Source organism: Petromyzon marinus, unplaced genomic scaffold (genome assembly GCF_048934315.1).
Source record: "Petromyzon marinus isolate PM22_M1 ecotype Great Lakes invasive population unplaced genomic scaffold, UKy_Petmar_22M1.pri1.0 PM_G_Scaffold_1, whole genome shotgun sequence".
Lineage (NCBI taxonomy): Eukaryota > Metazoa > Chordata > Hyperoartia > Petromyzontiformes > Petromyzontidae > Petromyzon > Petromyzon marinus.
In genome coordinates, this window is record NW_027422650.1 from 4,257,622 (window position 1) to 4,329,710 (window position 72,089).

Consider the following 72,089-nt stretch of genomic DNA (forward strand, 5'->3'; position numbering starts at 1 on the left):
GATATAAGCCTATTTAATCAGCGTAAGTTGCTGAAATAAGCCTATATAATAAACCCAAGTTGCTGAAATAAGCCTACTTAATTAGGCGATTTAATAAGCCTAAGTTGCTGAAATAAGCCTATTTAATAAGCGTAAGTTGCTGAAATAAGCCTATTTAATAAGCCTAAGTTGCTGAAATAAGCCCATTTAATAAGCCTATTTAATAAGCCTAAGTTGCTGAAATAAGCCTATTTAATAAGCCTATTTAATAAGCCTATTTAAAAGGCCTATTTAATAAGTCTAAGTTACTGAAATAAGCCTATTTAATAAGCCTATTTAATAGGCCTATTTAATAAGTCTAAGTTGCTGAAATAAGCCTATTTAATAAGCCTAAGTTGCTGAATGAGCCTATTTAATAAGCCTAAGTTGCTGAAATAAGCCTATTTAATAAGCCTAAGTTGCTGAATATGCCTATTTAATAAGCCTAAGTTGCTGAATAAACCTATTTAATAAGTCTAAGTTGCTGAAATAAGCCTATTTAATAAGGCTATTTAATAAGCCTAAGTTGCTGAATAAGCCTATTTAATAAGTCTAAGTTGCTGAAATAAGGCTATTTAATAAGCCTAAGTTGCTGAAATAAGGCTATTTAATAAGGCTATTTAATGAGCCTAAGTTGCTGAAATAAGCCTATTTAATAAGCCTAAGTTTCTGAACTAAGCCTATTTAAAAAGGTATATTTAATAAGTCTAAGTTGCTGAAATAAACCTATTTAAAAATGCTATTTAATAAGCCTAAGTTGCTGAAATAAACCTGTTTAATAAGCCTAAGTTGCTGAAATAAGCCTATTTAATAAGGCTATTTAATAAGTCTAAGTTGCTGAAATAAACCTATTTAATAAGCCTAAGTTGATAATATAAGCCTATTTAATGAGGCTATTTAATAAGTCTACTTAATAAGCCTATTTAATAAGCCTATTTGATAAGCCTATTTAATAAGCCTATTTAATACGCCTATTTAATAAACATATTTAATAAGTATTTAATGAGCCTATTTAATAAGTCTATTTAATAAGCCTTTTTAATAAGCCTATTTAATAAGTATTTAATGAGCCTATTTAATAAGCCTATTTATTGAGCCTATTTAATAAGCCTATTTATTGAGCCTATTTTATAAGCCTATTTATTGAGCCTATTTAATAAGCCTATTTATTGAGCCTATTTAATAAGCCTATTTATTGAGCCTATTTAATAAGCCTATTTAATAAGCCTATTTATTGAGCCTATTTAATAAGCCTATTTAATACGCCTATTTATTGAGCCTATTTAATAAGTCTATTTATTAAGCCTATTTAATAGGCCTAATTAATAAGTATTTAATGAGCCTATTTAATAAGTCTATTTAATAAGCCTATTTAATAGGCCTATTTAATAAGTCTAAGTTGCTGAAATAAGCCTATTTAATAAGCCTATTTAATAGGCCTATTAAATAAGTCTAAGTTGCTGAAATAAGCCTATTTAATAAGCCTAAGTTTCTAAATGAGCCTATTTGATAAGCCTAAGTTGCTGAAATAAGCCTATTTAATACGCCTAAGTTGCTGAATAAGCCTATTTAATAAGCCTAAGTTGCTGAAATAAGCCTGTTTAATAAGTTTAAGTTGCTGAAATAAGGCTATTTAATAAGCCTACGTTGCTGAAATAAGCCTATTTAATAAGCATAAGTTGCTGAAATAAGCCCATTTAATGAGTCGAAGTTGCTGAAATAAGGCTATTTAATAAGTCTAAGTTGCTGATATAAGCCTATTTAATCAGCGTAAGTTGCTGAAATAAGCCTATATAATAACCCCAAGTTGCTGAAATAAGACTACTTAATTAGGCGATTTAATAAGCCTAAGTTGCTGAAATAAGCCCATTTAATGAGTCGAAGTTGCTGAAATAAGGCTATTTAATAAGTCTAAGTTGCTGATATAAGCCTATTTAATCAGCCTAAGTTGCTGAAATAAGCCTATTTAATAAGCGTAAGTTGCTGAAATAAGCCTATTTAATAAGCCTAAGTTGCTGAAATAAGCCCATTTAATAAGCCTATTTAATAAGCCTAAGTTGCTGAAATAAGCCTATTTAATAAGCCTATTTAATAGGCCTATTTAATAAGTCTAAGTTGCTGAAATAAGCCTATTTAATAAGCCTAAGTTGCTGAATGAGCCTATTTAATAAGCCTAAGTTGCTGAAATAAGCCTATTTAATAAGCCTAAGTTGCTGAATAAGCCTATTTAATAAGCCTAAGTTGCTGAATAAACCTATTTAATAAGTCTAAGTTGCTGAAATAAGCCTATTTAATAAGGCTATTTAATAAGCCTAAGTTGCTGAATAAGCCTATTTAATAAGTCTAAGTTGCTGAAATAAGGCTATTTAATAAGCCTAAGTTGCTGAAATAAGGCGATTTAATAAGTTTAAGTTGCTGAAATAAGCATATTTAATAACCTAAGTTGCTGAAATAAGCCTATTTAATAAGGCTATTTAATGAGCCTAAGTTGCTGAAATAAGCCTATTTAATAAGCCTAAGTTTCTGAACTAAGCCTATTTAAAAAGGTGTATTTAATAAGTCTAAGTTGCTGAAATAAACCTATTTAAAATGCTATTTAATAAGCCTAAGTTGCTGAAATAAACCTGTTTAATAAGCCTAAGTTGCTGAAATAAGCCTATTTAATAAGGCTTTTTAATAAGTCTAAGTTGCTGAAATAAACCTATTTAATAAGCCTAAGTTGATAAAATAAGCCTATTTAATGAGGCTATTTAATAAGTCTACTTAATAAGCCTATTTAATAAGCCTATTTGATAAGCCTATTTAATAAGCCTATTTAATATGCCTATTTAATAAACATATTTAATAAGTATTTAATGTGCCTATTTAATAAGCCTATTTATTGAGCCTATTTAATAAGCCTATTTATTGAGCCTATTTAATAAGCCTATTTATTGAGCCTATTTAATAAGCCTATTTATTGAGCCTATTTAATAAGCCTATTTAATAAGTCTATTTAATAAGCCTATTTAATAAGCCTATTTAATAAGCCAATTTATTGAGCCTATTTAATAAGCCTATTTAATAAGCCTATTTATTGAGCCTATTTAATAAGTCTATTTAATAAGCCTATTTAATAAGCCTATTTAATAAGTATTTAATGAGCCTATTTAATACGTCTATTTAATAAGCCTATTTAATAAGGCTATTTAATGAGCCTAAGTTGCTGAAATAAGCCTATTTAATAAGCCTATTTATTAGGCCTATTTAATATGTCTAAGTTGCTGAAATAAGCCTATTTAATAAGCCTAAGTTTCTGAATGAGCCTATTTAATAAACCTAAGTTACTGAATAAACCTATTTAATAAGTCTAAGTTGCTGAAATAAGCCTATTCAATAAGGCTATTTAATAAGCCTAAGTTGCTGAAATAAGCCTATTTAATAAGCCTATTTAATAAGCCTATTTAATAAGTCTATTTAATAAGTCTATTTAATAAGTATTTAATGAGCCTATTTAATATGCCTATTTATTGAGCCTATTTAAAAAGCCTATTTATTGAGCCTATTTAATAAGCCTATTTATTGAGCCTATTTAATAAGCCTATTTAATAAGTCTATTTAATAAGCCTATTTAGTAAGCCTATTTAATAAGCCTATTTATTGAGCCTATTTAATAAGTCTATTTAATAAGCCTATTTAATAAGCTTATTTAATAAGCCTATTTAATAAGTATTTAATGTGCCTATTTAATAAGTCTATTTAATAAGCCTATTTAATAGGCCTATTTAATAAGTCTAAGTTGCTGAAATAAACCTATTTAATAAGCCTATTTAACAGGCCTATTTAATAAGTCTAAGTTGCTGAAATAAGCCTATGTAATAAGCCTAAGTTGCTGAATAAGCCTATTTAATAAGCCTAAGTTGCTGAAATAAGCCTATTTAATAAGTCTAAGTTGCTGAAATAAGGCTATTTAATAAGCCTAAGTTGCTGAAATAAGCCTATTTAATAAGCCTAAGTTGCTGAAATAAGGCTATTTAATAAGTCTAAGTTGCTGAAATAAGCCTATTTAATAAGTCTAAGTTGCTGAAATAAGCCTATTTAATAAGTCTAAGTTGCTGAAATAAGGCTATTTAATAAGTCTAAGTTGCTGAAATAAGCCTTTTTAATCAGCATAAGTTGCTGAAATAAGCCTATTTAATAAGCTCAAGTTGCTGAAATAAGCCTACTTAATTAGGCTATTTAATAAGCCTAAGTTGCTGAAATAAGCCTATTTAATAAGCGTAAGTTGCTGAAATAAGGCTATTTAATAAGTCTAAGTTGCTGAAATAAGCCTATTTAATAAGCCTAAGTTGCTGAAATAAGCCCATTTAATAAGCCTATTTAATAAGCCTAAGTTGCTGAAATAAGCCTATTTAATAAGCCTATTTATTAAGCCTATTTAATAAGTATTTAATGTGCCTATTTAATAAGTCTATTTAATAAGCCTATTTAATAGGCCTATTTAATAAGTCTAAGTTGCTGAAATAAACCTATTTAATAAGCCTATTTAACAGGCCTATTTAATAAGTCTAAGTTGCTGAAATAAGCCTATTTAATAAGCCTAAGTTTCTGAATGAGCCTATTTAATAATCCTAAGTTGCTGAAATAAGCCTATTTAATAAGCCTAAGTTGCTGAATAAGCCTATTTAATAAGCCTAAGTTGCTGAAATAAGCATATTTAATAAGTCTAAGTTGCTGAAATAAGGCTATTTAATAAGCCTAAGTTGCTGAAATAAGCCTATTTAATAAGCCTAAGTTGTTGAAATAAGCCTATTTAATAAGCCTATTTAATAGGCCTATTTAATAAGTCTAAGTTGCTGAAATAAGCCTATTTAATAAGCCTAAGTTGCTGAATGAGCCTATTTAATATGCCTAAGTTGCTGAAATAAGCCTATTTAATAAGCCTAAGTTGCTGAATAAGCCTATTTAATAAGCCTAAGTTGCTGAATAAACCTATTTAATAAGTCTAAGTTGCTGAAATAAGCCTATTTAATAAGGCTATTTAATAAGCCTAAGTTGCTGAAATAAGGCTATTTAATAAGCGTAAGTTGCTGAAATAAGGCTATTTAATAAGTCTAAGTTGCTGAAATAAGCCTATTTAATAAGCCTAAGTTGCTGAAATAAGCCCATTTAATAAGCCTATTTAATAAGCCTAAGTTGCTGAAATAAGCCTATTTAATAAGCCTATTTAATAAGCCTATTTAATAGGCCTATTTAATAAGTCTAAGTTGCTGAAATAAGCCTATTTAATAAGCCTATTTAATAGGCCTATTTAATAAGTCTAAGTTGCTGAAATAAGCCTATTTATAAGCCTAAGTTGCTGAATGAGCCTATTTAATAAGCCTAAGTTGCTGATATAAGCCTATTTAATAAGCCTAAGTTGCTGAATAAGCCTATTTAATAAGCCTAAGTTGCTGAATAAAACTATTTAATAAGTCTAAGTTGCTGAAATAAGCCTATTTAATAAAGCTATTTAATAAGCCTAAGTTGCTGAATAAGCCTATTTAATAAGTCTAAATTGCTGAAATAAGGCTATTTAATACGCCTAAGTTGCTGAAATAAGGCTATTTAATAAGTTTAAGTTGCTGAAATAAGCCTATTTAATAAGCCTAAGTTGCTGAAATAAGCATATTTAATAAGGCTATTTAATGAGCCTAAGTTGCTGAAATAAGCCTATTTAATAAGCCTAAGTTTCTGAACTAAGCCTATTTAAAAAGGTATATTTAATAAGTCTAAGTTGCTGAAATAAACCTATTTAAAAATGCTATTTAATAAGCCTAAGTTGCTGAAATAAGGCTATTTAATAAGTTTAAGTTGCTGAAATAAGCCTATTTAATAAGGCTATTTAATGAGCCTAAGTTGCTGAAATAAGCCTATTTAATAAGCCTAAGTTTCTGAACTAAGCCTATTTAAAAAGGTATATTTAATAAGTCTAAGTTGCTGAAATAAACCTATTTAAAAATGCTATTTAATAAGCCTAAGTTGCTGAAATAAACCTGTTTAATAAGGCTATTTAATAAGCATAAGTTGCTGAAATAAGCCTATTTAATAAGCCTAAGTTGCTGAAATAAGCATATTTAATAAGGCTATTTAATGAGCCTAAGTTGCTGAAATAAGCCTATTTAATAAGCCTAAGTTTCTGAACTAAGCCTATTTAAAAAGGTATATTTAATAAGTCTAAGTTGCTGAAATAAGGCTATTTAATAAGTCTAAGTTGCTGAAATAAGCCTTTTTAATCAGCATAAGTTGCTGAAATAAGCCTATTTAATAAGCTCAAGTTGCTGAAATAAGCCTACTTAATTAGGCTATTTAATAAGCCTAAGTTGCTGAAATAAGCCTATTTAATAAGCGTAAGTTGCTGAAATAAGGCTATTTAATAAGTCTAAGTTGCTGAAATAAGCCTATTTAATAAGCCTAAGTTGCTGAAATAAGCCCATTTAATAAGCCTATTTAATAAGCCTAAGTTGCTGAAATAAGCCTATTTAATAAGCCTATTTATTAAGCCTATTTAATAAGTATTTAATGTGCCTATTTAATAAGTCTATTTAATAAGCCTATTTAATAGGCCTATTTAATAAGTCTAAGTTGCTGAAATAAACCTATTTAATAAGCCTATTTAACAGGCCTATTTAATAAGTCTAAGTTGCTGAAATAAGCCTATTTAATAAGCCTAAGTTGCTGAATAAGCCTATTTAATAAGCCTAAGTTGCTGAAATAAGCATATTTAATAAGTCTAAGTTGCTGAAATAAGGCTATTTAATAAGCCTAAGTTGCTGAAATAAGCCTATTTAATAAGCCTAAGTTGTTGAAATAAGCCTATTTAATAAGCCTATTTAATAGGCCTATTTAATAAGTCTAAGTTGCTGAAATAAGCCTATTTAATAAGCCTAAGTTGCTGAATGAGCCTATTTAATAAGCCTAAGTTGCTGAAATAAGCCTATTTAATAAGCCTAAGTTGCTGAATAAGCCTATTTAATAAGCCTAAGTTGCTGAATAAACCTATTTAATAAGTCTAAGTTGCTGAAATAAGCCTATTTAATAAGGCTATTTAATAAGCCTAAGTTGCTGAAATAAGGCTATTTAATAAGCGTAAGTTGCTGAAATAAGGCTATTTAATAAGTCTAAGTTGCTGAAATAAGCCTATTTAATAAGCCTAAGTTGCTGAAATAAGCCCATTTAATAAGCCTATTTAATAAGCCTAAGTTGATGAAATAAGCCTATTTAATAAGCCTATTTAATAAGCCTATTTAATAGGCCTATTTAATAAGTCTAAGTTGCTGAAATAAGCCTATTTAATAAGCCTATTTAATAGGCCTATTTAATAAGTCTAAGTTGCTGAAATAAGCCTATTTATAAGCCTAAGTTGCTGAATGAGCCTATTTAATAAGCCTAAGTTGCTGAAATAAGCCTATTTAATAAGCCTAAGTTGCTGAATAAGCCTATTTAATAAGCCTAAGTTGCTGAATAAACCTATTTAATAAGTCTAAGTTGCTGAAATAAGCCTATTTAATAAAGCTATTTAATAAGCCTAAGTTGCTGAATAAGCCTATTTAATAAGTCTAAATTGCTGAAATAAGGCTATTTAATACGCCTAAGTTGCTGAAATAAGGCTATTTAATAAGTTTAAGTTGCTGAAATAAGCCTATTTAATAAGCCTAAGTTGCTGAAATAAGCATATTTAATAAGGCTATTTAATGAGCCTAAGTTGCTGAAATAAGCCTATTTAATAAGCCTAAGTTTCTGAACTAAGCCTATTTAAAAAGGTATATTTAATAAGTCTAAGTTGCTGAAATAAACCTATTTAAAAATGCTATTTAATAAGCCTAAGTTGCTGAAATAAGGCTATTTAATAAGTTTAAGTTGCTGAAATAAGCCTATTTAATAAGGCTATTTAATGAGCCTAAGTTGCTGAAATAAGCCTATTTAATAAGCCTAAGTTTCTGAACTAAGCCTATTTAAAAAGGTATATTTAATAAGTCTAAGTTGCTGAAATAAACCTATTTAAAAATGCTATTTAATAAGCCTAAGTTGCTAAAATAAACCTGTTTAATAAGGCTATTTAATAAGCATAAGTTGCTGAAATAAGCCTATTTAATAAGCCTAAGTTGCTGAAATAAGCATATTTAATAAGGCTATTTAATGAGCCTAAGTTGCTGAAATAAGCCTATTTAATAAGCCTAAGTTTCTGAACTAAGCCTATTTAAAAAGGTATATTTAATAAGTCTAAGTTGCTGAAATAAACCTATTTAAAAATGCTATTTAATAAGCCTAAGTTGCTGAAATAAGGCTATTTAATAAGTTTAAGTTGCTGAAATAAGCCTATTTAATAAGGCTATTTAATGAGCCTAAGTTGCCGAAATAAGCCTATTTAATAAGCCTAAGTTTCTGAACTAAGCCTATTTAAAAAGGTATATTTAATAAGTCTAAGTTGCTGAAATAAACCTATTTAAAAATGCTATTTAATAAGCCTAAGTTGCTGAAATAAACCTGTTTAATAAGGCTATTTAATAAGCATAAGTTGCTGAAATAAGCCTATTTAATAAGCCTAAGTTGCTGAATAAACCTATTTAATAAGTCTAAGTTGCTGAAATAAGCCTATTTAATAAAGCTATTTAATAAGCCTAAGTTGCTGAAATAAACCTGTTTAATAAGGCTATTTAAAAGCATAAGTTGCTGAAATAAGCCTATTAAATAAGCCTAAGTTGCTGAAATAAGCCTATTAAATAAGCCTAAGTTGCTGAATAAGCCTATTTAATAAGCCTAAGTTGCTGAATAAACCTATTTAATAAGTCTAAGTTGCTGAAATAAACCTATTTAAAAATGCTACTTAATAAGCTTAAGTTGCTGAAATAAACCTGTTTAATAAGGCTATTTAATAAGAATAAGTTGCTGAAATAAGCTTATTTAATAAGCCTAAGTTGCTGAAATAAGCCTATTTAATAAGGCTTTTAATAAGTCTAAGTTGCTGAAATAAACTTATTTAATAAGCCTAAGTTGTAAAAATAAGCCTATTTAATGAGGCTATTTAATAAGTATATTTAATAAGCCTATTTAATAAGCCTATTTAATAAGCCTATTTAATAAGCCTATTTCGTAAGTCTATTTAATAAGTCTATTTAATAAGTATTTAATGAGCCTATTTAATATGCCTATTTATTGAGCCTATTTAAAAAGCCTATTTATTGAGCCTATTTAATAAGCCTATTTATTGAGCCTATTTAATAAGCCTATTTAATAAGTCTATTTAATAAGCCTATTTAGTAAGCCTAATTAATAAGCCTATTTATTGAGCCTATTTAATAAGTCTATTTAATAAGCCTATTTAATAAGTATTTAATGTGCCTATTTAATAAGTCTATTTAATAAGCCTATTTAATAGGCCTATTTAATAAGTCTAAGTTGCTGAAATAAACCTATTTATTAAGCCTATTTAACAGGCCTATTTAATAAGTCAAAGTTGCTGAAATAAGCCTATGTAATAAGCCTAAGTTGCTGAATAAGCCTATTTAATAAGCCTAAGTTGCTGAAATAAGCCTATTTAATAAGTCTAAGTTGCTGAAATAAGGCTATTTAATAAGCCTAAGTTGCTAAAATAAGCCTATTTAATGAGGCTATTTAATAAGTCTATTTAATAAGCCTATTTAATAAGCCTATTTAATAAGCCTATTTAATAAGCCTATTTAATAAGCCTATTTAATAAGTCTATTTAATAAGTCTATTTAATAAGTATTTAATGAGCCTATTTAATATGCCTATTTATTGAGCCTATTTAAAAAGCCTATTTATTGAGCCTATTTAATAAGCCTATTTATTGAGCCTATTTAATAAGCCTATTTAATAAGTCTATTTAATAAGCCTATTTAGTAAGCCTATTTAATAAGCCTATTTATTGAGCCTATTTAATAAGTCTATTTAATAAGCCTATTTAATAAGCTTATTTAATAAGCCTATTTAATAAGTATTTAATGTGCCTATTTAATAAGTCTATTTAATAAGCCTATTTAATAGGCCTATTTAATAAGTCTAAGTTGCTGAAATAAACCTATTTAATAAGCCTATTTAACAGGCCTATTTAATAAGTCTAAGTTGCTGAAATAAGCCTATGTAATAAGCCTAAGTTGCTGAATAAGCCTATTTAATAAGCCTAAGTTGCTGAAATAAGCCTATTTAATAAGTCTAAGTTGCTGAAATAAACCTATTTAAAAATGCTACTTAATAAGCCTAAGTTGCTGAAATAAACCTGTTTAATAAGGCTATTTAATAAGAATAAGTTGCTGAAATAAGCTTATTTAATAAGCCTAAGTTGCTGAAATAAGCCTATTTAATAAGGCTTTTAATAAGTCTAAGTTGCTGAAATAAACTTATTTAATAAGCCTAAGTTGCTAAAATAAGCCTATTTAATGAGGCTATTTAATAAGTCTATTTAATAAGCCTATTTAATAAGCCTATTTAATAAGCCTATTTAATAAGCCTATTTCATAAGTCTATTTAATACGTCTATTTAATAAGTATTTAATGAGCCTATTTAATATGCCTATTTATTGAGCCTATTTAAAAAGCCTATTTATTGAGCCTATTTAATAAGCCTATTTATTGAGCCTATTTAATAAGCCTATTTAATAAGTCTATTTAATAAGCCTATTTAGTAAGCCTAATTAATAAGCCTATTTATTGAGCCTATTTAATAAGTCTATTTAATAAGCCTATTTAATAAGTATTTAATGTGCCTATTTAATAAGTCTATTTAATAAGCCTATTTAATAGGCCTATTTAATAAGTCTAAGTTGCTGAAATAAACCTATTTATTAAGCCTATTTAACAGGCCTATTTAATAAGTCTAAGTTGCTGAAATAAGCCTATGTAATAAGCCTAAGTTGCTGAATAAGCCTATTTAATAAGCCTAAGTTGCTGAAATAAGCCTATTTAATAAGTCTAAGTTGCTGAAATAAGGCTATTTAATAAGCCTAAGTTGCTAAAATAAGCCTATTTAATGAGGCTATTTAATAAGTCTATTTAATAAGCCTATTTAATAAGCCTATTTAATAAGCCTATTTAATAAGCCTATTTAATAAGCCTATTTAATAAGTCTATTTAATAAGTCTATTTAATAAGTATTTAATGAGCCTATTTAATATGCCTATTTATTGAGCCTATTTAAAAAGCCTATTTATTGAGCCTATTTAATAAGCCTATTTATTGAGCCTATTTAATAAGCCTATTTAATAAGTCTATTTAATAAGCCTATTTAGTAAGCCTATTTAATAAGCCTATTTATTGAGCCTATTTAATAAGTCTATTTAATAAGCCTATTTAATAAGCTTATTTAATAAGCCTATTTAATAAGTATTTAATGTGCCTATTTAATAAGTCTATTTAATAAGCCTATTTAATAGGCCTATTTAATAAGTCTAAGTTGCTGAAATAAACCTATTTAATAAGCCTATTTAACAGGCCTATTTAATAAGTCTAAGTTGCTGAAATAAGCCTATGTAATAAGCCTAAGTTGCTGAATAAGCCTATTTAATAAGCCTAAGTTGCTGAAATAAGCCTATTTAATAAGTCTAAGTTGCTGAAATAAGGCTATTTAATAAGCCTAAGTTGCTGAAATAAGCCTATTTAATAAGCCTAAGTTGCTGAAATAAGGCTATTTAATAAGTCTAAGTTGCTGAAATAAGCCTATTTAATAAGCCTAAGTTGCTGAAATAAGTATTTTTAATAAGCATAAGTTGCTGAAATAAGCCTATTTAATGAGTCTAAGTTGCTGAAATAAGGCTATTTAATAAGTCTAAGTTGCTGAAATAAGCCTTTTTAATCAGCATAAGTTGCTGAAATAAGCCTATTTAATAAGCTCAAGTTGCTGAAATAAGCCTACTTAATTAGGCTATTTAATAAGCCTAAGTTGCTGAAATAAGCCTATTTAATAAGCGTAAGTTGCTGAAATAAGGCTATTTAATAAGTCTAAGTTGCTGAAATAAGCCTATTTAATAAGCCTAAGTTGCTGAAATAAGCCCATTTAATAAGCCTATTTAATAAGCCTAAGTTGCTGAAATAAGCCTATTTAATAAGCCTATTTATTAAGCCTATTTAATAAGTATTTAATGTGCCTATTTAATAAGTCTATTTAATAAGCCTATTTAATAGGCCTATTTAATAAGTCTAAGTTGCTGAAATAAACCTATTTAATAAGCCTATTTAACAGGCCTATTTAATAAGTCTAAGTTGCTGAAATAAGCCTATTTAATAAGCCTAAGTTTCTGAATGAGCCTATTTAATAATCCTAAGTTGCTGAAATAAGCCTATTTAATAAGCCTAAGTTGCTGAATAAGCCTATTTAATAAGCCTAAGTTGCTGAAATAAGCATATTTAATAAGTCTAAGTTGCTGAAATAAGGCTATTTAATAAGCCTAAGTTGCTGAAATAAGACTATTTAATAAGCCTAAGTTGTTGAAATAAGCCTATTTAATAAGCCTATTTAATAGGCCTATTTAATAAGTCTAAGTTGCTGAAATAAGCCTATTTAATAAGCCTAAGTTGCTGAATGAGCCTATTTAATAAGCCTAAGTTGCTGAAATAAGCCTATTTAATAAGCCTAAGTTGCTGAATAAGCCTATTTAATAAGCCTAAGTTGCTGAATAAACCTATTTAATAAGTCTAAGTTGCTGAAATAAGCCTATTTAATAAGGCTATTTAATAAGCCTAAGTTGCTGAAATAAGGCTATTTAATAAGCGTAAGTTGCTGAAATAAGGCTATTTAATAAGTCTAAGTTGCTGAAATAAGCCTATTTAATAAGCCTAAGTTGCTGAAATAAGCCCATTTAATAAGCCTATTTAATAAGCCTAAGTTGCTGAAATAAGCCTATTTAATAAGCATATTTAATAAGCCTATTTAATAGGCCTATTTAATAAGTCTAAGTTGCTGAAATAAGCCTATTTAATAAGCCTATTTAATAGGCCTATTTAATAAGTCTAAGTTGCTGAAATAAGCCTATTTATAAGCCTAAGTTGCTGAATGAGCCTATTTAATAAGCCTAAGTTGCTGAAATAAGCCTATTTAATGAGGCTATTTAATAAGTCTATTTAATAAGCCTATTTAATAAGCCTATTTAATAAGCCTATTTAATAAGCCTATTTAATAAGCCTATTTAATAAGTATTTAATGAGCCTATTTAATATGCCTATTTATTGAGCCTATTTAAAAAGCCTATTTATTGAGCCTATTTAATAAGCCTATTTATTGAGCCTATTTAATAAGCCTATTTAATAAGTCTATTTAATAAGCCTATTTAGTAAGCCTATTTAATAAGCCTATTTATTGAGCCTATTTAATAAGTCTATTTAATAAGCCTATTTAATAAGCTTATTTAATAAGCCTATTTAATAAGTATTTAATGTGCCTATTTAATAAGTCTATTTAATAAGCCTATTTAATAGGCCTATTTAATAAGTCTAAGTTGCTGAAATAAACCTATTTAATAAGCCTATTTAACAGGCCTATTTAATAAGTCTAAGTTGCTGAAATAAGCCTATGTAATAAGCCTAAGTTGCTGAATAAGCCTATTTAATAAGCCTAAGTTGCTGAAATAAGCCTATTTAATAAGTCTAAGTTGCTGAAATAAGGCTATTTAATAAGCCTAAGTTGCTGAAATAAGCCTATTTAATAAGCCTAAGTTGCTGAAATAAGGCTATTTAATAAGTCTAAGTTGCTGAAATAAGCCTATTTAATAAGCCTAAGTTGCTGAAATAAGTATTTTTAATAAGCATAAGTTGCTGAAATAAGCCTATTTAATGAGTCTAAGTTGCTGAAATAAGGCTATTTAATAAGTCTAAGTTGCTGAAATAAGCCTTTTTAATCAGCATAAGTTGCTGAAATAAGCCTATTTAATAAGCTCAAGTTGCTGAAATAAGCCTACTTAATTAGGCTATTTAATAAGCCTAAGTTGCTGAAATAAGCCTATTTAATAAGCGTAAGTTGCTGAAATAAGGCTATTTAATAAGTCTAAGTTGCTGAAATAAGCCTATTTAATAAGCCTAAGTTGCTGAAATAAGCCCATTTAATAAGCCTATTTAATAAGCCTAAGTTGCTGAAATAAGCCTATTTAATAAGCCTATTTATTAAGCCTATTTAATAAGTATTTAATGTGCCTATTTAATAAGTCTATTTAATAAGCCTATTTAATAGGCCTATTTAATAAGTCTAAGTTGCTGAAATAAACCTATTTAATAAGCCTATTTAACAGGCCTATTTAATAAGTCTAAGTTGCTGAAATAAGCCTATTTAATAAGCCTAAGTTTCTGAATGAGCCTATTTAATAATCCTAAGTTGCTGAAATAAGCCTATTTAATAAGCCTAAGTTGCTGAATAAGCCTATTTAATAAGCCTAAGTTGCTGAAATAAGCATATTTAATAAGTCTAAGTTGCTGAAATAAGGCTATTTAATAAGCCTAAGTTGCTGAAATAAGACTATTTAATAAGCCTAAGTTGTTGAAATAAGCCTATTTAATAAGCCTATTTAATAGGCCTATTTAATAAGTCTAAGTTGCTGAAATAAGCCTATTTAATAAGCCTAAGTTGCTGAATGAGCCTATTTAATAAGCCTAAGTTGCTGAAATAAGCCTATTTAATAAGCCTAAGTTGCTGAATAAGCCTATTTAATAAGCCTAAGTTGCTGAATAAACCTATTTAATAAGTCTAAGTTGCTGAAATAAGCCTATTTAATAAGGCTATTTAATAAGCCTAAGTTGCTGAAATAAGGCTATTTAATAAGCGTAAGTTGCTGAAATAAGGCTATTTAATAAGTCTAAGTTGCTGAAATAAGCCTATTTAATAAGCCTAAGTTGCTGAAATAAGCCCATTTAATAAGCCTATTTAATAAGCCTAAGTTGCTGAAATAAGCCTATTTAATAAGCATATTTAATAAGCCTATTTAATAGGCCTATTTAATAAGTCTAAGTTGCTGAAATAAGCCTATTTAATAAGCCTATTTAATAGGCCTATTTAATAAGTCTAAGTTGCTGAAATAAGCCTATTTATAAGCCTAAGTTGCTGAATGAGCCTATTTAATAAGCCTAAGTTGCTGAAATAAGCCTATTTAATAAGCCTAAGTTGCTGAATAAGCCTATTTAATAAGCCTAAGTTGCTGAATAAACCTATTTAATAAGTCTAAGTTGCTGAAATAAGCCTATTTAATAAAGCTATTTAATAAGCCTAAGTTGCTGAATAAGCCTATTTAATAAGTCTAAATTGCTGAAATAAGGCTATTTAATACGCCTAAGTTGCTGAAATAAGGCTATTTAATAAGTTTAAGTTGCTGAAATAAGCCTATTTAATAAGCCTAAGTTGCTGAAATAAGCATATTTAATAAGGCTATTTAATGAGCCTAAGTTGCTGAAATAAGCCTATTTAAAAAGCCTAAGTTTCTGAACTAAGCCTATTTAAAAAGGTATATTTAATAAGTCTAAGTTGCTGAAATAAACCTATTTAAAAATGCTATTTAATAAGCCTAAGTTGCTGAAATAAGGCTATTTAATAAGTTTAAGTTGCTGAAATAAGCCTATTTAATAAGGCTATTTAATGAGCCTAAGTTGCTGAAATAAGCCTATTTAATAAGCCTAAGTTTCTGAACTAAGCCTATTTAAAAAGGTATATTTAATAAGTCTAAGTTGCTGAAATAAACCTATTTAAAAATGCTATTTAATAAGCCTAAGTTGCTGAAATAAACCTGTTTAATAAGGCTATTTAATAAGCATAAGTTGCTGAAATAAGCCTATTTAATAAGCCTAAGTTGCTGAAATAAGCATATTTAATAAGGCTATTTAATGAGCCTAAGTTGCTGAAATAAGCCTATTTAATAAGCCTAAGTTTCTGAACTAAGCCTATTTAAAAAGGTATATTTAATAAGTCTAAGTTGCTGAAATAAGGCTATTTAATAAGTCTAAGTTGCTGAAATAAGCCTTTTTAATCAGCATAAGTTGCTGAAATAAGCCTATTTAATAAGCTCAAGTTGCTGAAATAAGCCTACTTAATTAGGCTATTTAATAAGCCTAAGTTGCTGAAATAAGCCTATTTAATAAGCGTAAGTTGCTGAAATAAGGCTATTTAATAAGTCTAAGTTGCTGAAATAAGCCTATTTAATAAGCCTAAGTTGCTGAAATAAGCCCATTTAATAAGCCTATTTAATAAGCCTAAGTTGCTGAAATAAGCCTATTTAATAAGCCTATTTATTAAGCCTATTTAATAAGTATTTAATGTGCCTATTTAATAAGTCTATTTAATAAGCCTATTTAATAGGCCTATTTAATAAGTCTAAGTTGCTGAAATAAACCTATTTAATAAGCCTATTTAACAGGCCTATTTAATAAGTCTAAGTTGCTGAAATAAGCCTATTTAATAAGCCTAAGTTTCTGAATGAGCCTATTTAATAATCCTAAGTTGCTGAAATAAGCCTATTTAATAAGCCTAAGTTGCTGAATAAGCCTATTTAATAAGCCTAAGTTGCTGAAATAAGCATATTTAATAAGTCTAAGTTGCTGAAATAAGGCTATTTAATAAGCCTAAGTTGCTGAAATAAGACTATTTAATAAGCCTAAGTTGTTGAAATAAGCCTATTTAATAAGCCTATTTAATAGGCCTATTTAATAAGTCTAAGTTGCTGAAATAAGCCTATTTAATAAGCCTAAGTTGCTGAATGAGCCTATTTAATAAGCCTAAGTTGCTGAAATAAGCCTATTTAATAAGCCTAAGTTGCTGAATAAGCCTATTTAATAAGCCTAAGTTGCTGAATAAACCTATTTAATAAGTCTAAGTTGCTGAAATAAGCCTATTTAATAAGGCTATTTAATAAGCCTAAGTTGCTGAAATAAGGCTATTTAATAAGCGTAAGTTGCTGAAATAAGGCTATTTAATAAGTCTAAGTTGCTGAAATAAGCCTATTTAATAAGCCTAAGTTGCTGAAATAAGCCCATTTAATAAGCCTATTTAATAAGCCTAAGTTGCTGAAATAAGCCTATTTAATAAGCATATTTAATAAGCCTATTTAATAGGCCTATTTAATAAGTCTAAGTTGCTGAAATAAGCCTATTTAATAAGCCTATTTAATAGGCCTATTTAATAAGTCTAAGTTGCTGAAATAAGCCTATTTATAAGCCTAAGTTGCTGAATGAGCCTATTTAATAAGCCTAAGTTGCTGAAATAAGCCTATTTAATAAGCCTAAGTTGCTGAATAAGCCTATTTAATAAGCCTAAGTTGCTGAATAAACCTATTTAATAAGTCTAAGTTGCTGAAATAAGCCTATTTAATAAAGCTATTTAATAAGCCTAAGTTGCTGAATAAGCCTATTTAATAAGTCTAAATTGCTGAAATAAGGCTATTTAATACGCCTAAGTTGCTGAAATAAGGCTATTTAATAAGTTTAAGTTGCTGAAATAAGCCTATTTAATAAGCCTAAGTTGCTGAAATAAGCATATTTAATAAGGCTATTTAATGAGCCTAAGTTGCTGAAATAAGCCTATTTAAAAAGCCTAAGTTTCTGAACTAAGCCTATTTAAAAAGGTATATTTAATAAGTCTAAGTTGCTGAAATAAACCTATTTAAAAATGCTATTTAATAAGCCTAAGTTGCTGAAATAAGGCTATTTAATAAGTTTAAGTTGCTGAAATAAGCCTATTTAATAAGGCTATTTAATGAGCCTAAGTTGCTGAAATAAGCCTATTTAATAAGCCTAAGTTTCTGAACTAAGCCTATTTAAAAAGGTATATTTAATAAGTCTAAGTTGCTGAAATAAACCTATTTAAAAATGCTATTTAATAAGCCTAAGTTGCTGAAATAAACCTGTTTAATAAGGCTATTTAATAAGCATAAGTTGCTGAAATAAGCCTATTTAATAAGCCTAAGTTGCTGAAATAAGCATATTTAATAAGGCTATTTAATGAGCCTAAGTTGCTGAAATAAGCCTATTTAATAAGCCTAAGTTTCTGAACTAAGCCTATTTAAAAAGGTATATTTAATAAGTCTAAGTTGCTGAAATAAGGCTATTTAATAAGTCTAAGTTGCTGAAATAAGCCTTTTTAATCAGCATAAGTTGCTGAAATAAGCCTATTTAATAAGCTCAAGTTGCTGAAATAAGCCTACTTAATTAGGCTATTTAATAAGCCTAAGTTGCTGAAATAAGCCTATTTAATAAGCGTAAGTTGCTGAAATAAGGCTATTTAATAAGTCTAAGTTGCTGAAATAAGCCTATTTAATAAGCCTAAGTTGCTGAAATAAGCCCATTTAATAAGCCTATTTAATAAGCCTAAGTTGCTGAAATAAGCCTATTTAATAAGCCTATTTATTAAGCCTATTTAATAAGTATTTAATGTGCCTATTTAATAAGTCTATTTAATAAGCCTATTTAATAGGCCTATTTAATAAGTCTAAGTTGCTGAAATAAACCTATTTAATAAGCCTATTTAACAGGCCTATTTAATAAGTCTAAGTTGCTGAAATAAGCCTATTTAATAAGCCTAAGTTTCTGAATGAGCCTATTTAATAATCCTAAGTTGCTGAAATAAGCCTATTTAATAAGCCTAAGTTGCTGAATAAGCCTATTTAATAAGCCTAAGTTGCTGAAATAAGCATATTTAATAAGTCTAAGTTGCTGAAATAAGGCTATTTAATAAGCCTAAGTTGCTGAAATAAGCCTATTTAATAAGCCTAAGTTGTTGAAATAAGCCTATTTAATAAGCCTATTTAATAGGCCTATTTAATAAGTCTAAGTTGCTGAAATAAGCCTATTTAATAAGCCTAAGTTGCTGAATTGAGCCTATTTAATAAGCCTAAGTTGCTGAAATAAGCCTATTTAATAAGCCTAAGTTGCTGAATAAGCCTATTTAATAAGCCTAAGTTGCTGAATAAACCTATTTAATAAGTCTAAGTTGCTGAAATAAGCCTATTTAATAAGGCTATTTAATAAGCCTAAGTTGCTGAAATAAGGCTATTTAATAAGCGTAAGTTGCTGAAATAAGGCTATTTAATAAGTCTAAGTTGCTGAAATAAGCCTATTTAATAAGCCTAAGTTGCTGAAATAAGCCCATTTAATAAGCCTATTTAATAAGCCTAAGTTGCTGAAATAAGCCTATTTAATAAGCCTATTTAATAAGCCTATTTAATAGGCCTATTTAATAAGTCTAAGTTGCTGAAATAAGCCTATTTAATAAGCCTATTTAATAGGCCTATTTAATAAGTCTAAGTTGCTGAAATAAGCCTATTTATAAGCCTAAGTTGCTGAATGAGCCTATTTAATAAGCCTAAGTTGCTGAAATAAGCCTATTTAATAAGCCTAAGTTGCTGAATAAGCCTATTTAATAAGCCTAAGTTGCTGAATAAACCTATTTAATAAGTCTAAGTTGCTGAAATAAGCCTATTTAATAAAGCTATTTAATAAGCCTAAGTTGCTGAATAAGCCTATTTAATAAGTCTAAATTGCTGAAATAAGGCTATTTAATACGCCTAAGTTGCTGAAATAAGGCTATTTAATAAGTTTAAGTTGCTGAAATAAGCCTATTTAATAAGCCTAAGTTGCTGAAATAAGCATATTTAATAAGGCTATTTAATGAGCCTAAGTTGCTGAAATAAGCCTATTTAATAAGCCTAAGTTTCTGAACTAAGCCTATTTAAAAAGGTATATTTAATAAGTCTAAGTTGCTGAAATAAACCTATTTAAAAATGCTATTTAATAAGCCTAAGTTGCTGAAATAAGGCTATTTAATAAGTTTAAGTTGCTGAAATAAGCCTATTTAATAAGGCTATTTAATGAGCCTAAGTTGCTGAAATAAGCCTATTTAATAAGCCTAAGTTTCTGAACTAAGCCTATTTAAAAAGGTATATTTAATAAGTCTAAGTTGCTGAAATAAACCTATTTAAAAATGCTATTTAATAAGCCTAAGTTGCTAAAATAAACCTGTTTAATAAGGCTATTTAATAAGCATAAGTTGCTGAAATAAGCCTATTTAATAAGCCTAAGTTGCTGAAATAAGCATATTTAATAAGGCTATTTAATGAGCCTAAGTTGCTGAAATAAGCCTATTTAATAAGCCTAAGTTTCTGAACTAAGCCTATTTAAAAAGGTATATTTAATAAGTCTAAGTTGCTGAAATAAACCTATTTAAAAATGCTATTTAATAAGCCTAAGTTGCTGAAATAAGGCTATTTAATAAGTTTAAGTTGCTGAAATAAGCCTATTTAATAAGGCTATTTAATGAGCCTAAGTTGCTGAAATAAGCCTATTTAATAAGCCTAAGTTTCTGAACTAAGCCTATTTAAAAAGGTATATTTAATAAGTCTAAGTTGCTGAAATAAACCTATTTAAAAATGCTATTTAATAAGCCTAAGTTGCTGAAATAAACCTGTTTAATAAGGCTATTTAATAAGCATAAGTTGCTGAAATAAGCCTATTTAATAAGCCTAAGTTGCTGAATAAACCTATTTAATAAGTCTAAGTTGCTGAAATAAGCCTATTTAATAAAGCTATTTAATAAGCCTAAGTTGCTGAAATAAACCTGTTTAATAAGGCTATTTAAAAGCATAAGTTGCTGAAATAAGCCTATTAAATAAGCCTAAGTTGCTGAAATAAGCCTATTAAATAAGCCTAAGTTGCTGAATAAGCCTATTTAATAAGCCTAAGTTGCTGAATAAACCTATTTAATAAGTCTAAGTTGCTGAAATAAACCTATTTAAAAATGCTACTTAATAAGCTTAAGTTGCTGAAATAAACCTGTTTAATAAGGCTATTTAATAAGAATAAGTTGCTGAAATAAGCTTATTTAATAAGCCTAAGTTGCTGAAATAAGCCTATTTAATAAGGCTTTTAATAAGTCTAAGTTGCTGAAATAAACTTATTTAATAAGCCTAAGTTGTAAAAATAAGCCTATTTAATGAGGCTATTTAATAAGTCTATTTAATAAGCCTATTTAATAAGCCTATTTAATAAGCCTATTTAATAAGCCTATTTCATAAGTCTATTTAATAAGTCTATTTAATAAGTATTTAATGAGCCTATTTAATATGCCTATTTATTGAGCCTATTTAAAAAGCCTATTTATTGAGCCTATTTAATAAGCCTATTTATTGAGCCTATTTAATAAGCCTATTTAATAAGTCTATTTAATAAGCCTATTTAGTAAGCCTAATTAATAAGCCTATTTATTGAGCCTATTTAATAAGTCTATTTAATAAGCCTATTTAATAAGTATTTAATGTGCCTATTTAATAAGTCTATTTAATAAGCCTATTTAATAGGCCTATTTAATAAGTCTAAGTTGCTGAAATAAACCTATTTATTAAGCCTATTTAACAGGCCTATTTAATAAGTCTAAGTTGCTGAAATAAGCCTATGTAATAAGCCTAAGTTGCTGAATAAGCCTATTTAATAAGCCTAAGTTGCTGAAATAAGCCTATTTAATAAGTCTAAGTTGCTGAAATAAGGCTATTTAATAAGCCTAAGTTGCTAAAATAAGCCTATTTAATGAGGCTATTTAATAAGTCTATTTAATAAGCCTATTTAATAAGCCTATTTAATAAGCCTATTTAATAAGCCTATTTAATAAGCCTATTTAATAAGTCTATTTAATAAGTCTATTTAATAAGTATTTAATGAGCCTATTTAATATGCCTATTTATTGAGCCTATTTAAAAAGCCTATTTATTGAGCCTATTTAATAAGCCTATTTATTGAGCCTATTTAATAAGCCTATTTAATAAGTCTATTTAATAAGCCTATTTAGTAAGCCTATTTAATAAGCCTATTTATTGAGCCTATTTAATAAGTCTATTTAATAAGCCTATTTAATAAGCTTATTTAATAAGCCTATTTAATAAGTATTTAATGTGCCTATTTAATAAGCCTATTTAATAGGCCTATTTAATAAGTCTAAGTTGCTGAAATAAGCCTATTTAATAAGCCTATTTAATAGGCCTATTTAATAAGTCTAAGTTGCTGAAATAAGCCTATTTATAAGCCTAAGTTGCTGAATGAGCCTATTTAATAAGCCTAAGTTGCTGAAATAAGCCTATTTAATAAGCCTAAGTTGCTGAATAAGCCTATTTAATAAGCCTAAGTTGCTGAATAAACCTATTTAATAAGTCTAAGTTGCTGAAATAAGCCTATTTAATAAAGCTATTTAATAAGCCTAAGTTGCTGAATAAGCCTATTTAATAAGTCTAAATTGCTGAAATAAGCCTATTTAATAAGCCTAAGTTGCTGAAATAAGCATATTTAATAAGGCTATTTAATGAGCCTAAGTTGCTGAAATAAGCCTATTTAAAAAGCCTAAGTTTCTGAACTAAGCCTATTTAAAAAAGTATATTTAATAAGTCTAAGTTGCTGAAATAAACCTATTTAAAAATGCTATTTAATAAGCCTAAGTTGCTGAAATAAGGCTATTTAATAAGTTTAAGTTGCTGAAATAAGCCTATTTAATAAGGCTATTTAATGAGCCTAAGTTGCTGAAATAAGCCTATTTAATAAGCCTAAGTTTCTGAACTAAGCCTATTTAAAAAGGTATATTTAATAAGTCTAAGTTGCTGAAATAAACCTATTTAAAAATGCTATTTAATAAGCCTAAGTTGCTGAAATAAACCTGTTTAATAAGGCTATTTAATAAGCATAAGTTGCTGAAATAAGCCTATTTAATAAGCCTAAGTTGCTGAAATAAGCATATTTAATAAGGCTATTTAATGAGCCTAAGTTGCTGAAATAAGCCTATTTAATAAGCCTAAGTTTCTGAACTAAGCCTATTTAAAAAGGTATATTTAATAAGTCTAAGTTGCTGAAATAAGGCTATTTAATAAGTCTAAGTTGCTGAAATAAGCCTTTTTAATCAGCATAAGTTGCTGAAATAAGCCTATTTAATAAGCTCAAGTTGCTGAAATAAGCCTACTTAATTAGGCTATTTAATAAGCCTAAGTTGCTGAAATAAGCCTATTTAATAAGCGTAAGTTGCTGAAATAAGGCTATTTAATAAGTCTAAGTTGCTGAAATAAGCCTATTTAATAAGCCTAAGTTGCTGAAATAAGCCCATTTAATAAGCCTATTTAATAAGCCTAAGTTGCTGAAATAAGCCTATTTAATAAGCCTATTTATTAAGCCTATTTAATAAGTATTTAATGTGCCTATTTAATAAGTCTATTTAATAAGCCTATTTAATAGGCCTATTTAATAAGTCTAAGTTGCTGAAATAAACCTATTTAATAAGCCTATTTAACAGGCCTATTTAATAAGTCTAAGTTGCTGAAATAAGCCTATTTAATAAGCCTAAGTTTCTGAATGAGCCTATTTAATAATCCTAAGTTGCTGAAATAAGCCTATTTAATAAGCCTAAGTTGCTGAATAAGCCTATTTAATAAGCCTAAGTTGCTGAAATAAGCATATTTAATAAGTCTAAGTTGCTGAAATAAGGCTATTTAATAAGCCTAAGTTGCTGAAATAAGCCTATTTAATAAGCCTAAGTTGTTGAAATAAGCCTATTTAATAAGCCTATTTAATAGGCCTATTTAATAAGTCTAAGTTGCTGAAATAAGCCTATTTAATAAGCCTAAGTTGCTGAATGAGCCTATTTAATAAGCCTAAGTTGCTGAAATAAGCCTATTTAATAAGCCTAAGTTGCTGAATAAGCCTATTTAATAAGCCTAAGTTGCTGAATAAACCTATTTAATAAGTCTAAGTTGCTGAAATAAGCCTATTTAATAAGGCTATTTAATAAGCCTAAGTTGCTGAAATAAGGCTATTTAATAAGCGTAAGTTGCTGAAATAAGGCTATTTAATAAGTCTAAGTTGCTGAAATAAGCCTATTTAATAAGCCTAAGTTGCTGAAATAAGCCCATTTAATAAGCCTATTTAATAAGCCTAAGTTGCTGAAATAAGCCTATTTAATAAGCCTATTTAATAAGCCTATTTAATAGGCCTATTTAATAAGTCTAAGTTGCTGAAATAAGCCTATTTAATAAGCCTATTTAATAGGCCTATTTAATAAGTCTAAGTTGCTGAAATAAGCCTATTTATAAGCCTAAGTTGCTGAATGAGCATATTTAATAAGCCTAAGTTGCTGAAATAAGCCTATTTAATAAGCCTAAGTTGCTGAATAAGCCTATTTAATAAGCCTAAGTTGCTGAATAAACCTATTTAATAAGTCTAAGTTGCCGAAATAAGCCTATTTAATAAAGCTATTTAATAAGCCTAAGTTGCTGAATAAGCCTATTTAATAAGTCTAAATTGCTGAAATAAGGCTATTTAATACGCCTAAGTTGCTGAAATAAGGCTATTTAATAAGTTTAAGTTGCTGAAATAAGCCTATTTAATAAGCCTAAGTTGCTGAAATAAGCATATTTAATAAGGCTATTTAATGAGCCTAAGTTGCTGAAATAAGCCTATTTAATAAGCCTAAGTTTCTGAACTAAGCCTATTTAAAAAGGTATATTTAATAAGTCTAAGTTGCTGAAATAAACCTATTTAAAAATGCTATTTAATAAGCCTAAGTTGCTGAAATAAGGCTATTTAATAAGTTTAAGTTGCTGAAATAAGCCTATTTAATAAGGCTATTTAATGAGCCTAAGTTGCTGAAATAAGCCTATTTAATAAGCCTAAGTTTCTGAACTAAGCCTATTTAAAAAGGTATATTTAATAAGTCTAAGTTGCTGAAATAAACCTATTTAAAAATGCTATTTAATAAGCCTAAGTTGCTAAAATAAACCTGTTTAATAAGGCTATTTAATAAGCATAAGTTGCTGAAATAAGCCTATTTAATAAGCCTAAGTTGCTGAAATAAGCATATTTAATAAGGCTATTTAATGAGCCTAAGTTGCTGAAATAAGCCTATTTAATAAGCCTAAGTTTCTGAACTAAGCCTATTTAAAAAGGTATATTTAATAAGTCTAAGTTGCTGAAATAAACCTATTTAAAAATGCTATTTAATAAGCCTAAGTTGCTGAAATAAGGCTATTTAATAAGTTTAAGTTGCTGAAATAAGCCTATTTAATAAGGCTATTTAATGAGCCTAAGTTGCTGAAATAAGCCTATTTAATAAGCCTAAGTTTCTGAACTAAGCCTATTTAAAAAGGTATATTTAATAAGTCTAAGTTGCTGAAATAAACCTATTTAAAAATGCTATTTAATAAGCCTAAGTTGCTGAAATAAACCTGTTTAATAAGGCTATTTAATAAGCATAAGTTGCTGAAATAAGCCTATTTAATAAGCCTAAGTTGCTGAATAAACCTATTTAATAAGTCTAAGTTGCTGAAATAAGCCTATTTAATAAAGCTATTTAATAAGCCTAAGTTGCTGAAATAAACCTGTTTAATAAGGCTATTTAAAAGCATAAGTTGCTGAAATAAGCCTATTAAATAAGCCTAAGTTGCTGAAATAAGCCTATTAAATAAGCCTAAGTTGCTGAATAAGCCTATTTAATAAGCCTAAGTTGCTGAATAAACCTATTTAATAAGTCTAAGTTGCTGAAATAAACCTATTTAAAAATGCTACTTAATAAGCTTAAGTTGCTGAAATAAACCTGTTTAATAAGGCTATTTAATAAGAATAAGTTGCTGAAATAAGCTTATTTAATAAGCCTAAGTTGCTGAAATAAGCCTATTTAATAAGGCTTTTAATAAGTCTAAGTTGCTGAAATAAACTTATTTAATAAGCCTAAGTTGTAAAAATAAGCCTATTTAATGAGGCTATTTAATAAGTCTATTTAATAAGCCTATTTAATAAGCCTATTTAATAAGCCTATTTAATAAGCCTATTTCATAAGTCTATTTAATAAGTCTATTTAATAAGTATTTAATGAGCCTATTTAATATGCCTATTTATTGAGCCTATTTAAAAAGCCTATTTATTGAGCCTATTTAATAAGCCTATTTATTGAGCCTATTTAATAAGCCTATTTAATAAGTCTATTTAATAAGCCTATTTAGTAAGCCTAATTAATAAGCCTATTTATTGAGCCTATTTAATAAGTCTATTTAATAAGCCTATTTAATAAGTATTTAATGTGCCTATTTAATAAGTCTATTTAATAAGCCTATTTAATAGGCCTATTTAATAAGTCTAAGTTGCTGAAATAAACCTATTTATTAAGCCTATTTAACAAGTCTAAGTTGCTGAAATAAGCCTATGTAATAAGCCTAAGTTGCTGAATAAGCCTATTTAATAAGCCTAAGTTGCTGAAATAAGCCTATTTAATAAGTCTAAGTTGCTGAAATAAGGCTATTTAATAAGCCTAAGTTGCTAAAATAAGCCTATTTAATGAGGCTATTTAATAAGTCTATTTAATAAGCTTATTTAATAAGCCTATTTAATAAGCCTATTTAATAAGCCTATTTAATAAGCCTATTTAATAAGTCTATTTAATAAGTCTATTTAATAAGTATTTAATGAGCCTATTTAATATGCCTATTTATTGAGCCTATTTAAAAAGCCTATTTATTGAGCCTATTTAATAAGCCTATTTATTGAGCCTATTTAATAAGCCTATTTAATAAGTCTATTTAATAAGCCTATTTAGTAAGCCTATTTAATAAGCCTATTTATTGAGCCTATTTAATAAGTCTATTTAATAAGCCTATTTAATAAGCTTATTTAATAAGCCTATTTAATAAGTATTTAATGTGCCTATTTAATAAGTCTATTTAATAAGCCTATTTAATAGGCCTATTTAATAAGTCTAAGTTGCTGAAATAAACCTATTTAATAAGCCTATTTAACAGGCCTATTTAATAAGTCTAAGTTGCTGAAATAAGCCTATGTAATAAGCCTAAGTTGCTGAATAAGCCTATTTAATAAGCCTAAGTTGCTGAAATAAGCCTATTTAATAAGTCTAAGTTGCTGAAATAAACCTATTTAAAAATGCTACTTAATAAGCCTAAGTTGCTGAAATAAACCTGTTTAATAAGGCTATTTAATAAGAATAAGTTGCTGAAATAAGCTTATTTAATAAGCCTAAGTTGCTGAAATAAGCCTATTTAATAAGGCTTTTAATAAGTCTAAGTTGCTGAAATAAACTTATTTAATAAGCCTAAGTTGCTAAAATAAGCCTATTTAATGAGGCTATTTAATAAGTCTATTTAATAAGCCTATTTAATAAGCCTATTTAATAAGCCTATTTAATAAGCCTATTTCATAAGTCTATTTAATACGTCTATTTAATAAGTATTTAATGAGCCTATTTAATATGCCTATTTATTGAGCCTATTTAAAAAGCCTATTTATTGAGCCTATTTAATAAGCCTATTTATTGAGCCTATTTAATAAGCCTATTTAATAAGTCTATTTAATAAGCCTATTTAGTAAGCCTAATTAATAAGCCTATTTATTGAGCCTATTTAATAAGTCTATTTAATAAGCCTATTTAATAAGTATTTAATGTGCCTATTTAATAAGTCTATTTAATAAGCCTATTTAATAGGCCTATTTAATAAGTCTAAGTTGCTGAAATAAACCTATTTATTAAGCCTATTTAACAGGCCTATTTAATAAGTCTAAGTTGCTGAAATAAGCCTATGTAATAAGCCTAAGTTGCTGAATAAGCCTATTTAATAAGCCTAAGTTGCTGAAATAAGCCTATTTAATAAGTCTAAGTTGCTGAAATAAGGCTATTTAATAAGCCTAAGTTGCTAAAATAAGCCTATTTAATGAGGCTATTTAATAAGTCTATTTAATAAGCCTATTTAATAAGCCTATTTAATAAGCCTATTTAATAAGCCTATTTAATAAGCCTATTTAATAAGTCTATTTAATAAGTCTATTTAATAAGTATTTAATGAGCCTATTTAATATGCCTATTTATTGAGCCTATTTAAAAAGCCTATTTATTGAGCCTATTTAATAAGCCTATTTATTGAGCCTATTTAATAAGCCTATTTAATAAGTCTATTTAATAAGCCTATTTAGTAAGCCTATTTAATAAGCCTATTTATTGAGCCTATTTAATAAGTCTATTTAATAAGCCTATTTAATGAGCTTATTTAATAAGCCTATTTAATAAGTATTTAATGTGCCTATTTAATAAGTCTATTTAATAAGCCTATTTAATAGGCCTATTTAATAAGTCTAAGTTGCTGAAATAAACCTATTTAATAAGCCTATTTAATAGGCCTATTTAATAAGTCTAAGTTGCTGAAATAAGCCTATGTAATAAGCCTAAGTTGCTGAATAAGCCTATTTAATAAGCCTAAGTTGCTGAAATAAGCCTATTTAATAAGTCTAAGTTGCTGAAATAAGGCTATTTAATAAGCCTAAGTTGCTGAAATAAGCCTATTTAATAAGCCTAAGTTGCTGAAATAAGGCTATTTAATAAGTCTAAGTTGCTGAAATAAGCCTATTTAATAAGCCTAAGTTGCTGAAATAAGCCTATTTAATAAGTCTAAGTTGCTGAAATAAACCTATTTAAAAATGCTACTTAATAAGCCTAAGTTGCTGAAATAAACCTGTTTAATAAGGCTATTTAATAAGAATAAGTTGCTGAAATAAGCTTATTTAATAAGCCTAAGTTGCTGAAATAAGCCTATTTAATAAGGCTTTTAATAAGTCTAAGTTGCTGAAATAAACTTATTTAATAAGCCTAAGTTGCTAAAATAAGCCTATTTAATGAGGCTATTTAATAAGTCTATTTAATAAGCCTATTTAATAAGCCTATTTAATAAGCCTATTTAATAAGCCTATTTCATAAGTCTATTTAATACGTCTATTTAATAAGTATTTAATGAGCCTATTTAATATGCCTATTTATTGAGCCTATTTAAAAAGCCTATTTATTGAGCCTATTTAATAAGCCTATTTATTGAGCCTATTTAATAAGCCTATTTAATAAGTCTATTTAATAAGCCTATTTAGTAAGCCTAATTAATAAGCCTATTTATTGAGCCTATTTAATAAGTCTATTTAATAAGCCTATTTAATAAGTATTTAATGTGCCTATTTAATAAGTCTATTTAATAAGCCTATTTAATAGGCCTATTTAATAAGTCTAAGTTGCTGAAATAAACCTATTTATTAAGCCTATTTAACAGGCCTATTTAATAAGTCTAAGTTGCTGAAATAAGCCTATGTAATAAGCCTAAGTTGCTGAATAAGCCTATTTAATAAGCCTAAGTTGCTGAAATAAGCCTATTTAATAAGTCTAAGTTGCTGAAATAAGGCTATTTAATAAGCCTAAGTTGCTAAAATAGGCCTATTTAATGAGGCTATTTAATAAGTCTATTTAATAAGCCTATTTAATAAGCCTATTTAATAAGCCTATTTAATAAGCCTATTTAATAAGCCTATTTAATAAGTCTATTTAATAAGTCTATTTAATAAGTATTTAATGAGCCTATTTAATATGCCTATTTATTGAGCCTATTTAAAAAGCCTATTTATTGAGCCTATTTAATAAGCCTATTTATTGAGCCTATTTAATAAGCCTATTTAATAAGTCTATTTAATAAGCCTATTTAGTAAGCCTATTTAATAAGCCTATTTATTGAGCCTATTTAATAAGTCTATTTAATAAGCCTATTTAATAAGCTTATTTAATAAGCCTATTTAATAAGTATTTAATGTGCCTATTTAATAAGTCTATTTAATAAGCCTATTTAATAGGCCTATTTAATAAGTCTAAGTTGCTGAAATAAACCTATTTAATAAGCCTATTTAATAGGCCTATTTAATAAGTCTAAGTTGCTGAAATAAGCCTATGTAATAAGCCTAAGTTGCTGAATAAGCCTATTTAATAAGCCTAAGTTGCTGAAATAAGCCTATTTAATAAGTCTAAGTTGCTGAAATAAGGCTATTTAATAAGCCTAAGTTGCTGAAATAAGCCTATTTAATAAGCCTAAGTTGCTGAAATAAGGCTATTTAATAAGTCTAAGTTGCTGAAATAAGCCTATTTAATAAGCCTAAGTTGCTGAAATAAGTATTTTTAATAAGCATAAGTTGCTGAAATAAGCCTATTTAATGTGTCTAAGTTGCTGAAATAAGGCTATTTAATAAGTCTAAGTTGCTGAAATAAGCCTTTTTAATCAGCATAAGTTGCTGAAATAAGCCTATTTAATAAGCTCAAGTTGCTGAAATAAGCCTACTTAATTAGGCTATTTAATAAGCCTAAGTTGCTGAAATAAGCCTATTTAATAAGCGTAAGTTGCTGAAATAAGGCTATTTAATAAGTCTAAGTTGCTGAAATAAGCCTATTTAATAAGCCTAAGTTGCTGAAATAAGCCCATTTAATAAGCCTATTTAATAAGCCTAAGTTGCTGAAATAAGCCTATTTAATAAGCCTAAGTTGCTGAAATAAGCCCATTTAATAAGCCTATTTAATAAGCCTAAGTTGCTGAAATAAGCCTATTTAATAAGCCTATTTATTAAGCCTATTTAATAAGTATTTAATGTGCCTATTTAATAAGTCTATTTAATAAGCCTATTTAATAGGCCTATTTAATAAGCCTAAGTTGCTGAAATAAGCCTATTTAATAAGGCTTTTAATAAGTCTAAGTTGCTGAAATAAACTTATTTAATAAGCCTAAGTTGTAAAAATAAGCCTATTTAATGAGGCTATTTAATAAGTCTATTTAATAAGCCTATTTAATAAGCCTATTTAATAAGCCTATTTAATATGCCTATTTCATAAGTCTATTTAATAAGTCTATTTAATAAGTATTTAATGAGCCTATTTAATATGCCTATTTATTGAGCCTATTTAAAAAGCCTATTTATTGAGCCTATTTAATAAGCCTATTTATTGAGCCTATTTAATAAGCCTATTTAATAAGTCTATTTAATAAGCCTATTTAGTAAGCCTAATTAATAAGCCTATTTATTGAGCCTATTTAATAAGTCTATTTAATAAGCCTATTTAATAAGTATTTAATGTGCCTATTTAATAAGTCTATTTAATAAGCCTATTTAATAGGCCTATTTAATAAGTCTAAGTTGCTGAAATAAACCTATTTATTAAGCCTATTTAACAGGCCTATTTAATAAGTCTAAGTTGCTGAAATAAGCCTATGTAATAAGCCTAAGTTGCTGAATAAGCCTATTTAATAAGCCTAAGTTGCTGAAATAAGCCTATTTAATAAGTCTAAGTTGCTGAAATAAGGCTATTTAATAAGCCTAAGTTGCTAAAATAAGCCTATTTAATGAGGCTATTTAATAAGTCTATTTAATAAGCCTATTTAATAAGCCTATTTAATAAGCCTATTTAATAAGCCTATTTAATAAGCCTATTTAATAAGTCTATTTAATAAGTCTATTTAATAAGTCTATTTAATAAATATTTAATGAGCCTATTTAATATGCCTATTTATTGAGCCTATTTAAAAAGCCTATTTATTGAGCCTATTTAATAAGCCTATTTATTGAGCCTATTTAATAAGCCTATTTAATAAGTCTATTTAATAAGCCTATTTAGTAAGCCTATTTAATAAGCCTATTTATTGAGCCTATTTAATAAGTCTATTTAATAAGCCTATTTAATAAGCTTATTTAATAAGCCTATTTAATAAGTATTTAATGTGCCTATTTAATAAGTCTATTTAATAAGCCTATTTAATAGGCCTATTTAATAAGTCTAAGTTGCTGAAATAAACCTATTTAATAAGCCTATTTAACAGGCCTATTTAATAAGTCTAAGTTGCTGAAATAAGCCTATGTAATAAGCCTAAGTTGCTGAAATAAGCCTATTTAATAAGTCTAAGTTGCTGAAATAAACCTATTTAAAAATGCTACTTAATAAGCCTAAGTTGCTGAAATAAACCTGTTTAATAAGGCTATTTAATAAGAATAAGTTGCTGAAATAAGCTTATTTAATAAGCCTAAGTTGCTGAAATAAGCCTATTTAATAAGGCTTTTAATAAGTCTAAGTTGCTGAAATAAACTTATTTAATAAGCCTAAGTTGCTAAAATAAGCCTATTTAATGAGGCTATTTAATAAGTCTATTTAATAAGCCTATTTAATAAGCCTATTTAATAAGCCTATTTAATAAGCCTATTTCATAAGTCTATTTAATACGTCTATTTAATAAGTATTTAATGAGCCTATTTAATATGCCTATTTATTGAGCCTATTTAAAAAGCCTATTTATTGAGCCTATTTAATAAGCCTATTTATTGAGCCTATTTAATAAGCCTATTTAATAAGTCTATTTAATAAGCCTATTTAGTAAGCCTAATTAATAAGCCTATTTATTGAGCCTATTTAATAAGTCTATTTAATAAGCCTATTTAATAAGTATTTAATGTGCCTATTTAATAAGTCTATTTAATAAGCCTATTTAATAGGCCTATTTAATAAGTCTAAGTTGCTGAAATAAACCTATTTATTAAGCCTATTTAACAGGCCTATTTAATAAGTCTAAGTTGCTGAAATAAGCCTATGTAATAAGCCTAAGTTGCTGAATAAGCCTATTTAATAAGCCTAAGTTGCTGAAATAAGCCTATTTAATAAGTCTAAGTTGCTGAAATAAGGCTATTTAATAAGCCTAAGTTGCTAAAATAAGCCTATTTAATGAGGCTATTTAATAAGTCTATTTAATAAGCCTATTTAATAAGCCTATTTAATAAGCCTATTTAATAAGCCTATTTAATAAGCCTATTTAATAAGTCTATTTAATAAGTCTATTTAATAAGTATTTAATGAGCCTATTTAATATGCCTATTTATTGAGCCTATTTAAAAAGCCTATTTATTGAGCCTATTTAATAAGCCTATTTATTGAGCCTATTTAATAAGCCTATTTAATAAGTCTATTTAATAAGCCTATTTAGTAAGCCTATTTAATAAGCCTATTTATTGAGCCTATTTAATAAGTCTATTTAATAAGCCTATTTAATAAGCTTATTTAATAAGCCTATTTAATAAGTATTTAATGTGCCTATTTAATAAGTCTATTTAATAAGCCTATTTAATAGGCCTATTTAATAAGTCTAAGTTGCTGAAATAAACCTATTTAATAAGCCTATTTAATAGGACTATTTAATAAGTCTAAGTTGCTGAAATAAGCCTATGTAATAAGCCTAAGTTGCTGAATAAGCCTATTTAATAAGCCTAAGTTGCTGAAATAAGCCTATTTAATAAGTCTAAGTTGCTGAAATAAGGCTATTTAATAAGCCTAAGTTGCTGAAATAAGCCTATTTAATAAGCCTAAGTTGCTGAAATAAGGCTATTTAATAAGTCTAAGTTGCTGAAATAAGCCTATTTAATAAGCCTAAGTTGCTGAAATAAGTATTTTTAATAAGCATAAGTTGCTGAAATAAGCCTATTTAATGAGTCTAAGTTGCTGAAATAAGGCTATTTAATAAGTCTAAGTTGCTGAAATAAGCCTTTTTAATCAGCATAAGTTGCTGAAATAAGCCTATTTAATAAGCTCAAGTTGCTGAAATAAGCCTACTTAATTAGGCTATTTAATAAGCCTAAGTTGCTGAAATAAGCCTATTTAATAAGCGTAAGTTGCTGAAATAAGGCTATTTAATAAGTCTAAGTTGCTGAAATAAGCCTATTTAATAAGCCTAAGTTGCTGAAATAAGCCCATTTAATAAGCCTATTTAATAAGCCTAAGTTGCTGAAATAAGCCTATTTAATAAGCCTATTTATTAAGCCTATTTAATAAGTATTTAATGTGCCTATTTAATAAGTCTATTTAATAAGCCTATTTAATAGGCCTATTTAATAAGTCTAAGTTGCTGAAATAAACCTATTTAATAAGCCTATTTAACAGGCCTATTTAATAAGTCTAAGTTGCTGAAATAAGCCTATTTAATAAGCCTAAGTTTCTGAATGAGCCTATTTAATAATCCTAAGTTGCTGAAATAAGCCTATTTAATAAGCCTAAGTTGCTGAATAAGCCTATTTAATAAGCCTAAGTTGCTGAAATAAGCATATTTAATAAGTCTAAGTTGCTGAAATAAGGCTATTTAATAAGCCTAAGTTGCTGAAATAAGCCTATTTAATACGCCTAAGTTGTTGAAATAAGCCTATTTAATAAGCCTATTTAATAGGCCTATTTAATAAGTCTAAGTTGCTGAAATAAGCCTATTTAATAAGCCTAAGTTGCTGAATGAGCCTATTTAATAAGCCTAAGTTGCTGAAATAAGCCTATTTAATAAGCCTAAGTTGCTGAATAAGCCTATTTAATAAGCCTAAGTTGCTGAATAAACCTATTTAATAAGTCTAAGTTGCTGAAATAAGCCTATTTAATAAGGCTATTTAATAAGCCTAAGTTGCTGAAATAAGGCTATTTAATAAGCGTAAGTTGCTGAAATAAGGCTATTTAATAAGTCTAAGTTGCTGAAATAAGCCTATTTAATAAGCCTAAGTTGCTGAAATAAGCCCATTTAATAAGCCTATTTAATAAGCCTAAGTTGCTGAAATAAGCCTATTTAATAAGCCTATTTAATAAGCCTATTTAATAGGCCTATTTAATAAGTCTAAGTTGCTGAAATAAGCCTATTTAATAAGCCTATTTAATAGGCCTATTTAATAAGTCTAAGTTGCTGAAATAAGCCTATTTATAAGCCTAAGTTGCTGAATGAGCCTATTTAATAAGCCTAAGTTGCTGAAATAAGCCTATTTAATAAGCCTAAGTTGCTGAATAAGCCTATTTAATAAGCCTAAGTTGCTGAATAAACCTATTTAATAAGTCTAAGTTGCTGAAATAAGCCTATTTAATAAAGCTATTTAATAAGCCTAAGTTGCTGAATAAGCCTATTTAATAAGTCTAAATTGCTGAAATAAGGCTATTTAATACGCCTAAGTTGCTGAAATAAGGCTATTTAATAAGTTTAAGTTGCTGAAATACGCCTATTTAATAAGCCTAAGTTGCTGAAATAAGCATATTTAATAAGGCTATTTAATGAGCCTAAGTTGCTGAAATAAGCCTATTTAATAAGCCTAAGTTTCTGAACTAAGCCTATTTAAAAAGGTATATTTAATAAGTCTAAGTTGCTGAAATAAACCTATTTAAAAATGCTATTTAATAAGCCTAAGTTGCTGAAATAAGGCTATTTAATAAGTTTAAGTTGCTGAAATAAGCCTATTTAATAAGGCTATTTAATGAGCCTAAGTTGCTGAAATAAGCCTATTTAATAAGCCTAAGTTTCTGAACTAAGCCTATTTAAAAAGGTATATTTAATAAGTCTAAGTTGCTGAAATAAACCTATTTAAAAATGCTATTTAATAAGCCTAAGTTGCTGAAATAAGCCTATTTAATAAGCCTAAGTTTCTGAACTAAGCCTATTTAAAAAGGTATATTTAATAAGTCTAAGTTGCTGAAATAAACCTATTTAAAAATGCTATTTAATAAGCCTAAGTTGCTGAAATAAGGCTATTTAATAAGTTTAAGTTGCTGAAATAAGCCTATTTAATAAGGCTATTTAATGAGCCTAAGTTGCTGAAATAAGCCTATTTAATAAGCCTAAGTTTCTGAACTAAGCCTATTTAAAAAGGTATATTTAATAAGTCTAAGTTGCTGAAATAAACCTATTTAAAAATGCTATTTAATAAGCCTAAGTTGCTGAAATAAACCTGTTTAATAAGGCTATTTAATAAGCATAAGTTGCTGAAATAAGCCTATTTAATAAGCCTAAGTTGCTGAATAAACCTATTTAATAAGTCTAAGTTGCTGAAATAAGCCTATTTAATAAAGCTATTTAATAAGCCTAAGTTGCTGAAATAAACCTGTTTAATAAGGCTATTTAAAAGCATAAGTTGCTGAAATAAGCCTATTAAATAAGCCTAAGTTGCTGAAATAAGCCTATTAAATAAGCCTAAGTTGCTGAATAAGCCTATTTAATAAGCCTAAGTTGCTGAATAAACCTATTTAATAAGTCTAAGTTGCTGAAATAAACCTATTTAAAAATGCTACTTAATAAGCTTAAGTTGCTGAAATAAACCTGTTTAATAAGGCTATTTAATAAGAATAAGTTGCTGAAATAAGCTTATTTAATAAGCCTAAGTTGCTGAAATAAGCCTATTTAATAAGGCTTTTAATAAGTCTAAGTTGCTGAAATAAACTTATTTAATAAGCCCAAGTTGCTAAAATAAGCCTATTTAATGAGGCTATTTAATGAGTCTATTTAATAAGCCTATTTAATAAGCCTATTTAATAAGCCTATTTAATAAGCCTATTTCATAAGTCTATTTAATAAGCCTATTTAATAAGTATTTAATGAGCCTATTTAATATGCCTATTTATTGAGCCTATTTAAAAAGCCTATTTAATAAGCCTATTTAATAAGCCTATTTAATAAGTCTATTTAATAAGTCTATTTAATAAGTATTTAATGAGCCTATTTAATATGCCTATTTATTGAGCCTATTTAAAAAGCCTATTTATTGAGCCTATTTAATAAGCCTATTTATTGAGCCTATTTAATAAGCCTATTTAATAAGTCTATTTAATAAGCCTATTTAGTAAGCCTATTTAATAAGCCTATTTATTGAGCCTATTTAATAAGTCTATTTAATAAGCCTATTTAATAAGCTTATTTAATAAGCCTATTTAATAAGTATTTTATGTGCCTATTTAATAAGTCTATTTAATAAGCCTATTTAATAGGCCTATTTAATAAGTCTAAGTTGCTGAAATAAACCTATTTAATAAGCCTATTTAACGGGCCTATTTAATAAGTCTAAGTTGCTGAAATAAGCCTATGTAATAAGCCTAAGTTGCTGAATAAGCCTATTTAATAAGCCTAAGTTGCTGAAATAAGCCTATTTAATAAGTCTAAGTTGCTGAAATAAGGCTATTTAATAAGCCTAAGTTGCTGAAATAAGCCTATTTAATAAGCCTAAGTTGCTGAAATAAGGCTATTTAATAAGTCTAAGTTGCTGAAATAAGCCTATTTAATAAGCCTAAGTTGCTGAAATAAGTATTTTTAATAAGCATAAGTTGCTGAAATAAGCCTATTTAATGAGTCTAAGTTGCTGAAATAAGGCTATTTAATAAGTCTAAGTTGCTGAAATAAGCCTTTTTAATCAGCATAAGTTGCTGAAATAAGCCTATTTAATAAGCTCAAGTTGCTGAAATAAGCCTACTTAATTAGGCTATTTAATAAGCCTAAGTTGCTGAAATAAGCCTATTTAATAAGCGTAAGTTGCTGAAATAAGGCTATTTAATAAGTCTAAGTTGCTGAAATAAGCCTATTTAATAAGCCTAAGTTGCTGAAATAAGCCCATTTAATAAGCCTATTTAATAAGCCTAAGTTGCTGAAATAAGCCTATTTAATAAGCCTATTTATTAAGCCTATTTAATAAGTATTTAATGTGCCTATTTAATAAGTCTATTTAATAAGCCTATTTAATAGGCCTATTTAATAAGTCTAAGTTGCTGAAATAAACCTATTTAATAAGCCTATTTAACAGGCCTATTTAATAAGTCTAAGTTGCTGAAATAAGCCTATTTAATAAGCCTAAGTTTCTGAATGAGCCTATTTAATAATCCTAAGTTGCTGAAATAAGCCTATTTAATAAGCCTAAGTTGCTGAATAAGCCTATTTAATAAGCCTAAGTTGCTGAAATAAGCATATTTAATAAGTCTAAGTTGCTGAAATAAGGCTATTTAATAAGCCTAAGTTGCTGAAATAAGCCTATTTAATAAGCCTAAGTTGTTGAAATAAGCCTATTTAATAAGCCTATTTAATAGGCCTATTTAATAAGTCTAAGTTGCTGAAATAAGCCTATTTAATAAGCCTAAGTTGCTGAATGAGCCTATTTAATAAGCCTAAGTTGCTGAAATAAGCCTATTTAATAAGCCTAAGTTGCTGAATAAGCCTATTTAATAAGCCTAAGTTGCTGAATAAACCTATTTAATAAGTCTAAGTTGCTGAAATAAGCCTATTTAATAAGGCTATTTAATAAGCCTAAGTTGCTGAAATAAGGCTATTTAATAAGCGTAAGTTGCTGAAATAAGGCTATTTAATAAGTCTAAGTTGCTGAAATAAGCCTATTTAATAAGCCTAAGTTGCTGAAATAAGCCCATTTAATAAGCCTATTTAATAAGCCTAAGTTGCTGAAATAAGCCTATTTAATAAGCCTATTTAATAAGCCTATTTAATAGGCCTATTTAATAAGTCTAAGTTGCTGAAATAAGCCTATTTAATAAGCCTATTTAATAGGCCTATTTAATAAGTCTAAGTTGCTGAAATAAGCCTATTTATAAGCCTAAGTTGCTGAATGAGCCTATTTAATAAGCCTAAGTTGCTGAAATAAGCCTATTTAATAAGCCTAAGTTGCTGAATAAGCCTATTTAATAAGCCTAAGTTGCTGAATAAACCTATTTAATAAGTCTAAGTTGCTGAAATAAGCCTATTTAATAAAGCTATTTAATAAGCCTAAGTTGCTGAATAAGCCTATTTAATAAGTCTAAATTGCTGAAATAAGGCTATTTAATACGCCTAAGTTGCTGAAATAAGGCTATTTAATAAGTTTAAGTTGCTGAAATACGCCTATTTAATAAGCCTAAGTTGCTGAAATAAGCATATTTAATAAGGCTATTTAATGAGCCTAAGTTGCTGAAATAAGCCTATTTAATAAGCCTAAGTTTCTGAACTAAGCCTATTTAAAAAGGTATATTTAATAAGTCTAAGTTGCTGAAATAAACCTATTTAAAAATGCTATTTAATAAGCCTAAGTTGCTGAAATAAGGCTATTTAATAAGTTTAAGTTGCTGAAATAAGCCTATTTAATAAGGCTATTTAATGAGCCTAAGTTGCTGAAATAAGCCTATTTAATAAGCCTAAGTTTCTGAACTAAGCCTATTTAAAAAGGTATATTTAATAAGTCTAAGTTGCTGAAATAAACCTATTTAAAAATGCTATTTAATAAGCCTAAGTTGCTGAAATAAGCCTATTTAATAAGCCTAAGTTTCTGAACTAAGCCTATTTAAAAAGGTATATTTAATAAGTCTAAGTTGCTGAAATAAACCTATTTAAAAATGCTATTTAATAAGCCTAAGTTGCTGAAATAAGGCTATTTAATAAGTTTAAGTTGCTGAAATAAGCCTATTTAATAAGGCTATTTAATGAGCCTAAGTTGCTGAAATAAGCCTATTTAATAAGCCTAAGTTTCTGAACTAAGCCTATTTAAAAAGGTATATTTAATAAGTCTAAGTTGCTGAAATAAACCTATTTAAAAATGCTATTTAATAAGCCTAAGTTGCTGAAATAAACCTGTTTAATAAGGCTATTTAATAAGCATAAGTTGCTGAAATAAGCCTATTTAATAAGCCTAAGTTGCTGAATAAACCTATTTAATAAGTCTAAGTTGCTGAAATAAGCCTATTTAATAAAGCTATTTAATAAGCCTAAGTTGCTGAAATAAACCTGTTTAATAAGGCTATTTAAAAGCATAAGTTGCTGAAATAAGCCTATTAAATAAGCCTAAGTTGCTGAAATAAGCCTATTAAATAAGCCTAAGTTGCTGAATAAGCCTATTTAATAAGCCTAAGTTGCTGAATAAACCTATTTAATAAGTCTAAGTTGCTGAAATAAACCTATTTAAAAATGCTACTTAATAAGCTTAAGTTGCTGAAATAAACCTGTTTAATAAGGCTATTTAATAAGAATAAGTTGCTGAAATAAGCTTATTTAATAAGCCTAAGTTGCTGAAATAAGCCTATTTAATAAGGCTTTTAATAAGTCTAAGTTGCTGAAATAAACTTATTTAATAAGCCCAAGTTGCTAAAATAAGCCTATTTAATGAGGCTATTTAATAAGTCTATTTAATAAGCCTATTTAATAAGCCTATTTAATAAGCCTATTTAATAAGCCTATTTCATAAGTCTATTTAATAAGCCTATTTAATAAGTATTTAATGAGCCTATTTAATATGCCTATTTATTGAGCCTATTTAAAAAGCCTATTTAATAAGCCTATTTAATAAGCCTATTTAATAAGTCTATTTAATAAGTCTATTTAATAAGTATTTAATGAGCCTATTTAATATGCCTATTTATTGAGCCTATTTAAAAAGCCTATTTATTGAGCCTATTTAATAAGCCTATTTATTGAGCCTATTTAATAAGCCTATTTAATAAGTCTATTTAATAAGCCTATTTAGTAAGCCTATTTAATAAGCCTATTTATTGAGCCTATTTAATAAGTCTATTTAATAAGCCTATTTAATAAGCTTATTTAATAAGCCTATTTAATAAGTATTTTATGTGCCTATTTAATAAGTCTATTTAATAAGCCTATTTAATAGGCCTATTTAATAAGTCTAAGTTGCTGAAATAAACCTATTTAATAAGCCTATTTAACGGGCCTATTTAATAAGTCTAAGTTGCTGAAATAAGCCTATGTAATAAGCCTAAGTTGCTGAATAAGCCTATTTAATAAGCCTAAGTTGCTGAAATAAGCCTATTTAATAAGTCTAAGTTGCTGAAATAAGGCTATTTAATAAGCCTAAGTTGCTGAAATAAGCCTATTTAATAAGCCTAAGTTGCTGAAATAAGGCTATTTAATAAGTCTAAGTTGCTGAAATAAGCCTATTTAATAAGCCTAAGTTGCTGAAATAAGCCCATTTAATAAGCCTATTTAATAAGCCTAAGTTGCTGAAATAAGCCTATTTAATAAGCCTATTTAATAAGCCTATTTAATAGGCCTATTTAATAAGTCTAAGTTGCTGAAATAAGCCTATTTAATAAGCCTATTTAATAGGCCTATTTAATAAGTCTAAGTTGCTGAAATAAGCCTATTTAATGAGGCTATTTAATAAGTCTATTTAATAAGCCTATTTAATAAGCCTATTTAATAAGCCTATTTAATAAGCCTATTTCATAAGTCTATTTAATACGTCTATTTAATAAGTATTTAATGAGCCTATTTAATATGCCTATTTATTGAGCCTATTTAAAAAGCCTATTTATTGAGCCTATTTAATAAGCCTATTTATTGAGCCTATTTAATAAGCCTATTTAATAAGTCTATTTAATAAGCCTATTTAGTAAGCCTAATTAATAAGCCTATTTATTGAGCCTATTTAATAAGTCTATTTAATAAGCCTATTTAATAAGTATTTAATGTGCCTATTTAATAAGTCTATTTAATAAGCCTATTTAATAGGCCTATTTAATAAGTCTAAGTTGCTGAAATAAACCTATTTATTAAGCCTATTTAACAGGCCTATTTAATAAGTCTAAGTTGCTGAAATAAGCCTATGTAATAAGCCTAAGTTGCTGAATAAGCCTATTTAATAAGCCTAAGTTGCTGAAATAAGCCTATTTAATAAGTCTAAGTTGCTGAAATAAGGCTATTTAATAAGCCTAAGTTGCTGAAATAAGCCTATTTAATAAGTCTAAGTTGCTGAAATAAGGCTATTTAATAAGCCTAAGTTGCTGAAATAAGCCTATTTAATAAGCCTAAGTTGCTGAAATAAGGCTATTTAATAAGTCTAAGTTGCTGAAATAAGCCTATTTAATAAGCCTAAGTTGCTGAAATAAGCCCATTTAATAAGCCTATTTAATAAGCCTAAGTTGCTGAAATAAGCCTATTTAATAAGCCTATTTAATAAGCCTATTTAATAGGCCTATTTAATAAGTCTAAGTTGCTGAAATAAGCCTATTTAATAAGCCTATTTAATAGGCCTATTTAATAAGCCTAAGTTGCTAAAATAAGCCTATTTAATGAGGCTATTTAATAAGTCTATTTAATAAGCCTATTTAATAAGCCTATTTAATAAGCCTATTTAATAAGCCTATTTCATAAGTCTATTTAATACGTCTATTTAATAAGTATTTAATGAGCCTATTTAATATGCCTATTTATTGAGCCTATTTAAAAAGCCTATTTATTGAGCCTATTTAATAAGCCTATTTATTGAGCCTATTTAATAAGCCTATTTAATAAGTCTATTTAATAAGCCTATTTAGTAAGCCTAATTAATAAGCCTATTTATTGAGCCTATTTAATAAGTCTATTTAATAAGCCTATTTAATAAGTATTTAATGTGCCTATTTAATAAGTCTATTTAATAAGCCTATTTAATAGGCCTATTTAATAAGTCTAAGTTGCTGAAATAAACCTATTTATTAAGCCTATTTAACAGGCCTATTTAATAAGTCTAAGTTGCTGAAATAAGCCTATGTAATAAGCCTAAGTTGCTGAATAAGCCTATTTAATAAGCCTAAGTTGCTGAAATAAGCCTATTTAATAAGTCTAAGTTGCTGAAATAAGGCTATTTAATAAGCCTAAGTTGCTAAAATAAGCCTATTTAATGAGGCTATTTAATAAGTCTATTTAATAAGCCTATTTAATAAGCCTATTTAATAAGCCTATTTAATAAGCCTATTTAATAAGCCTATTTAATAAGTCTATTTAATAAGTCTATTTAATAAGTATTTAATGAGCCTATTTAATATGCCTATTTATTGAGCCTATTTAAAAAGCCTATTTATTGAGCCTATTTAATAAGCCTATTTATTGAGCCTATTTAATAAGCCTATTTAATAAGTCTATTTAATAAGCCTATTTAGTAAGCCTATTTAATAAGCCTATTTATTGAGCCTATTTAATAAGTCTATTTAATAAGCCTATTTAATAAGCTTATTTAATAAGCCTATTTAATAAGTATTTAATGTGCCTATTTAATAAGTCTATTTAATAAGCCTATTTAATAGGCCTATTTAATAAGTCTAAGTTGCTGAAATAAACCTATTTAATAAGCCTATTTAATAGGCCTATTTAATAAGTCTAAGTTGCTGAATAAGCCTATTTAATAAGCCTAAGTTGCTGAAATAAGCCTATTTAATAAGTCTAAGTTGCTGAAATAAGGCTATTTAATAAGCCTAAGTTGCTGAAATAAGCCTATTTAATAAGCCTAAGTTGCTGAAATAAGGCTATTTAATAAGTCTAAGTTGCTGAAATAAGCCTATTTAATAAGCCTAAGTTGCTGAAATAAGTATTTTTAATAAGCATAAGTTGCTGAAATAAGCCTATTTAATGAGTCTAAGTTGCTGAAATAAGGCTATTTAATAAGTCTAAGTTGCTGAAATAAGCCTTTTTAATCAGCATAAGTTGCTGAAATAAGCCTATTTAATAAGCTCAAGTTGCTGAAATAAGCCTACTTAATTAGGCTATTTAATAAGCCTAAGTTGCTGAAATAAGCCTATTTAATAAGCGTAAGTTGCTGAAATAAGGCTATTTAATAAGTCTAAGTTGCTGAAATAAGCCTATTTAATAAGCCTAAGTTGCTGAAATAAGCCCATTTAATAAGCCTATTTAATAAGCCTAAGTTGCTGAAATAAGCCTATTTAATAAGCCTAAGTTGCTGAAATAAGCCCATTTAATAAGCCTATTTAATAAGCCTAAGTTGCTGAAATAAGCCTATTTAATAAGCCTATTTATTAAGCCTATTTAATAAGTATTTAATGTGCCTATTTAATAAGTCTATTTAATAAGCCTATTTAATAGGCCTATTTAATAAGCCTAAGTTGCTGAAATAAGCCTATTTAATAAGGCTTTTAATAAGTCTAAGTTGCTGAAATAAACTTATTTAATAAGCCTAAGTTGTAAAAATAAGCCTATTTAATGAGGCTATTTAATAAGTCTATTTAATAAGCCTATTTAATAAGCCTATTTAATAAGCCTATTTAATATGCCTATTTCATAAGTCTATTTAATAAGTCTATTTAATAAGTATTTAATGAGCCTATTTAATATGCCTATTTATTGAGCCTATTTAAAAAGCCTATTTATTGAGCCTATTTAATAAGCCTATTTATTGAGCCTATTTAATAAGCCTATTTAATAAGTCTATTTAATAAGCCTATTTAGTAAGCCTAATTAATAAGCCTATTTATTGAGCCTATTTAATAAGTCTATTTAATAAGCCTATTTAATAAGTATTTAATGTGCCTATTTAATAAGTCTATTTAATAAGCCTATTTAATAGGCCTATTTAATAAGTCTAAGTTGCTGAAATAAACCTATTTATTAAGCCTATTTAACAGGCCTATTTAATAAGTCTAAGTTGCTGAAATAAGCCTATGTAATAAGCCTAAGTTGCTGAATAAGCCTATTTAATAAGCCTAAGTTGCTGAAATAAGCCTATTTAATAAGTCTAAGTTGCTGAAATAAGGCTATTTAATAAGCCTAAGTTGCTAAAATAAGCCTATTTAATGAGGCTATTTAATAAGTCTATTTAATAAGCCTATTTAATAAGCCTATTTAATAAGCCTATTTAATAAGCCTATTTAATAAGCCTATTTAATAAGTCTATTTAATAAGTCTATTTAATAAGTATTTAATGAGCCTATTTAATATGCCTATTTATTGAGCCTATTTAAAAAGCCTATTTATTGAGCCTATTTAATAAGCCTATTTATTGAGCCTATTTAATAAGCCTATTTAATAAGTCTATTTAATAAGCCTATTTAGTAAGCCTATTTAATAAGCCTATTTATTGAGCCTATTTAATAAGTCTATTTAATAAGCCTATTTAATAAGCTTATTTAATAAGCCTATTTAATAAGTATTTAATGTGCCTATTTAATAAGTCTATTTAATAAGCCTATTTAATAGGCCTATTTAATAAGTCTAAGTTGCTGAAATAAACCTATTTAATAAGCCTATTTAACAGGCCTATTTAATAAGTCTAAGTTGCTGAAATAAGCCTATGTAATAAGCCTAAGTTGCTGAAATAAGCCTATTTAATAAGTCTAAGTTGCTGAAATAAACCTATTTAAAAATGCTACTTAATAAGCCTAAGTTGCTGAAATAAACCTGTTTAATAAGGCTATTTAATAAGAATAAGTTGCTGAAATAAGCTTATTTAATAAGCCTAAGTTGCTGAAATAAGCCTATTTAATAAGGCTTTTAATAAGTCTAAGTTGCTGAAATAAACTTATTTAATAAGCCTAAGTTGCTAAAATAAGCCTATTTAATGAGGCTATTTAATAAGTCTATTTAATAAGCCTATTTAATAAGCCTATTTAATAAGCCTATTTAATAAGCCTATTTCATAAGTCTATTTAATACGTCTATTTAATAAGTATTTAATGAGCCTATTTAATATGCCTATTTATTGAGCCTATTTAAAAAGCCTATTTATTGAGCCTATTTAATAAGCCTATTTATTGAGCCTATTTAATAAGCCTATTTAATAAGTCTATTTAATAAGCCTATTTAGTAAGCCTAATTAATAAGCCTATTTATTGAGCCTATTTAATAAGTCTATTTAATAAGCCTATTTAATAAGTATTTAATGTGCCTATTTAATAAGTCTATTTAATAAGCCTATTTAATAGGCCTATTTAATAAGTCTAAGTTGCTGAAATAAACCTATTTATTAAGCCTATTTAACAGGCCTATTTAATAAGTCTAAGTTGCTGAAATAAGCCTATGTAATAAGCCTAAGTTGCTGAATAAGCCTATTTAATAAGCCTAAGTTGCTGAAATAAGCCTATTTAATAAGTCTAAGTTGCTGAAATAAGGCTATTTAATAAGCCTAAGTTGCTAAAATAAGCCTATTTAATGAGGCTATTTAATAAGTCTATTTAATAAGCCTATTTAATAAGCCTATTTAATAAGCCTATTTAATAAGCCTATTTAATAAGCCTATTTAATAAGTCTATTTAATAAGTCTATTTAATAAGTATTTAATGAGCCTATTTAATATGCCTATTTATTGAGCCTATTTAAAAAGCCTATTTATTGAGCCTATTTAATAAGCCTATTTATTGAGCCTATTTAATAAGCCTATTTAATAAGTCTATTTAATAAGCCTATTTAGTAAGCCTATTTAATAAGCCTATTTATTGAGCCTATTTAATAAGTCTATTTAATAAGCCTATTTAATAAGCTTATTTAATAAGCCTATTTAATAAGTATTTAATGTGCCTATTTAATAAGTCTATTTAATAAGCCTATTTAATAGGCCTATTTAATAAGTCTAAGTTGCTGAAATAAACCTATTTAATAAGCCTATTTAATAGGCCTATTTAATAAGTCTAAGTTGCTGAAATAAGCCTATGTAATAAGCCTAAGTTGCTGAATAAGCCTATTTAATAAGCCTAAGTTGCTGAAATAAGCCTATTTAATAAGTCTAAGTTGCTGAAATAAGGCTATTTAATAAGCCTAAGTTGCTGAAATAAGCCTATTTAATAAGCCTAAGTTGCTGAAATAAGGCTATTTAATAAGTCTAAGTTGCTGAAATAAGCCTATTTAATAAGCCTAAGTTGCTGAAATAAGTATTTTTAATAAGCATAAGTTGCTGAAATAAGCCTATTTAATGAGTCTAAGTTGCTGAAATAAGGCTATTTAATAAGTCTAAGTTGCTGAAATAAGCCTTTTTAATCAGCATAAGTTGCTGAAATAAGCCTATTTAATAAGCTCAAGTTGCTGAAATAAGCCTACTTAATTAGGCTATTTAATAAGCCTAAGTTGCTGAAATAAGCCTATTTAATAAGCGTAAGTTGCTGAAATAAGGCTATTTAATAAGTCTAAGTTGCTGAAATAAGCCTATTTAATAAGCCTAAGTTGCTGAAATAAGCCCATTTAATAAGCCTATTTAATAAGCCTAAGTTGCTGAAATAAGCCTATTTAATAAGCCTATTTATTAAGCCTATTTAATAAGTATTTAATGTGCCTATTTAATAAGTCTATTTAATAAGCCTATTTAATAGGCCTATTTAATAAGTCTAAGTTGCTGAAATAAACCTATTTAATAAGCCTATTTAACAGGCCTATTTAATAAGTCTAAGTTGCTGAAATAAGCCTATTTAATAAGCCTAAGTTTCTGAATGAGCCTATTTAATAATCCTAAGTTGCTGAAATAAGCCTATTTAATAAGCCTAAGTTGCTGAATAAGCCTATTTAATAAGCCTAAGTTGCTGAAATAAGCATATTTAATAAGTCTAAGTTGCTGAAATAAGGCTATTTAATAAGCCTAAGTTGCTGAAATAAGCCTATTTAATACGCCTAAGTTGTTGAAATAAGCCTATTTAATAAGCCTATTTAATAGGCCTATTTAATAAGTCTAAGTTGCTGAAATAAGCCTATTTAATAAGCCTAAGTTGCTGAATGAGCCTATTTAATAAGCCTAAGTTGCTGAAATAAGCCTATTTAATAAGCCTAAGTTGCTGAATAAGCCTATTTAATAAGCCTAAGTTGCTGAATAAACCTATTTAATAAGTCTAAGTTGCTGAAATAAGCCTATTTAATAAGGCTATTTAATAAGCCTAAGTTGCTGAAATAAGGCTATTTAATAAGCGTAAGTTGCTGAAATAAGGCTATTTAATAAGTCTAAGTTGCTGAAATAAGCCTATTTAATAAGCCTAAGTTGCTGAAATAAGCCCATTTAATAAGCCTATTTAATAAGCCTAAGTTGCTGAAATAAGCCTATTTAATAAGCCTATTTAATAAGCCTATTTAATAGGCCTATTTAATAAGTCTAAGTTGCTGAAATAAGCCTATTTAATAAGCCTATTTAATAGGCATATTTAATAAGTCTAAGTTGCTGAAATAAGCCTATTTATAAGCCTAAGTTGCTGAATGAGCCTATTTAATAAGCCTAAGTTGCTGAAATAAGCCTATTTAATAAGCCTAAGTTGCTGAATAAGCCTATTTAATAAGCCTAAGTTGCTGAATAAACCTATTTAATAAGTCTAAGTTGCTGAAATAAGCCTATTTAATAAAGCTATTTAATAAGCCTAAGTTGCTGAATAAGCCTATTTAATAAGTCTAAATTGCTGAAATAAGGCTATTTAATACGCCTAAGTTGCTGAAATAAGGCTATTTAATAAGTTTAAGTTGCTGAAATACGCCTATTTAATAAGCCTAAGTTGCTGAAATAAGCATATTTAATAAGGCTATTTAATGAGCCTAAGTTGCTGAAATAAGCCTATTTAATAAGCCTAAGTTTCTGAACTAAGCCTATTTAAAAAGGTATATTTAATAAGTCTAAGTTGCTGAAATAAACCTATTTAAAAATGCTATTTAATAAGCCTAAGTTGCTGAAATAAGGCTATTTAATAAGTTTAAGTTGCTGAAATAAGCCTATTTAATAAGGCTATTTAATGAGCCTAAGTTGCTGAAATAAGCCTATTTAATAAGCCTAAGTTTCTGAACTAAGCCTATTTAAAAAGGTATATTTAATAAGTCTAAGTTGCTGAAATAAACCTATTTAAAAATGCTATTTAATAAGCCTAAGTTGCTGAAATAAGCCTATTTAATAAGCCTAAGTTTCTGAACTAAGCCTATTTAAAAAGGTATATTTAATAAGTCTAAGTTGCTGAAATAAACCTATTTAAAAATGCTATTTAATAAGCCTAAGTTGCTGAAATAAGGCTATTTAATAAGTTTAAGTTGCTGAAATAAGCCTATTTAATAAGGCTATTTAATGAGCCTAAGTTGCTGAAATAAGCCTATTTAATAAGCCTAAGTTTCTGAACTAAGCCTATTTAAAAAGGTATATTTAATAAGTCTAAGTTGCTGAAATAAACCTATTTAAAAATGCTATTTAATAAGCCTAAGTTGCTGAAATAAACCTGTTTAATAAGGCTATTTAATAAGCATAAGTTGCTGAAATAAGCCTATTTAATAAGCCTAAGTTGCTGAATAAACCTATTTAATAAGTCTAAGTTGCTGAAATAAGCCTATTTAATAAAGCTATTTAATAAGCCTAAGTTGCTGAAATAAACCTGTTTAATAAGGCTATTTAAAAGCATAAGTTGCTGAAATAAGCCTATTAAATAAGCCTAAGTTGCTGAAATAAGCCTATTAAATAAGCCTAAGTTGCTGAATAAGCCTATTTAATAAGCCTAAGTTGCTGAATAAACCTATTTAATAAGTCTAAGTTGCTGAAATAAACCTATTTAAAAATGCTACTTAATAAGCTTAAGTTGCTGAAATAAACCTGTTTAATAAGGCTATTTAATAAGAATAAGTTGCTGAAATAAGCTTATTTAATAAGCCTAAGTTGCTGAAATAAGCCTATTTAATAAGGCTTTTAATAAGTCTAAGTTGCTGAAATAAACTTATTTAATAAGCCCAAGTTGCTAAAATAAGCCTATTTAATGAGGCTATTTAATAAGTCTATTTAATAAGCCTATTTAATAAGCCTATTTAATAAGCCTATTTAATAAGCCTATTTCATAAGTCTATTTAATAAGCCTATTTAATAAGTATTTAATGAGCCTATTTAATATGCCTATTTATTGAGCCTATTTAAAAAGCCTATTTAATAAGCCTATTTAATAAGCCTATTTAATAAGTCTATTTAATAAGTCTATTTAATAAGTATTTAATGAGCCTATTTAATATGCCTATTTTTTGAGCCTATTTAAAAAGCCTATTTATTGAGCCTATTTAATAAGCCTATTTATTGAGCCTATTTAATAAGCCTATTTAATAAGTCTATTTAATAAGCCTATTTAGTAAGCCTATTTAATAAGCCTATTTATTGAGCCTATTTAATAAGTCTATTTAATAAGCCTATTTAATAAGCTTATTTAATAAGCCTATTTAATAAGTATTTTATGTGCCTATTTAATAAGTCTATTTAATAAGCCTATTTAATAGGCCTATTTAATAAGTCTAAGTTGCTGAAATAAACCTATTTAATAAGCCTATTTAACGGGCCTATTTAATAAGTCTAAGTTGCTGAAATAAGCCTATGTAATAAGCCTAAGTTGCTGAATAAGCCTATTTAATAAGCCTAAGTTGCTGAAATAAGCCTATTTAATAAGTCTAAGTTGCTGAAATAAGGCTATTTAATAAGCCTAAGTTGCTGAAATAAGCCTATTTAATAAGCCTAAGTTGCTGAAATAAGGCTATTTAATAAGTCTAAGTTGCTGAAATAAGCCTATTTAATAAGCCTAAGTTGCTGAAATAAGTATTTTTAATAAGCATAAGTTGCTGAAATAAGCCTATTTAATGAGTCTAAGTTGCTGAAATAAGGCTATTTAATAAGTCTAAGTTGCTGAAATAAGCCTTTTTAATCAGCATAAGTTGCTGAAATAAGCCTATTTAATAAGCTCAAGTTGCTGAAATAAGCCTACTTAATTAGGCTATTTAATAAGCCTAAGTTGCTGAAATAAGCCTATTTAATAAGCGTAAGTTGCTGAAATAAGGCTATTTAATAAGTCTAAGTTGCTGAAATAAGCCTATTTAATAAGCCTAAGTTGCTGAAATAAGCCCATTTAATAAGCCTATTTAATAAGCCTAAGTTGCTGAAATAAGCCTATTTAATAAGCCTATTTATTAAGCCTATTTAATAAGTATTTAATGTGCCTATTTAATAAGTCTATTTAATAAGCCTATTTAATAGGCCTATTTAATAAGTCTAAGTTGCTGAAATAAACCTATTTAATAAGCCTATTTAACAGGCCTATTTAATAAGTCTAAGTTGCTGAAATAAGCCTATTTAATAAGCCTAAGTTTCTGAATGAGCCTATTTAATAATCCTAAGTTGCTGAAATAAGCCTATTTAATAAGCCTAAGTTGCTGAATAAGCCTATTTAATAAGCCTAAGTTGCTGAAATAAGCATATTTAATAAGTCTAAGTTGCTGAAATAAGGCTATTTAATAAGCCTAAGTTGCTGAAATAAGCCTATTTAATAAGCCTAAGTTGTTGAAATAAGCCTATTTAATAAGCCTATTTAATAGGCCTATTTAATAAGTCTAAGTTGCTGAAATAAGCCTATTTAATAAGCCTAAGTTGCTGAATGAGCCTATTTAATAAGCCTAAGTTGCTGAAATAAGCCTATTTAATAAGCCTAAGTTGCTGAATAAGCCTATTTAATAAGCCTAAGTTGCTGAATAAACCTATTTAATAAGTCTAAGTTGCTGAAATAAGCCTATTTAATAAGGCTATTTAATAAGCCTAAGTTGCTGAAATAAGGCTATTTAATAAGCGTAAGTTGCTGAAATAAGGCTATTTAATAAGTCTAAGTTGCTGAAATAAGCCTATTTAATAAGCCTAAGTTGCTGAAATAAGCCCATTTAATAAGCCTATTTAATAAGCCTAAGTTGCTGAAATAAGCCTATTTAATAAGCCTATTTAATAAGCCTATTTAATAGGCCTATTTAATAAGTCTAAGTTGCTGAAATAAGCCTATTTAATAAGCCTATTTAATAGGCCTATTTAATAAGTCTAAGTTGCTGAAATAAGCCTATTTATAAGCCTAAGTTGCTGAATGAGCCTATTTAATAAGCCTAAGTTGCTGAAATAAGCCTATTTAATAAGCCTAAGTTGCTGAATAAGCCTATTTAATAAGCCTAAGTTGCTGAATAAACCTATTTAATAAGTCTAAGTTGCTGAAATAAGCCTATTTAATAAAGCTATTTAATAAGCCTAAGTTGCTGAATAAGCCTATTTAATAAGTCTAAATTGCTGAAATAAGGCTATTTAATACGCCTAAGTTGCTGAAATAAGGCTATTTAATAAGTTTAAGTTGCTGAAATACGCCTATTTAATAAGCCTAAGTTGCTGAAATAAGCATATTTAATAAGGCTATTTAATGAGCCTAAGTTGCTGAAATAAGCCTATTTAATAAGCCTAAGTTTCTGAACTAAGCCTATTTAAAAAGGTATATTTAATAAGTCTAAGTTGCTGAAATAAACCTATTTAAAAATGCTATTTAATAAGCCTAAGTTGCTGAAATAAGGCTATTTAATAAGTTTAAGTTGCTGAAATAAGCCTATTTAATAAGGCTATTTAATGAGCCTAAGTTGCTGAAATAAGCCTATTTAATAAGCCTAAGTTTCTGAACTAAGCCTATTTAAAAAGGTATATTTAATAAGTCTAAGTTGCTGAAATAAACCTATTTAAAAATGCTATTTAATAAGCCTAAGTTGCTGAAATAAGCCTATTTAATAAGCCTAAGTTTCTGAACTAAGCCTATTTAAAAAGGTATATTTAATAAGTCTAAGTTGCTGAAATAAACCTATTTAAAAATGCTATTTAATAAGCCTAAGTTGCTGAAATAAGGCTATTTAATAAGTTTAAGTTGCTGAAATAAGCCTATTTAATAAGGCTATTTAATGAGCCTAAGTTGCTGAAATAAGCCTATTTAATAAGCCTAAGTTTCTGAACTAAGCCTATTTAAAAAGGTATATTTAATAAGTCTAAGTTGCTGAAATAAACCTATTTAAAAATGCTATTTAATAAGCCTAAGTTGCTGAAATAAACCTGTTTAATAAGGCTATTTAATAAGCATAAGTTGCTGAAATAAGCCTATTTAATAAGCCTAAGTTGCTGAATAAACCTATTTAATAAGTCTAAGTTGCTGAAATAAGCCTATTTAATAAAGCTATTTAATAAGCCTAAGTTGCTGAAATAAACCTGTTTAATAAGGCTATTTAAAAGCATAAGTTGCTGAAATAAGCCTATTAAATAAGCCTAAGTTGCTGAAATAAGCCTATTAAATAAGCCTAAGTTGCTGAATAAGCCTATTTAATAAGCCTAAGTTGCTGAATAAACCTATTTAATAAGTCTAAGTTGCTGAAATAAACCTATTTAAAAATGCTACTTAATAAGCTTAAGTTGCTGAAATAAACCTGTTTAATAAGGCTATTTAATAAGAATAAGTTGCTGAAATAAGCTTATTTAATAAGCCTAAGTTGCTGAAATAAGCCTATTTAATAAGGCTTTTAATAAGTCTAAGTTGCTGAAATAAACTTATTTAATAAGCCCAAGTTGCTAAAATAAGCCTATTTAATGAGGCTATTTAATAAGTCTATTTAATAAGCCTATTTAATAAGCCTATTTAATAAGCCTATTTAATAAGCCTATTTCATAAGTCTATTTAATAAGCCTATTTAATAAGTATTTAATGAGCCTATTTAATATGCCTATTTATTGAGCCTATTTAAAAAGCCTATTTAATAAGCCTATTTAATAAGCCTATTTAATAAGTCTATTTAATAAGTCTATTTAATAAGTATTTAATGAGCCTATTTAATATGCCTATTTATTGAGCCTATTTAAAAAGCCTATTTATTGAGCCTATTTAATAAGCCTATTTATTGAGCCTATTTAATAAGCCTATTTAATAAGTCTATTTAATAAGCCTATTTAGTAAGCCTATTTAATAAGCCTATTTATTGAGCCTATTTAATAAGTCTATTTAATAAGCCTATTTAATAAGCTTATTTAATAAGCCTATTTAATAAGTATTTTATGTGCCTATTTAATAAGTCTATTTAATAAGCCTATTTAATAGGCCTATTTAATAAGTCTAAGTTGCTGAAATAAACCTATTTAATAAGCCTATTTAACGGGCCTATTTAATAAGTCTAAGTTGCTGAAATAAGCCTATGTAATAAGCCTAAGTTGCTGAATAAGCCTATTTAATAAGCTTAAGTTGCTGAAATAAGCCTATTTAATAAGTCTAAGTTGCTGAAATAAGGCTATTTAATAAGCCTAAGTTGCTGAAATAAGCCTATTTAATAAGCCTAAGTTGCTGAAATAAGGCTATTTAATAAGTCTAAGTTGCTAAAATAAGCCTATTTAATAAGCCTAAGTTGCTGAAATAAGCCCATTTAATAAGCCTATTTAATAAGCCTAAGTTGCTGAAATAAGCCTATTTAATAAGCCTATTTAATAAGCCTATTTAATAGGCCTATTTAATAAGTCTAAGTTGCTGAAATAAGCCTATTTAATAAGCCTATTTAATAGGCCTATTTAATAAGTCTAAGTTGCTGAAATAAGCCTATTTATAAGCCTAAGTTGCTGAATGAGCCTATTTAATAAGCCTAAGTTGCTGAAATAAGCCTATTTAATAAGCCTAAGTTGCTGAATAAGCCTATTTAATAAGCCTAAGTTGCTGAATAAACCTATTTAATAAGTCTAAGTTGCTGAAAAAAGCCTATTTAATAAAGCTATTTAATAAGCCTAAGTTGCTGAATAAGCCTATTTAATAAGTCTAAATTGCTGAAATAAGGCTATTTAATACGCCTAAGTTGCTGAAATAAGGCTATTTAATAAGTTTAAGTTGCTGAAATACGCCTATTTAATAAGCCTAAGTTGCTGAAATAAGCATATTTAATAAGGCTATTTAATGAGCCTAAGTTGCTGAAATAAGCCTATTTAATAAGCCTAAGTTTCTGAACTAAGCCTATTTAAAAAGGTATATTTAATAAGTCTAAGTTGCTGAAATAAACCTATTTAAAAATGCTATTTAATAAGCCTAAGTTGCTGAAATAAGGCTATTTAATAAGTTTAAGTTGCTGAAATAAGCCTATTTAATAAGGCTATTTAATGAGCCTAAGTTGCTGAAATAAGCCTATTTAATAAGCCTAAGTTTCTGAACTAAGCCTATTTAAAAAGGTATATTTAATAAGTCTAAGTTGCTGAAATAAACCTATTTAAAAATGCTATTTAATAAGCCTAAGTTGCTGAAATAAGCCTATTTAATAAGCCTAAGTTTCTGAACTAAGCCTATTTAAAAAGGTATATTTAATAAGTCTAAGTTGCTGAAATAAACCTATTTAAAAATGCTATTTAATAAGCCTAAGTTGCTGAAATAAGGCTATTTAATAAGTTTAAGTTGCTGAAATAAGCCTATTTAATAAGGCTATTTAATGAGCCTAAGTTGCTGAAATAAGCCTATTTAATAAGCCTAAGTTTCTGAACTAAGCCTATTTAAAAAGGTATATTTAATAAGTCTAAGTTGCTGAAATAAACCTATTTAAAAATGCTATTTAATAAGCCTAAGTTGCTGAAATAAACCTGTTTAATAAGGCTATTTAATAAGCATAAGTTGCTGAAATAAGCCTATTTAATAAGCCTAAGTTGCTGAATAAACCTATTTAATAAGTCTAAGTTGCTGAAATAAGCCTATTTAATAAAGCTATTTAATAAGCCTAAGTTGCTGAAATAAACCTGTTTAATAAGGCTATTTAAAAGCATAAGTTGCTGAAATAAGCCTATTAAATAAGTCTAAGTTGCTGAAATAAGCCTATTAAATAAGCCTAAGTTGCTGAATAAGCCTATTTAATAAGCCTAAGTTGCTGAATAAACCTATTTAATAAGTCTAAGTTGCTGAAATAAACCTATTTAAAAATGCTACTCAATAAGCTTAAGTTGCTGAAATAAACCTGTTTAATAAGGCTATTTAATAAGAATAAGTTGCTGAAATAAGCTTATTTAATAAGCCTAAGTTGCTGAAATAAGCCTATTTAATAAGGCTTTTAATAAGTCTAAGTTGCTGAAATAAACTTATTTAATAAGCCCAAGTTGCTAAAATAAGCCTATTTAATGAGGCTATTTAATAAGTCTATTTAATAAGCCTATTTAATAAGCCTATTTAATAAGCCTATTTAATAAGCCTATTTCATAAGTCTATTTAATAAGCCTATTTAATAAGTATTTAATGAGCCTATTTAATATGCCTATTTATTGAGCCTATTTAAAAAGCCTATTTAATAAGCCTATTTAATAAGCCTATTTAATAAGTCTATTTAATAAGTCTATTTAATAAGTATTTAATGAGCCTATTTAATATGCCTATTTATTGAGCCTATTTAAAAAGCCTATTTATTGAGCCTATTTAATAAGCCTATTTATTGAGCCTATTTAATAAGCCTATTTAATAAGTCTATTTAATAAGCCTATTTAGTAAGCCTATTTAATAAGCCTATTTATTGAGCCTATTTAATAAGTCTATTTAATAAGCCTATTTAATAAGCTTATTTAATAAGCCTATTTAATAAGTATTTTATGTGCCTATTTAATAAGTCTATTTAATAAGCCTATTTAATAGGCCTATTTAATAAGTCTAAGTTGCTGAAATAAACCTATTTAATAAGCCTATTTAACGGGCCTATTTAATAAGTCTAAGTTGCTGAAATAAGCCTATGTAATAAGCCTAAGTTGCTGAATAAGCCTATTTAATAAGCCTAAGTTGCTGAAATAAGCCTATTTAATAAGTCTAAGTTGCTGAAATAAGGCTATTTAATAAGCCTAAGTTGCTGAAATAAGCCTATTTAATAAGCCTAAGTTGCTGAAATAAGGCTATTTAATAAGTCTAAGTTGCTGAAATAAGCCTATTTAATAAGCCTAAGTTGCTGAAATAAGTATTTTTAATAAGCATAAGTTGCTGAAATAAGCCTATTTAATGAGTCTAAGTTGCTGAAATAAGGCTATTTAATAAGTCTAAGTTGCTGAAATAAGCCTTTTTAATCAGCATAAGTTGCTGAAATAAGCCTATTTAATAAGCTCAAGTTGCTGAAATAAGCCTACTTAATTAGGCTATTTAATAAGCCTAAGTTGCTGAAATAAGCCTATTTAATAAGCGTAAGTTGCTGAAATAAGGCTATTTAATAAGTCTAAGTTGCTGAAATAAGCCTATTTAATAAGCCTAAGTTGCTGAAATAAGCCCATTTAATAAGCCTATTTAATAAGCCTAAGTTGCTGAAATAAGCCTATTTAATAAGCCTATTTATTAAGCCTATTTAATAAGTATTTAATGTGCCTATTTAATAAGTCTATTTAATAAGCCTATTTAATAGGCCTATTTAATAAGTCTAAGTTGCTGAAATAAACCTATTTAATAAGCCTATTTAACAGGCCTATTTAATAAGTCTAAGTTGCTGAAATAAGCCTATTTAATAAGCCTAAGTTTCTGAATGAGCCTATTTAATAATCCTAAGTTGCTGAAATAAGCCTATTTAATAAGCCTAAGTTGCTGAATAAGCCTATTTAATAAGCCTAAGTTGCTGAAATAAGCATATTTAATAAGTCTAAGTTGCTGAAATAAGGCTATTTAATAAGCCTAAGTTGCTGAAATAAGCCTATTTAATAAGCCTAAGTTGTTGAAATAAGCCTATTTAATAAGCCTATTTAATAGGCCTATTTAATAAGTCTAAGTTGCTGAAATAAGCCTATTTAATAAGCCTAAGTTGCTGAATGAGCCTATTTAATAAGCCTAAGTTGCTGAAATAAGCCTATTTAATAAGCCTAAGTTGCTGAATAAGCCTATTTAATAAGCCTAAGTTGCTGAATAAACCTATTTAATAAGTCTAAGTTGCTGAAATAAGCCTATTTAATAAGGCTATTTAATAAGCCTAAGTTGCTGAAATAAGGCTATTTAATAAGCGTAAGTTGCTGAAATAAGGCTATTTAATAAGTCTAAGTTGCTGAAATAAGCCTATTTAATAAGCCTAAGTTGCTGAAATAAGCCCATTTAATAAGCCTATTTAATAAGCCTAAGTTGCTGAAATAAGCCTATTTAATAAGCCTATTTAATAAGCCTATTTAATAGGCCTATTTAATAAGTCTAAGTTGCTGAAATAAGCCTATTTAATAAGCCTATTTAATAGGCCTATTTAATAAGTCTAAGTTGCTGAAATAAGCCTATTTATAAGCCTAAGTTGCTGAATGAGCCTATTTAATAAGCCTAAGTTGCTGAAATAAGCCTATTTAATAAGCCTAAGTTGCTGAATAAGCCTATTTAATAAGCCTAAGTTGCTGAATAAACCTATTTAATAAGTCTAAGTTGCTGAAATAAGCCTATTTAATAAAGCTATTTAATAAGCCTAAGTTGCTGAATAAGCCTATTTAATAAGTCTAAATTGCTGAAATAAGGCTATTTAATACGCCTAAGTTGCTGAAATAAGGCTATTTAATAAGTTTAAGTTGCTGAAATAAGCCTATTTAATAAGCCTAAGTTGCTGAAATAAGCATATTTAATAAGGCTATTTAATGAGCCTAAGTTGCTGAAATAAGCCTATTTAATAAGCCTAAGTTTCTGAACTAAGCCTATTTAAAAAGGTATATTTAATAAGTCTAAGTTGCTGAAATAAACCTATTTAAAAATGCTATTTAATAAGCCTAAGTTGCTGAAATAAGGCTATTTAATAAGTTTAAGTTGCTGAAATAAGCCTATTTAATAAGGCTATTTAATGAGCCTAAGTTGCTGAAATAAGCCTATTTAATAAGCCTAAGTTTCTGAACTAAGCCTATTTAAAAAGGTATATTTAATAAGTCTAAGTTGCTGAAATAAACCTATTTAAAAATGCTATTTAATAAGCCTAAGTTGCTGAAATAAACCTGTTTAATAAGGCTATTTAATAAGCATAAGTTGCTGAAATAAGCTTATTTAATAAGCCTAAGTTGCTGAAATAAGCCTATTTAATAAGTCTAAGTTGCTGAAATAAACCTATTTAATAAGCCTAAGTTGCTAAAATAAGCCTATTCAATGAGGCTATTTAATGAGTCTATTTAATAAGCCTATTTAATAAGCCTATTTTATAAGCCTATTTAATACGCCTATTTAATACACCTATTTAATAAACATATTTAATAAGTATTTAATGAGCCTATTTAATAAGTCTATTTAATAAGCCTTTTTAATAAGCCTATTTAATAAGTCTATTTAATAAGCCTATTTAATAAGTCTATTTAATAAGTCTATTTAATAAGCCTATTTAATAAGTATATAATGAGCCTATTTAATAAGCCTATTTATTGAGCCTATTTAATAAGCCTATTTATTGAGCCTATTTAATAAGCCTATTTATTGAGCCTATTTAATACGCCTATTTATTGAGCCTATTTAATAAGACTATTTAATAAGTCTATTTAATAAGCCTATTTAATAAGCCTATTTAATAAGCCTATTTATTGAGCCTATTTAATAAGACTATTTAATAAGCCTATTTATTGAGCCTATTTAATAAGTCTATTTAATAAGCATATTTAATAAGACTTATTAATAAGTATTTAATGAGCCTATTTAATAAGTCTATTTAATAAGCCTATTTAATAGGCCTATTTAATAAGTCTAAGTTGCTGAAATAAGCCTATTTAATAAGCCTATTTAATAGGCCTATTTAATAAGTCTAAGTTGCTGAAATAAGCCTATTTAATAAGCCTAAGTTTCTGAATGAGCCTATTTAATAAGCCTAAGTTGCTGAAATAAGCCTATTTAATAAGCCTAAGTTGCTGAATAAGCCTATTTAATAAGCCTAAGTTGCTGAAATAAGCCTATTTAATAAGTTTAAGTTGCTGAAATAAGGCTATTTAATAAGCCTAAGTTGCTGAAATAAGCCTATTTAATAAGCCTAAGTTGATGAAATAAAGCTATTTAATAAGTCTAAGTTGCTGAAATAAGCCTATTTAATAAGCCTAAGTTGCTGAAATAAGTATATTTAATAAGCATAAGTTGCTGAAATAAACCTATTTAATGAGTCTAAGTTGCTGAAATAAGGCTATTTAATAAGTCTAAGTTGCTGAAATAAGCCTTTTTAATCAGCGTAAGTTGCTGAAATAAGTCTATTTAATAATCCCAAGTTGCTGAAATAAGCCTACTTAATTAGGCTATTTAATAAGCCTAAGTTGCTGAAATAAGCCTATTTAATAAGCGTAAGTTGCTGAAATAAGGCTATTTAATAAGTCTAAGTTGCTGAAATAAGCCTATTTAATAAGCCTAAGTTGCTGAAATAAGCCCATTTAATAAGCCTATTTAATAAGCCTAAGTTGCTGAAATAAGCCTATTTAATAAGCCTATTTAATAAGCCTATTTAATAGGCCTATTTAATAAGTCTAAGTTGCTGAAATAAGCCTATTTAATAAGCCTATTTAATAGGCCTATTTAATAAGTCTAAGTTGCTGAAATAAGCCTATTTATAAGCCTAAGTTGCTGAATGAGCCTATTTAATAAGCATAAGTTGCTGAAATAAGCCTATTTAATAAGCCTAAGTTGCTGAATAAGCCTATTTAATAAGCCTAAGTTGCTGAATAAACCTATTTAATAAGTCTAAGTTGCTGAAATAAGTCTATTTAATAATCCCAAGTTGCTGAAATAAGCCTACTTAATTAGGCTATTTAATAAGCCTAAGTTGCTGAAATAAGCCTATTTAATAAGCGTAAGTTGCTGAAATAAGGCTATTTAATAAGTCTAAGTTGCTGAAATAAGCCTATTTAATAAGCCTAAGTTGCTGAAATAAGTATATTTAATAAGCATAAGTTGCTGAAATAAACCTATTTAATGAGTCTAAGTTGCTGAAATAAGGCTATTTAATAAGTCTAAGTTGCTGAAATAAGCCTTTTTAATCAGCGTAAGTTGCTGAAATAAGTCTATTTAATAATCCCAAGTTGCTGAAATAAGCCTACTTAATTAGGCTATTTAATAAGCCTAAGTTGCTGAAATAAGCCTATTTAATAAGCGTAAGTTGCTGAAATAAGGCTATTTAATAAGTCTAAGTTGCTGAAATAAGCCTATTTAATAAGCCTAAGTTGCTGAAATAAGCCCATTTAATAAGCCTACTTAATAAGCCTAAGTTGCTGAAATAAGCCTATTTAATAAGCCTATTTAATAAGCCTATTAAATAGGCCTATTTAATAAGTCTAAGTTGCTGAAATTAGCCTATTTAATAAGCCTATTTAATAGGCCTATTTAATAAGTCTAAGTTGCTGAAATAAGCCTATTTATAAGCCTAAGTTGCTGAATGAGCCTATTTAATAAGCATAAGTTGCTGAAATAAGCCTATTTAATAAGCCTAAGTTGCTGAATAAGCCTATTTAATAAGCCTAAGTTGCTGAATAAACCTATTTAATAAGTCTAAGTTGCTGAAATAAGTCTATTTAATAATCCTAAGTTGCTGAAATAAGCCTACTTAATTAGGCTATTTAATAAGCCTAAGTTGCTGAAATAAGCCTATTTAATAAGCGTAAGTTGCTGAAATAAGGCTATTTAATAAGTCTAAGTTGCTGAAATAAGCCTATTTAATAAGCCTATTTAATAAGCCTATTTAATAGGCCTATTTAATAAGTCTAAGTTGCTGAAATAAGCCTATTTAATAAGCCTATTTAATAGGCCTATTTAATAAGTCTAAGTTGCTGAAATAAGCCTATTTATAAGCCTAAGTTGCTGAATGAGCCTATTTAATAAGCCTAAGCTGCTGAAATAAGCCTATTTAATAAGCCTAAGTTGCTGAATAAGCCTATTTAATAAGCCTAAGTTGCTGAATAAACCTATTTAATAAGTCTAAGTTGCTGAAATAAGCCTATTTAATAAAGCTATTTAATAAGCCTAAGTTGCTGAATAAGCCTATTTAATAAGTCTAAATTGCTGAAATAAGGCTATTTAATAAGCCTAAGTTGCTGAAATAAGGCTATTTAATAAGTTTAAGTTGCTGAAATAAGCCTATTTAATAAGCCTAAGTTGCTGAAATAAGCATATTTAATAAGGCTATTTAATGAGCCTAAGTTGCTGAAATAAGCCTATTTAATAAGCCTAAGTTTCTGAACTAAGCCTATTTAAAAAGGTATATTTAATAAGTCTAAGTTGCTGAAATAAGCCTATTTAATAAGCCTAAGTTGCTGAAATAAGGCTATTTAATAAGTCTAAGTTGCTGAAATAAGCGTATTTAATAAGCCTAAGTTGCTGAATGAAGTATTTTTAATAAGCATAAGTTGCTGAAATAAGCCTATTTAATGAGTCTAAGTTGCTGAAATAAGGCTATTTAATAAGTCTAAGTTGCTGAAATAAGCCTTTTTAATCAGCATAAGTTGCTGAAATAAGCCTATTTAATAAGCTCAAGTTGCTGAAATAAGCCTACTTAATTAGGCTATTTAATAAGCCTAAGTTGCTGAAATAAGCCTATTTAATAAGCGTAAGTTGCTGAAATAAGGCTATTTAATAAGTCTAAGTTGCTGAAATAAGCCTATTTAATAAGCCTAAGTTGCTGAATAAGCCTATTTAATAAGCCTAAGTTGCTGAAATAAGCCTATTTAATAAGTTTAAGTTGCTGAAATAAGGCTATTTAATAAGCCTAAGTTGCTGAAATAAGCCTATTTAATAAGCCTAAGTTGCTGAAATAAAGCTATTTAATAAGTCTAAGTTGCTGAAATAAGCCTATTTAATAAGCCTAAGTTGCTGAAATAAGTATATTTAATAAGCATAAGTTGCTGAAATAAACCTATTTAATGAGTCTAAGTTGCTGAAATAAGGCTATTTAATAAGTCTAAGTTGCTGAAATAAGCCTTTTTAATCAGCGTAAGTTGCTGAAATAAGTCTATTTAATAATCCCAAGTTGCTGAAATAAGCCTACTTAATTAGGCTATTTAATAAGCCTAAGTTGCTGAAATAAGCCTATTTAATAAGCGTAAGTTGCTGAAATAAGGCTATTTAATAAGTCTAAGTTGCTGAAATAAGCCTATTTAATAAGCCTAAGTTGCTGAAATAAGCCCATTTAATAAGCCTATTTAATAAGCCTAAGTTGCTGAAATAAGCCTATTTAATAAGCCTATTTAATAAGCCTATTTAATAGGCCTATTTAATAAGTCTAAGTTGCTGAAATAAGCCTATTTAATAAGCCTATTTAATAGGCCTATTTAATAAGTCTAAGTTGCTGAAATAAGCCTATTTATAAGCCTAAGTTGCTGAATGAGCCTATTTAATAAGCATAAGTTGCTGAAATAAGCCTATTTAATAAGCCTAAGTTGCTGAATAAGCCTATTTAATAAGCCTAAGTTGCTGAATAAACCTATTTAATAAGTCTAAGTTGCTGAAATAAGTCTATTTAATAATCCCAAGTTGCTGAAATAAGCCTACTTAATTAGGCTATTTAATAAGCCTAAGTTGCTGAAATAAGCCTATTTAATAAGCGTAAGTTGCTGAAATAAGCCTATTTAATAAGCCTATTTAATAAGCCTATTTAATAGGCCTATTTAATAAGTCTAAGTTGCTGAAATAAGCCTATTTAATAAGCCTATTTAATAGGCCTATTTAATAAGTCTAAGTTGCTGAAATAAGCCTATTTATAAGCCTAAGTTGCTGAATGAGCCTATTTAATAAGCCTAAGTTGCTGAAATAAGCCTATTTAATAAGCCTAAGTTGCTGAATAAGCCTATTTAATAAGCCTAAGTTGCTGAATAAACCTATTTAATAAGTCTAAGTTGCTGAAATAAGCCTATTTAATAAAGCTATTTAATAAGCCTAAGTTGCTGAATAAGCCTATTTAATAAGTCTAAATTGCTGAAATAAGGCTATTTAATAAGCCTAAGTTGCTGAAATAAGGCTATTTAATAAGTTTAAGTTGCTGAAATAAGCCTATTTAATAAGCCTAAGTTGCTGAAATAAGCATATTTAATAAGGCTATTTAATGAGCCTAAGTTGCTGAAATAAGCCTATTTAATAAGCCTAAGTTTCTGAACTAAGCCTATTTAAAAAGGTATATTTAATAAGTCTAAGATGCTGAAATAAACCTATTTAAAAATGCTATTTAATAAGCCTAAGTTGGTGAAATAAACCTGTTTAATAAGGCTATTTAAAAGCATAAGTTGCTGAAATAAGCTTATTTAATAAGCCTAAGTTGCTGAAATAAGCCTATTAAATAAGCCTAAGTTGCTGAATAAGCCTATTTAATAAGCCTAAGTTGCTGAATAAACCTATTTAATAAGTCTAGGTTGCTGAAATAAACCTATTTAAAAATGCTACTTAATAAGCCTAAGTTGCTGAAATAAACCTGTTTAATAAGGCTATTTAATAAGAATAAGTTGCTGAAATAAGCTTATTTAATAAGCCTAAGTTGCTGAAATAAGCCTATTTAATAAGGCTTTTTAATAAGTCTAAGTTGCTGAAATAAACTTATTTAATAAGCCTAAGTTGCTAAAATAAGCCTATTTAATGAGGCTATTTAATAAGTCTATTTAATAAGCCTATTTAATAAGCCTATTTAATAAGTCTATTTAATAAGTCTATTTAATAAGTATTTAATGAGCCTATTTAATATGCCTATTTATTGAGCCTATTTAAAAAGCCTATTTATTGAGCCTATTTAATAAGCCTATTTATTGAGCCTATTTAATAAGCCTATTTAATAAGTCTATTTAATAAGCCTATTTAGTAAGCCTATTTAATAAGCCTATTTATTGAGCCTATTTAATAAGTCTATTTAATATGCCTATTTAAAAAGCCTTTTTAATAAGCCTTTTTAATAAGTATTTAATGTGCCTATTTAATAAGTCTATTTAATAAGCCTATTTAATAGGCCTATTTAATAAGTCTAAGTTGCTGAAATAAACCTATTTAATAAGCCTATTTAACAGGCCTATTTAATAAGTCTAAGTTGCTGAAATAAGCCTATTTAATAAGCCTAAGTTTCTGAATGAGCCTATTTAATAATCCTAAGTTGCTGAAATAAGCCTATTTAATAAGCCTAAGTTGCTGAATAAGCCTATTTAATAAGCCTAAGTTGCTGAAATAAGCATATTTAATAAGTCTAAGTTGCTGAAATAAGGCTATTTAATAAGCCTAAGTTGCTGAAATAAGCCTATTTAATAAGCCTAAGTTGTTGAAATAAGCCTATTTAATAAGCCTATTTAATAGGCCTATTTAATAAGTCTAAGTTGCTGAAATAAGCCTATTTAATAAGCCTAAGTTGCTGAATGAGCCTATTTAATAAGCCTAAGTTGCTGAAATAAGCCTATTTAATAAGCCTAAGTTGCTGAATAAACCTATTTAATAAGTCTAAGTTGCTGAAATAAGCCTATTTAATAAGGCTATTTAATAAGCCTAAGTTGCTGAAATAAGGCAAATTAATAAGCGTAAGTTGCTGAAATAAGGCTATTTAATAAGTCTAAGTTGCTGAAATAAGCCTATTTAATAAGCCTAAGTTGCTGAAATAAGCCCATTTATTAAGCCTATTTAATAAGCCTAAGTTGCTGAAATAAGCCTATTTAATAAGCCTATTTAATAAGCCTATTTAATAGGCCTATTTAATAAGTCTAAGTTGCTGAAATAAGCCTATTTAATAAGCCTATTTAATAGGCCTATTTAATAAGTCTAAGTTGCTGAAATAAGCCTATTTAATAAGCCTATTTAATAGGCCTATTTAATAAGTCTAAGTTGCTGAAATAAGCCTATTTATAAGCCTAAGTTGCTGAATGAGCCTATTTAATAAGCCTAAGTTGCTGAAATAAGCCTATTTAATAAGCCTAAGTTGCTGAATAAGCCTATTTAATAAGCCTAAGTTGCTGAATAAACCTATTTAATAAGTCTAAGTTGCTGAAATAAGCCTATTTAATAAAGCTATTTAATAAGCCTAAGTTGCTGAATAAGCCTATTTAATAAGTCTAAATTGCTGAAATAAGGCTATTTAATAAGCCTAAGTTGCTGAAATAAGGCTATTTAATAAGTATAAGTTGCTGAAATAAGCCTATTTAATAAGCCTAAGTTGCTGAAATAAGCATATTTAATAAGGCTATTTAATGAGCCTAAGTTGCTGAAATAAGCCTATTTAATAAGCCTAAGTTTCTGAACTAAGCCTATTTAAAAAGGTATATTTAATAAGTCTAAGTTGCTGAAATAAACCTATTTAAAAATGCTATTTAATAAGCCTAAGTTGCTGAAATAAACCTGTTTAATAAGGCTATTTAATAAGCATAAGTTGCTGAAATAAGCCTATTTAATAAGCCTAAGTTTCTGAACTAAGCCTATTTAAAAAGGTATATTTAATAAGTCTAAGTTGCTGAAATAAACCTATTTAAAAATGCTATTTAATAAGCCTAAGTTGCTGAAATAAACCTGTTTAATAAGGCTATTTAATAAGCATAAGTTGCTGAAATAAGTATATTTAATAAGCATAAGTTGCTGAAATAAACCTATTTAATGAGTCTAAGTTGCTGAAATAAGGCTATTTAATAAGTCTAAGTTGCTGAAATAAGCCTTTTTAATCAGCGTAAGTTGCTGAAATAAGGCTATTTAATAAGTCTAAGTTGCTGAAATAAGCCTATTTAATAAGCCTAAGTTGCTGAAATAAGCCCATTTAATAAGCCTATTTAATAAGCCTAAGTTGCTGAAATAAGCCTATTTAATAAGCCTTTTTAATAATCCTATTTAATAGGCCTATTTAATAAGTCTAAGTTGCTGAAATAAGCCTATTTAATAAGCCTATTTAATAGGCCTCTTTAATAAGTCTAAGTTGCTGAAATAAGCCTATTTAATAAGCCTAAGTTGCTGAATGAGCCTATTTAATAAGCCTAAGTTGCTGAAATAAGCCTATTTTATAAGCCTAAGTTGCTGAAATAAGCCTATTTAATAAGGCTATTTAATGAGCCTAAGTTGCTGAAATAAGCCTATTTAATAAGCCTAAGTTTCTGAACTAAGCCTATTTAAAAAGGTATATTTAATAAGTCTAAGATGCTGAAATAAACCTATTTAAAAATGCTATTTAATAAGCCTAAGTTGGTGAAATAAACCTGTTTAATAAGGCTATTTAAAAGCATAAGTTGCTGAAATAAGCTTATTTAATAAGCCTAAGTTGCTGAAATAAGCCTATTAAATAAGCCTAAGTTGCTGAATAAGCCTATTTAATAAGCCTAAGTTGCTGAATAAACCTATTTAATAAGTCTAGGTTGCTGAAATAAACCTATTTAAAAATGCTACTTAATAAGCCTAAGTTGCTGAAATAAACCTGTTTAATAAGGCTATTTAATAAGAATAAGTTGCTGAAATAAGCTTATTTAATAAGCCTAAGTTGCTGAAATAAGCCTATTTAATAAGGCTTTTTAATAAGTCTAAGTTGCTGAAATAAACTTATTTAATAAGCCTAAGTTGCTAAAATAAGCCTATTTAATGAGGCTATTTAATAAGTCTATTTAATAAGCCTATTTAATAAGCCTATTTAATAAGTCTATTTAATAAGTCTATTTAATAAGTATTTAATGAGCCTATTTAATATGCCTATTTATTGAGCCTATTTAAAAAGCCTATTTATTGAGCCTATTATATAAGCCTATTTATTGAGCCTATTTAATAAGCCTATTTAATAAGTCTATTTAATAAGCCTATTTAGTAAGCCTATTTAATAAGCCTATTTATTGAGCCTATTTAATAAGTCTATTTAATATGCCTATTTAAAAAGCTTATTTAATAAGCCTATTTAATAAGTATTTAATGTGCCTATTTAATAAGTCTATTTAATAAGCCTATTTAATAGGCCTATTTAATAAGTCTAAGTTGCTGAAATAAACCTATTTAATAAGCCTATTTAACAGGCCTATTTAATAAGTCTAAGTTGCTGAAATAAGCCTATTTAATAAGCCTAAGTTTCTGAATGAGCCTATTTAATAATCCTAAGTTGCTGAAATAAGCCTATTTAATAAGCCTAAGTTGCTGAATAAGCCTATTTAATAAGCCTAAGTTGCTGAAATAAGCATATTTAATAAGTCTAAGTTGCTGAAATAAGGCTATTTAATAAGCCTAAGTTGCTGAAATAAGCCTATTTAATAAGCCTAAGTTGTTGAAATAAGCCTATTTAATAAGCCTATTTAATAGGCCTATTTAATAAGTCTAAGTTGCTGAAATAAGCCTATTTAATAAGCCTAAGTTGCTGAATGAGCCTATTTAATAAGCCTAAGTTGCTGAAATAAGCCTATTTAATAAGCCTAAGTTGCTGAATAAACCTATTTAATAAGTCTAAGTTGCTGAAATAAGCCTATTTAATAAGGCTATTTAATAAGCCTAAGTTGCTGAAATAAGGCAAATTAATAAGCGTAAGTTGCTGAAATAAGGCTATTTAATAAGTCTAAGTTGCTGAAATAAGCCTATTTAATAAGCCTAAGTTGCTGAAATAAGCCCATTTAATAAGCCTATTTAATAAGCCTAAGTTGCTGAAATAAGCCTATTTAATAAGCCTATTTAATAAGCCTATTTAATAGGCCTATTTAATAAGTCTAAGTTGCTGAAATAAGCCTATTTAATAAGCCTATTTAATAGGCCTATTTAATAAGTCTAAGTTGCTGAAATAAGCCTATTTATAAGCCTAAGTTGCTGAATGAGCCTATTTAATAAGCCTAAGTTGCTGAAATAAGCCTATTTAATAAGCCTAAGTTGCTGAATAAGCCTATTTAATAAGACTAAGTTGCTGAATAAACCTATTTAATAAGTCTAAGTTGCTGAAATAAGCCTATTTAATAAAGCTATTTAATAAGCCTAAGTTGCTGAAATAAACCTGTTTAATAAGGCTATTTAAAAGCATAAGTTGCTGAAATAAGCCTATTAAATAAGCCTAAGTTGCTGAAATAAGCCTATTAAATAAGCCTAAGTTGCTGAATAAGCCTATTTAATAAGCCTAAGTTGCTGAATAAACCTATTTAATAAGTCTAAGTTGCTGAAATAAACCTATTTAAAAATGCTACTTAATAAGCCTAAGTTGCTGAAATAAACCTGTTTAATAAGGCTATTTAATAAGAATAAGTTGCTGAAATAAGCTTATTTAATAAGCCTAAGTTGCTGAAATAAGCCTATTTAATAAGGATTTTTAATAAGTCTAAGTTGCTGAAATAAACTTATTTAATAAGCCTAAGTTGCTAAAATAAGCCTATTTAATGAGGCTACTTAATATGCCTATTTATTGAGCCTATTTAAAAAGCCTATTTATTGAGCCTATTTAATAAGCCTATTTATTGAGCCTATTTAATAAGCCTATTTAGTAAGTCTATTTAATAAGCCTATTTAGTAAGCCTATTTAATAAGCCTATTTATTGAGCCTATTTAATAAGTCTATTTAATAAGCCTATTTAATAAGCTTATTTAATAAGCCTATTTAATAAGTATTTAATGTGCCTATTTAATAAGTCTATTTAATAAGCCTATTTAATAGGCCTATTTAATAAGTCTAAGTTGCTGAAATAAACCTATTTAATAAGCCTATTTAACAGGCCTATTTAATAAGTCTAAGTTGCTGAAATAAGCCTATGTAATAAGCCTAAGTTGCTGAATAAGCCTATTTAATAAGCCTAAGTTGCTGAAATAAGCCTATTTAATAAGTCTAAGTTGCTGAAATAAGGCTATTTAATAAGCCTAAGTTGCTGAAATAAGCCTATTTAATAAGCCTAAGTTGCTGAAATAAGGCTATTTAATAAGTCTAAGTTGCTGAAATAAGCCTATTTAATAAGCCTAAGTTGCTGAAATAAGTATTTTTAATAAGCATAAGTTGCTGAAATAAGCCTATTTAATGAGTCTAAGTTTCTGAAATAAGCCTATTTAATAAGCTCAAGTTGCTGAAATAAGCCTACTTAATTAGGCTATTTAATAAGCCTAAGTTGCTGAAATAAGCCTATTTAATAAGCGTAAGTTGCTGAAATAAGGCTATTTAATAAGTCTAAGTTGCTGAAATAAGCCTATTTAATAAGCCTAAGTTGCTGAAATAAGCCCATTTAATAAGCCTATTTAATAAGCCTAAGTTGCTGAAATAAGCCTATTTAATAAGCCTATTTATTAAGCCTATTTAATAAGTATTTAATGTGCCTATTTAATAAGTCTATTTAATAAGCCTATTTAATAGGCCTATTTAATAAGTCTAAGTTGCTGAAATAAACCTATTTAATAAGCCTATTTAACAGGCCTATTTAATAAGTCTAAGTTGCTGAAATAAGCCTATTTAATAAGCCTAAGTTTCTGAATGAGCCTATTTAATAATCCTAAGTTGCTGAAATAAGCCTATTTAATAAGCCTAAGTTGCTGAATAAGCCTATTTAATAAGCCTAAGTTGCTGAAATAAGCATATTTAATAAGTCTAAGTTGCTGAAATAAGGCTATTTAATAAGCCTAAGTTGCTGAAATAAGCCTATTTAATAAGCCTAAGTTGTTGAAATAAGCCTATTTAATAAGCCTATTTAATAGGCCTATTTAATAAGTCTAAGTTGCTGAAATAAGCCTATTTAATAAGCCTAAGTTGCTGAATGAGCCTATTTAATAAGCCTAAGTTGCTGAAATAAGCCTATTTAATAAACATAAGTTGCTGAATAAGCCTATTTAATAAGCCTAAGTTGCTGAATAAACCTATTTAATAAGTCTAAGTTGCTGAAATAAGCCTATTTAATAAGGCTATTTAATAAGCCTAAGTTGCTGAAATAAGGCTATTTAATAAGCGTAAGTTGCTGAAATAAGGCTATTTAATAAGTCTAAGTTGCTGAAATAAGCCTATTTAATAAGCCTAAGTTGCTGAAATAAGCCCATTTAATAAGCCTATTTAATAAGCCTAAGTTGCTGAAATAAGCCTATTTAATAAGCCTATTTAATAAGCCTATTTAATAGGCCTATTTAATAAGTCTAAGTTGCTGAAATAAGCCTATTTAATAAGCGTATTTAATAGGCCTATTTAATAAGTCTAAGTTGCTGAAATAAGCCTATTTATAAGCCTAAGTTGCTGAATGAGCCTATTTAATAAGCCTAAGTTGCTGAAATAAGCCTATTTAATAAGCCTAAGTTGCTGAATAAGCCTATTTAATAAGCCTAAGTTGCTGAATAAGCCTATTTAATAAGTCTAAATTGCTGAAATAAGGCTATTTAATAAGCCTAAGTTGCTGAAATAAGGCTATTTAATAAGTTTAAGTTGCTGAAATAAGCCTATTTAATAAGCCTAAGTTGCTGAAATAAGCATATTTAATAAGGCTATTTAATGAGCCTAAGTTGCTGAAATAAGCCTATTTAATAATCCTAAGTTTCTGAACTAAGCCTATTTAAAAAGGTATATTTAATAAGTCTAAGTTGCTGAAATAAACCTATTTAAAAATGCTATTTAATAAGCCTAAGTTGCTGAAATAAGGCTATTTAATAAGTTTAAGTTGCTGAAATAAGCCTATTTAATAAGGCTATTTAATGAGCCTAAGTTGCTGAAATAAGCCTATTTAATAAGCCTAAGTTTCTGAACTAAGCCTATTTAAAAAGGTATATTTAATAAGTCTAAGTTGCTGAAATAAACCTATTTAAAAATGCTATTTAATAAGCCTAAGTTGCTGAAATAAACCTGTTTAATTAGGCTATTTAATAAGCATAAGTTGCTGAAATAAGCTTATTTAATAAGCCTAAGTTGCTGAAATAAGCCTATTTAATAAGTCTAAGTTGCTGAAATAAACCTATTTAATAAGCCTAAGTTGCTAAAATAAGCCTATTCAATGAGGCTATTTAATAAGTCTATTTAATAAGCCTATTTAATAAGCCTATTTTATAAGCCTATTTAATAAGCCTATTTAATACACCTATTTAATAAACATATTTAATACGTATTTAATGAGCCTATTTAATAAGTCTATTTAATAAGCCTTTTTAATAAGCCTATTTAATAAGTCTATTTAATAAGCCTATTTAATAAGTCTATTTAATAAGTCTATTTAATAAGCCTATTTAATAAGTATATAATGAGCCTATTTAATAAGCCTATTTATTGAGCCTATTTAATAAGCCTATTTATTGAGCCTATTTAATAAGCCTATTTATTGAGCCTATTTAATAAGCCTATTTATTGAGCCTATTTAATAAGACTATTTAATAAGTCTATTTAATAAGCCTATTTAATAAGCCTATTTAATAAGCCTATTTATTTTGCCTATTTAATAAGACTATTTAATAAGCCTATTTATTGAGCCTATTTAATAAGTCTATTTAATAAGCATATTTAATAAGACAAATTAATAAGTATTTAATGAGCCTATTTAATAAGTCTATTTAATAAGCCTATTTAATAGGCCTATTTAATAAGTCTAAGTTGCTGAAATAAGCCTATTTAATAAGCCTATTTAATAGGCCTATTTAATAAGTCTAAGTTGCTGAAATAAGCCTATTTAATAAGCCTAAGTTTCTGAATGAGCCTATTTAATAAGCCTAAGTTGCTGAAATAAGCCTATTTAATAAGCCTAAGTTGCTGAATAAGCCTATTTAATAAGCCTAAGTTGCTGAAATAAGCCTATTTAATAAGTTTAAGTTGCTGAAATAAGGCTATTTAATAAGCCTAAGTTGCTGAAATAAGCCTATTTAATAAGCCTAAGTTGCTGAAATAAGTATATTTAATAAGCATAAGTTCCTGAAATAAACCTATTTAATGAGTCTAAGTTGCTGAAATAAGGCTATTTAATAAGTCTAAGTTGCTGAAATAAGCCTATTTAATAAGCCTAAGTTGCTGAAATAAGCCTATTTAATAAGTCTAAGTTGCTGAAATAAGCCTATTTAATAAGCCTAAGTTGCTGAAATAAGCCTATTTAATAAGCCTATTTAATAGGCCTATTTAATAAGTCTAAGTTGCTGAAATAAGCCTATTTAATAAGCCTATTTAATAGGCCTATTTAATAAGTCTAAGTTGCTGAAATAAGCCTATTTATAAACCTAAGTTGCT